The 58,895-nt window shown below is 39.5% G+C and overlaps 4 protein-coding genes and 1 non-coding gene across 14 annotated transcripts; 2 read left to right on the forward strand and 3 right to left on the reverse strand.

Annotated features, from left to right (window-relative positions):
• The first annotated feature begins 729 nt into the window (after window positions 1–729).
• On the forward strand, window positions 730–3,573 carry LOC133507452 (leucine-rich repeat neuronal protein 2-like). Its single transcript, XM_061832460.1, has one exon. The coding sequence runs from the start codon at window positions 730–732 to the stop codon at window positions 3,061–3,063; it is 2,334 nt and encodes a 777-aa protein (XP_061688444.1). The 3' UTR covers window positions 3,064–3,573.
• A 2,104-nt stretch (window positions 3,574–5,677) lies between these two features.
• elmo2 (engulfment and cell motility 2) lies at window positions 5,678–28,804 on the reverse strand. Of its 6 annotated transcripts, XM_061832290.1 has the most exons (24): window positions 27,894–27,978; window positions 24,780–24,834; window positions 24,364–24,593; window positions 24,163–24,260; window positions 23,260–23,300; window positions 18,785–18,857; window positions 18,655–18,705; window positions 18,118–18,287; window positions 17,846–17,945; window positions 17,302–17,453; window positions 16,816–16,894; window positions 15,960–15,995; window positions 15,624–15,674; window positions 14,461–14,583; window positions 12,816–12,935; window positions 12,603–12,707; window positions 12,411–12,519; window positions 12,185–12,321; window positions 10,647–10,810; window positions 10,394–10,506; window positions 10,193–10,300; window positions 8,309–8,391; window positions 7,868–7,945; window positions 5,678–7,012 (listed from the first exon to the last, which is right to left on the reverse strand). In XM_061832290.1, the coding sequence occupies exons 4-24, from the start codon at window positions 24,238–24,240 to the stop codon at window positions 6,812–6,814; spliced, it is 2,172 nt and encodes a 723-aa protein (XP_061688274.1). In that variant the 5' UTR covers window positions 24,241–24,260; window positions 24,364–24,593; window positions 24,780–24,834; window positions 27,894–27,978; the 3' UTR covers window positions 5,678–6,811. The 6 variants fall into 6 exon arrangements, with proteins under 6 accessions (XP_061688274.1, XP_061688275.1, XP_061688276.1 ...); XM_061832291.1 differs by lacking the exons at window positions 24,364–24,593; window positions 27,894–27,978 and adding an exon at window positions 28,738–28,804; XM_061832292.1 differs by lacking the exon at window positions 24,364–24,593 and having other exon boundaries at window positions 17,308–17,453; window positions 27,894–27,983.
• A 268-nt stretch (window positions 28,805–29,072) lies between these two features.
• On the reverse strand, window positions 29,073–29,163 carry trnay-gua (transfer RNA tyrosine (anticodon GUA)). Its single transcript is given in 2 exon segments — window positions 29,073–29,108; window positions 29,127–29,163. It is a non-coding gene; the product is annotated as a tRNA-Tyr (tRNA).
• A 1,590-nt stretch (window positions 29,164–30,753) lies between these two features.
• Window positions 30,754–44,075, reverse strand: arfgap1 (ADP-ribosylation factor GTPase activating protein 1). 5 transcript variants are annotated; one of them, XM_061832785.1, is made up of 14 exons: window positions 43,848–44,075; window positions 43,536–43,637; window positions 43,385–43,449; window positions 42,849–42,958; window positions 41,881–42,052; window positions 41,430–41,530; window positions 40,046–40,132; window positions 39,843–39,957; window positions 39,032–39,088; window positions 38,888–38,920; window positions 36,742–36,798; window positions 34,509–34,568; window positions 34,003–34,058; window positions 30,754–33,908 (listed from the first exon to the last, which is right to left on the reverse strand). In XM_061832785.1, the coding sequence occupies exons 3-14, from the start codon at window positions 43,442–43,444 to the stop codon at window positions 33,569–33,571; spliced, it is 1,248 nt and encodes a 415-aa protein (XP_061688769.1). In that variant the 5' UTR covers window positions 43,445–43,449; window positions 43,536–43,637; window positions 43,848–44,075; the 3' UTR covers window positions 30,754–33,568. The 5 variants fall into 5 exon arrangements, with proteins under 5 accessions (XP_061688769.1, XP_061688768.1, XP_061688770.1 ...); XM_061832784.1 differs by lacking the exon at window positions 43,536–43,637; XM_061832786.1 differs by lacking the exons at window positions 36,742–36,798; window positions 43,536–43,637.
• Window positions 44,076–46,656: 2,581 nt separating this feature from the next.
• On the forward strand, window positions 46,657–48,105 carry LOC133507341 (ammonium transporter Rh type B-A-like). The gene has a single exon (XM_061832280.1). It carries the CDS (start codon window positions 46,663–46,665, stop codon window positions 48,103–48,105), a length of 1,443 nt encoding a protein of 480 aa, XP_061688264.1. The 5' UTR covers window positions 46,657–46,662.
• The last annotated feature ends 10,790 nt before the right edge of the window (window positions 48,106–58,895 follow it).

Consider the following 58,895-nt stretch of genomic DNA (forward strand, 5'->3'; position numbering starts at 1 on the left):
ACAATGCACTAGAAATTGTTTGGATTGGTTTGTTTTCCAGGCAGTCTCACTTATGACACTTTTCCTGCTACTTCACCATCATTGTTGAATTCCATTGTGCTAAATAGGACAACAGCTCATCAACAAACAGCACAAACCTTTTGGAGGACCATGCCCAAATTTCAAAATTTACAATAAATTTTAAGATGAATCCAAGACCCCTGAACTTGATGTATAAAATTGAGTTATTTTTATAAATGAGCCTTTTTGATTGCTTAGAAAAAGTCACAGTCTTCCCAATGGAGCAGAGAACTAAAACTCAGTTATTTTGAGTTTTCCCATTCCCACTGTAACTATTTGTCCTGTTGTGTGTGTGTGTGCGTGTGTCTGTTTGATAAAACAGAGTGCTATGAGCCATGAGTCATCCAACAGCCACCAGGATGTGAGATTGACGGTGTGACAAGAAAAGGACCATCATCATGTTCGACCACTGCAATCAAAATTGCTCCTAAGAAGAGGCGCTGTTGCTTTTTCTGCAAGACTTTCAATATTTCCATATGTGTGAAGCCACTTCAAAATTGTTGTCGCTATGATAATCCTTCCCTGTTTGTCTGAGAATTTCATACCGGCGAGAACGATTGTAACCATTTTCTCCCAGGCGCACGCACACCTTTACAGTTGACTTTCACATATCTTCTCAACAAGATAAAAAAACCTCCTCCGATCCGCATCTCTGACCCCGTAAGGATTATGAGGCCAATATTGATGCTTCTACAATCACAGTGTCTTCTGTGTGCATTTGTTGGTGTGTGGGTGCTAGGAACGCTGGGCTCGCTGCCTCAAGCTCTCCCATGGCACGTCCCCTGCCCTGGACGGTGTGTGTGTCACATCAAGCCGTGGTTTTCAGCAGACTCAGTTTACCACGAAGCTCCCACTGTGGACTGCAATGACCTGTTACTGAACTCCCTCCCGTGGCCCCTGCCCTTAAGCACACACACCTTGCACCTGCAGGGGAACAATTTGTCAGAAATGGACCTCGCTGTGCTACACGGGCTGCCGAACCTCACTGACCTTGACCTTTCACAGAACCACTTCGGCTGTGCCAAGGCGATTGCACAAAACTTGTCTGTACCCTCTTTGTTGTCCCTACATCTGGAGGAAAACCATTTTAGCCACCTGCCGGGGGCCTCTTTCTCCTCACTGCTGGCTTTACAGGAGCTCTTTCTCAGCCATAATAACTTATATTCTATCGCACCTGGAGCTTTCACTGGTCTGAAATCTCTCCTGCGCCTGCACGTCAACAACAATAGACTCACCACCATCGATCCAAGGTGGTTTGCAGACTTGCAGAACCTAGAGGTTCTTATGCTTGGAGGAAACCCAGTAGAGACGCTCCCTGAGCAGGGCTTCTTAGCCTTGAGATCCCTCCGCAGTCTTGTTCTTGGTAGCATGGGCTTGAGAGGCTTAGCTGATAATGCGCTGGACGGGTTGGAAGGTTTGGAGAGCCTCTCTTTCTATGATAACATGCTGATCAAGGTTCCTACTCAGGCTCTGCGGAGGGTGAAAGGGCTGAAGTTTCTCGACCTTAACAAGAATCGAATAAAACTGATCAATACAGGAGACTTTAGAGACATGGTCCATCTAAAGGAGCTTGGCCTGAATAACATGGAGGAGCTAATGTCCATTGAGAGGGGAGCACTAGAGAACCTTCCGGAGCTCACCAAACTAGAGATCACCAACAACCCACGACTGTCCTTCATTCACCCACACGCTTTCAGGCAGCTGAGCAGGCTTGAGAGTCTCATGCTTAACTCAAACTGTCTCAGTACTATACACCGTCTCACAATGAGCTCCCTGCCCAGACTCCAGGAAGTCAGCTTGCACTCCAACCCACTCCGCTGTGACTGCTTATTTCATTGGGCCGCACAGGATGTCTCTAAACCTCACCACGACACATCAATGAGCATCCAGCAAATGTCTTGGGTGGTACGCTTCATTCAACCCCAAGCAACCCTGTGCTCGGAACCCCCAGAACTGAAGACTCGCAGGGTGAGAGAGGTGTCCTCCAGGGAGATGTCAGCCTCCTGCCTCCCAACAATCCCCACCACTTCACTCCCTTCCAACATGGGTGTCAGAGAAGGAGGGAAACTGATTTTGCACTGTCGAGCTCTTGCAGATCCACAGCCTCAAATTTACTGGGTGACTCCCTCTGGGTTGAGACTTGGACCTGCTCCGAGCAACACATCCGAGGGAGTTCCAGCTTCTTCTCTTACAGCCACTGAAGGAATCACCTACTCATCTGCTTCCAGCATCTCCCCAAGCCAGGCTCCAGGTGATTCCCCCATCAAACACTACTGGCTCCTGCCTGAGGGAACTCTGGAGATCAGAAAGGTCACCCACAGAGAGGCTGGCTTGTACACCTGCATAGCTGAAAATGTTCTGGGAGCCGATACACGGAGCGTTTCTGTTACTGTGCAAAGCAGACAGAAGACAAGAAAGAAGGTGATGGCTTCTAAAATGAAGACCCATTCATTACTCAGAACTGAGACAAGGTTAAAGGTGCTGGAGGCTAGAGAACACTTTGCTATATTGTCCTGGCAGAATAAGCGCAATTTCCCTTCCACTCGTTTGTCCTGGCAAGCTATCAGCTCAGACACACCCACATACACCACACGCATCCTTGCTGGAACACATAGTTTCAACCTGACCCACCTGCAGGCAGAGACACTTTACAGAGTGTGTTTACATTTAGGCAACAGTGAGGGTACAAAGCATACCAGCAGGAGAAGCAAAGCAAGCAGAAAACCTCAGTGCATCTCATTCAGAACGAAGCAAGTGGTAGAGCCTCGGGCCAGCCTGCAGCTCAGCCCGGAGCTGGCACCCACTGTGGTGACACTTCTGATGATCCTTGTGCTCATACTGATGCTGCTGGGTGGGCAAGGATGGGACAGGGGAAAGCACCCCAGTGCTCTTTTCCAGGAAATCAAAAATCATCCAGCTGTGATCATCATGCAGAAGAGAGGAGGAAGAAACAACAAACGGCCAAAGCAGAGTGAGAAACTTCTGTTTCATCATGACTGCTGAGCTCATCGAAAATACACAACAAACACACAAACGAGTACTAATTGTCACTTTGTGAAGAGTCACAGTGAAGTAGGAAAGATTTGTATTTATTTTATATAACATATGTACAGTATAATTGACATAGTTTCTGTGTTGAGAAAAATTGTATAGAATTCTTAAATCCAAACCAGGTGGATTTAAACTGGGGCTGCGCCACTCACATGGTGCAGAGTGAGTGCATCCATCAAATATGAATTACTGCTTATTGCTGCTGGGCTGAAAATAAAGACGATCAGATTCAGTCAAAGGACCAATGTTTCCAGGATGCTTGTTACATTTCCTGTCTCAATGTTTCACTGACTGAACCATACTGTAACAAAGGAGATGAAAGTCTGTCTGAAGACTGATCCAAAAAGAAAAAGTGACTGCTTTTTTGTTCTCGTACGTCAAAGTGATTGATGCTTAGCGCTCAGTATCATGGAAAGCTGTACTTATACAGGATTCTCTGCCTAACATACAATATCCTCTTTCAACATAAAATGATTCTCAAAGTGATTGTGTCAAATTCTATTTTGAGCTATTATACAATAAACCTTTTTAATTTAGCTGCTACTGTTCCCCTGTCGTTTCTTACACATAAGAAAGAGGTCATGAAAATGAGACACAGGAAGTCTTTGTGGGCCTCTTGCTCCTTCCTGCTTGAGGCCAGATGACCATTACTCATTAGCCAACACGTTGCGGTAAATCTTTAAGGCGGTCATGTTTTTCCAAATGGACCGCAGCATGAATTGAAGGGATGATGTGCTTCATTTATTCTTTAACACCACTAAAAATAAAAGGAAAATTTGAATTTTTACTGCAGTAATATTCCTCAAGGATACATGAACTACCATCAAAGTTATTTTCTGTTTACTTACTTACCAGTAAGTATCACTTTTAGAAACTTTATACATGACTGCCAACGACTGTACCGGTCATGTTAAAGATTCAGATTGTGAAAAACTTTGCCCCCATGGGGCAATTAATGTCAAACCTGATCTCCTGTAATAAACTTTTTGAAAATTAATTTCGTCTCTGTGTACGAGTACTACTAATGGTAATAATACCATGTTACATAATGTATACCTGGGGTTAGTACACAAATATTATCAATCCATATCATGTTTTTGAAGCAATGTATTGTTACTTTAAAAATAACAAGGTCCAGATCAGTAGTTCCTGTCTACTTTGTATTTATTCACACCAAACATTATACAGTATATTTTCTCCAATGAAGGCAACACAATACCATATGTACACAGATTTACTGCATATGTATACTATATTTAGATGTTTTTTTTTTGCTGTTGTATTCATCATTTAACAACATTCCATTCAATACATTCAATACTATTAAAAGCAAGTGGAGAAAAGTACCACATGCAAGTGCAACTGTTAGCATTTCTAATCCAAAAACCCGTCTGCCACTGCAGTTAATACTGTGTTCTAAATTCAGTTGGAATTCTGTGATTGCAGCTTCTTAACTGTAAAAAATATGAAACTATTACAACATCTATTAGTAGTTAAAAACAGACATTTTCTACAGATAGCATCAATAACACAAGGATTTATAATACCCTCTAGCCATACAAGACACAACTTTGACATCATCTTGTCTGGTAAAGTGCCTATTCTAATAATACTGTAAAATAAAATGAAAAAAAAAAAGGCAAAGATGGCATTTGAAAACATGGTCAAATGATCATCTGAAATGATTTGTATCATTCAGGATGTTGCAGCACAGTAAATAAAAAAAAAAAGCATGCTGAAAACAGCGTTATGCAAAGTTATGTTGTTAATATTGTTCTCCTCACAGTGTACAATCATTTACAAAAATATAATTCTATTCAGCATTAACAAATGACATCATTAACATGATTTGTACTACAGTAGATCAAACACTGACAGATTTTTAATAGGTGACAAAAATATTCGGGCTAGTACCATAATGGCCACTGTATTACAAAGACAAAATGTGTCGTAAAGTAATTGTCCTTATTTCCCCAGATCAAACTGGTAAACTAACCAAAATGACACAAAAAAGGTCATTCCATATATTGCAACGATTTCTTAAAAAGGTCCGATTAAACACTCAGAGGCAATGTTAAGAAATGGTTATCAAAAAGCAATTGCAAATAAATCAATGACTGAACACATTCGCAAGTGACCCAATTAGGAAACATCTTCAAAATGTAACCAACACATTTCTAATAATGGGCACATTTGTAATGAGATTCTTAATTTTAAATCGTGTACCTATTCAAATGTTTTTAACAAGTACACAGTACATTGTATACCACATGCTGTCGACTCGAATTAGGCCGTCTTGTGGCTGTTAAAGGAAAAAACATCGTACGGGATAATAGCACTCCTAAAACTTTTCCTACAAATATATTACTGTATTGTAGTTGCCACCTCTGCCTCACAGTTGAGAGGTTCTTGTGGCCTTCGTATATGGAGTTCGCATGTTTGCTCCTGCTTCTGTAAGTTTTCTGCAGCTTTGTCCCACATTCCTAAAACCCATTAAGTTAATTGAAGACATAATTGTCCATGGTGTTTTATTAGGGGCAAGGCAGGACAATTTTTTAATTAGGATAACATTTCTCGAGTTTAATAGTACGTAAATGCTAGTGTTTAAAAATAATCCAAAACTGGCAGCATGTGGAAATAAAACTGTAACCATACACACAAATGCATGCACACACGCGCGCACACACACAAAAACACAACTCATACAAACACATGCATAATGTGAAGTGTACTAGGTTCAGATCAAATGATATATGAATGATAATGTCACAAATGAGAAATGTTCAAAAACAAAAAAAGATAGTACAGTGGAACCTCCATGCTTGAATGCCTCAAACATTCAATTTAATCCAACGATATTTTATCAGAAACTCTTATGAGACTTCAGCTTTGTGAACATTTTGAAAATAAGACCAAAGGGTCAATTTTCATGACTAGTGCAAATCTCGCCCTGCGCTTCGTGTAACTCTGTGTGTAGTTGGGATAGACCCAATTTAGGTTAGGTAATTTTGTAGAACAGCGTAGCCCAAGCAGCTTGAATGTGCGTCATCTGGGATTGTGTGGGCATTATCACATCTGACTTTAACACTGTTCAATCAAAGTGGCTTCTCTCATTCGCCTTAAAAGCTGCGCAGTCGTCTCGTGGAAGAGGATGCTTGCAATCCATCCCTGTCTGGAGTATTGAACCTTAGTGGGTGCCCTAATTCAAGAGAATGAGCTGGTGAAAATTGTTGGTGAATTAAAGACATCTCCCTGGACCTCGTGTACAGTATCTGTATTTCCTTCGACGACAATTTGTAGAAATACTAAAAATCCATGAGCAATTGAGACCCCACCTCAAAAAAAAAAAAGGTTCATAAGTGGCTATAGAACCTACAACATGGTGGCAAATTAATACTTTTAAAAATTTGACGTGGGGTGAGTTTTTCAGGGTAAAATCAAATGTTGGAGGAAAAAAAAAGTTGTATAAGTCAAAAACAACTTTAATGCTAATGAAAACATTGCCTGTGCAGTTATTCAAGCTGCTATGATAGGTATGATTTGAGCCTGAAAAACATTTTTAAAATCAGGTCAATGATGGTTTGTTTTGGCCTTTGGAGGTTCCACGGTAGCCTTTTTTGAATCGCACACCGTAGGGAGTCGTTAAAATTGAGAGTGCACATTCTTGACCATTGCTAATTTGCTTTACAATCGAGACATCTCAACTGTAGTTGTAAGTGAAATTGTAAGAGCTCGGCTCCTTGGGAACAGGTGGGGGTGCTTCTGGGATTGTGATGTTCTCAAGGTCCAGGAGGCGGAGCTTCATCTCCATGCTGATGAGCGTGTCCAGGTCACTGCGAGTCAGATCACTGCTCATCTCTCTGCCCAGCAGTGCGCAGAGGCCATCCGTCCAGATGCAGTACTGCTCCACAAACACATGTACAGACCGGAGATGATTCCAAGAAGGACGGGTAAGAAGAGGGTGTGACGTTCGCAAGTATGTGCTACAACAAAGCACATCATCACAAGTCCCATTTTCCACATTTTGGGACTTTCAGGGACTAAAACATCCAGATGGAATTTTAAAATGGTCGTAAAAGCCATTATTCCAGTCAGGATGGATTCTTCCAAGGCATTGTGACTCATGTTTCCTGCACAGCATGACTTTCCTGCTAATGGTCACCTCTTAGTCACTGTTGTTTAATTTATACGGTAATCTCCATGTCAGTAATTATACCAATGCCAATGAATATGTGTACTAGACATTTATTACTGTCAGCTTCCTGGCCGATATGGTTACAGGAACACCCCATGACCAAACTATACTGTCGTTGAAGACGGTATAGAGCTGATGATTTTTGAACATATATATATAGTTATAAACAAGCTTGTTAATCTACAGAAAAAAAAATATCATTGTATTTATAACTACTGTATAAAATCCATTACTGGGCTTTGGAGAAATACATTTCTAAAAGTGTAGATTTTGTACCCCCAGTCGAACAAATCAAATTGGAGAATGAAAAGTCTTTGTAATTTGTCAAGTTTAACATTTCCTGGACAAAGATGTAGTTATTTATTATTTTTGGGGCCAAACACTGAATAGCTAAAATTAAAATGTGAGCAAGGAGCATTTTCTGGAAGTAGAAAATTGTAAAGCACAAGAGGAGGACATTTCTTTTTGCATCATCCAGTGAAAAAAAATCCAATTAGAAGCAGCCTGTATTAATTATGGAACACAAGGGTATAATCACTGATGTGCTCTTTGTCAGCTTACCTCATATTTGTTGGGCGCAACAAAGTTAAGCGTCTCATCCGGATCGTAAAGGACAGAAAAGGCCAATTCCAGCACCTCCTGGGACAAGACCAATTCAGATAGTCAAATGCATTCCCGGAGATCACTGCTAAGCACTGAGGCTTCAGATTTAAATCAAGCAGAAGCCTAACAGACGAATGAAACTAAATTAATCTTTGACTCCAGCTAACTCAAATATCCTCGGTTAGATATCCAGAGTGTTCTCGCTTTGGTAAAGACTAATAAAAGCTGAAGGTTCTAACATAAGTGGAAATGTGTTCCTGTTAGAGCTCTAACTTGGGCACATTATACTGTATTTGTGAAAATAAATGAGGATTATGCTTAGGCTCAGTTAAAATAATACTTAAACTAGTGAGGAGTGTTTTCGGGGCGATATTCAGACTGCACTGATTTTAACTTTACCTTGTTTTGTTTGAGAGCACTTTTCTCCTTCATATGAGGACAATCCTTCCCAGTGAGTACAGACTTGATGTCAGACACGGGGACTAAAAAGAAAATAAATTAAACAGGCATGAGGTTTTTATTTTCCAAATGTAATGTTCGGCCACAATCATCCACAAAAGTTGTGAAATTAAGTTAATGTCTACATAAAGAAATGTTTTTTAATTCGCATACATATATCTTTCGCCCATATGGTATAATGCATTGTGGTACGTACATTGAAAATTGACATTATTGATTGTTACATGAGCTATACACACTGGAACTACATCTTGGAAGTCTATTTATTTACATAATTCAATTAAAAAAGTTAAACTTTCATAGATTATAGATTTAGAGTTCACAATAGATAGTTTTCACGTGACCTCATGAGTCACATGACTTTTGTATACGACGCCATACTGGACGGCAAAACTACAATACAACGTGTTGTTTAGTGATCTTTTTGCGAATATTGGCTTGCTTATAAGCGTCTTATGGCCTTTTCAACATGGTATTTCATAGTGTGGCTTATGGTTGTAAGAACAGACAGAAAAAGGGGTCTGACACTTCAGGCATTGTTTACCTTTTGCTGGCCATTCAGCTAATTTACTGTGGTATCTTCCATACTTTTTACATATCTTTACGGAGGTCTTTGGGCTATCGATATACCTACTAGCACCCGCAGTGAAATTTTGTTTTCCAGGTTTGTGGTGGATAACGTGAACCCCGTGGCTGTCGCTAGCCATACCCTTAGCTCCACTTTTGATAACTTGTGGGAGCGGGGTATGCCAATTGCTTTTTTCGAGTGTGCAACATTACCCTAAGTTGCTTCAGTTTGGTTCTCTTATACCAATTGGGTTCAATATGTTGAACACTGCGGACTCAACAACGGGCCATAAGACCATCATTGATACAATTCATAAGATTTGTAAGCCACAGTGGTTCAGAGTTAAGGAGGCTGGCTGTTCCTAGTGCGTTGTCCAAGCATATCAATAGACAAAATGTTGCAGAAGAAGATGCACCAGCAAAATAGATGACCGTGGCTTTCTGCAGATTATCCAAGAGGGAAGATTCAAGAATCTATCAGAGATCCAGAGAGAGTCCAATGCGGTGGGATTTCCAGCTTCAAAAACCACCACATTCAGATGCACCCGGGAGATGGGCTACAACTGTCGGGTCCTTCGGGTCAAGACGTTTCTGAGCCTGAGTCAACATAGGAAATGTCTCAAGTGGGCAGAGGAGAAGGACTGGAGTGTTGGCCTGTGGTCCATGGTCCTCCTTTCTGATGAAAGTAAAGTGTGCCTTTATTTCGGGTATCAAAGTCCAAGGGTTTGGAGGAAGACGAGCAAAGAACCCAAGCTGCTTGAGATCCAGTGTAAAATATCCACAGTCAGCCATGACTTGTGGTGCAATGTCTAGTGCAGGTGTAAGTCAACTGCTTTCTTACATCCAAGGTCACTGCAACAATCGAGCAGAATTTCGAGAGGACTTTATGATTCTTTCTACTGAGGATCTGTATGGAGATGTGTATTTCATCTTCCAGCAGGACCTGGTCTCTGCCCATACTGCCAGAAGCACCAAAACCTGGGTTGATGTCCATGGCATCACGGTGCTTGACTAGTCAGCCAACTTGCCAAATCTAAATCCCATTGAGAATCCGTGGGCTATTATCAAGAGGAAAATGAGGAGCACATAAAAGTTAATCTATTTAATTCGCTCTTCCTCAGCGATATGCATTTGCCTGTCTGGCTGTCACATCACGAGAAAGAAAATATTTATTTTTAAAAAGACTTCCGTAAATGGGAACACAACTTGCCCTACTTAAAGAAAATATATTCAGTAAAAAGAATAGAAGACGCTTACTCTTGTCGCTGAGCAACTCAAAAGGCACTTCACCCTGAGGTGATTCGTCCAAGTCTCCATAGTGCAGCATTTTGTGGTTAAGAGAGAGTCTGCAGAACCAAAATTTCTCTGCAACACGAGCAGAAATGCTTAGGTCAACAGAGTCAACAGAAGCCAGCCTCACTGTGTAAAATAAGCAAAGTGATTGTTTTGATGTGGTACCTTGCCTTCGGCGGTTGCCTACTTTTCGGAAACAGCTGCCCTCGCACAGCCGATTGAATCGTTGCTGCTTAATGAGCTCCAGAATCTCAGGCTGGATTCTCTCTCGAAGTTCACTACCTCACATACATGGGATGGATGACACAAACAAGGCAGTTTGGATGAGACATTACACGGAAGATTAGCTTGGAGAAAGATCAAGAAGTTCTCTAAGTGAAATTAGTTCACTAGAAAGCATGTTTGATGTGACACTGACATGATGGGTGGAGACTGAAAGTCATCCTGGCTCATTCTCTCAGACTGTCGTAGTCTCAGTATCTCTGAGTAGCTGAGACCTCGCAGCTTATTCTTTAGCTGGTCTAGAGACGAGGGCTTCATGGCCAGAGCCCTGGTGATCTGCTCTCGAACCACCTGCATCACCTGGTTTGAACACACATAACCCACCTGATATTTTGCACTTTTTAATGAAGAGTGAGTCACAGAGTCATCTTCTCATTCGAAGTCTAATTCTGTCAGCAAACAACACTCCCCATTCTCAAGTCATTTATATTTAAAGTGTACTCAAAATCAACAACCATCGCTAATTCTCTAAAAATAGATTGCCGCGATTTAAAACGTTTGGTTAATATGGAGGAAGCACTCTGAACTGCAGTCAACAGCATTAAGAATTTAGCTGTTGTGGAATATTAATTGAAGCAAAAGCCTTTTAGTCCCCTAGGTTTGTGGGATTTACACATAGTAGCACACACAATACAGCACAAACCATAAACAACGTTACAAAGGATACAAACTTGTTAACGTTCACACAGAGTGATGGAAATGTAATTAAATGCGACTCACAATGAGGAAACATGAGGAAAGTGAGATTCGTCTTTTGGAATACTGAGAGTGTTGGTAACATTTCATGTACAATTCATTTCAGCTGTAGAAGTCTAATAAAATGAAAAGCAATCAAACAAAAGCAACACAGTTCTTCATTGTAGCTAAAAAAAAAGCAGGTACATAAACTTTACATAATTCAGTCCTGCAAAATTCAACCACAATAATATATGTATCTATACATTGTCTTCTTTTAGTGTCAATTAACAAAGAGTATTGTTGCCTTTTTAAAAGCAGACTTTCTGATATAGCGATGGAATATAATAGTATCAAATGGAATTTCTTGGGTGATCCTGCAATTCTATAGTTGGATCCTGGGGGGCGCTTTGCACCCTCTCGCAATCTCTCTGCCCTCCACTTATGTCTATCCTGCACCTTCCTCAGCCACACACCTGTCCCCAAACATCCCTTGATATCATCTACATTTAGCCCTACCTCGGCCCGGAAAACCTTGCCAGAGTATTACAGCTTCTATAGCACTATAACGGTTCTCCAGTCTCCATGAAAGCTACAGAATTCCCTGACTCCTTTCTGACCTCCGTGTCTCTCCTTGTCCTCAGTTTTCCCGCCGTGTTTGTCATCAAGTGAATTTCTACTGCCACGCCATCAAGCCAGCCGCCTGTGTGTCACACCAAAAGAACTGAACAATGTGTGTTCTTTTGTGACAAATCTTAAAAAAAAAAAAAAAAAAAAAAAAATCTGTTTTTTCTGTTAATATGGGGTGCTGTGTGTAAATGCATTTAGCAAGCAGCTGCAAAGTAAAAAATAATGACAAATTTTAGGATGTCTGAATACTTTCTGTCTTACTGTAGCTATTTTGTCTTGATCTCAGGGGTTGAACCTGGGTTTGTTGTTTTGGAAAAAAAAGTGAATAATTCTTCTTTCTGAAATGCTGATAATGAAAACTTGACTGACCTTGTTAAAGTCCTCAGAGGTGGCCCTCATCTCCTTCCAGGTTTTATTGAGCAGTTGGATGCAGATGCAGAAGAATTCCTCCCATGCTCGATCATGAGTAAAGAACATGGGATGGTAGTCGTTGCAGCCCTCATTCGCTTGTGAAACCATAACATTTGTGAGGTGTAACTTTCCCCCCCAAAATTAATAAATTAAATCAGTTAACACTACATTCTACTGCACTTACGCAATTCTCCTACTTGGAGTATCTCACAGAGTATCCGAGTCAGGTCGATGGCACACCGGCCAAACGGACATTCATGCTTGTCCTCTCGACTACTGTTCTCCAGAACAATCTAAGATAAATGTGAAGCAATGTTACTTGAGATTTCCTCACATCTGTGAACTGAGTGACATCCTGCCCCAAGTCAAAACATACCCGGATGTATGTGTCCTGGTGGACCTTGGCCAAGTACAGCATGTTGTCCAAAGCCAGCATTCCTGGGGGAGTGTGAGTGAAGTCCATAGCAGGGTTCACATGGTTCTATATTTGAAACAGAAATATAAATAAAATTATACCATAAATACTTTTCTTCTGTTGTCATTAATATTTTATTACAAATGGAACTTCTGTTTTATAGAGAAAACTTACAGTGAAACCTAGCATCTTATAATCCTTGGCATACAATGCCTTTCTTTTTTCTGTACCAGTAGGGTCATTTTCTCCATCAAAGGCAATCCTCCGGAGCTCGAAAATCACATCTCTTTGAGTCTGCGTCACAGAAACCAGCACACATTTCACATTGGTTAGATTGGTTGATAATCAGAATGAGAATCAGCTTTAATGGCCAAGTATGTAACAACACACAAGTCGATGCCACCCTGGTACGACATTCATGTTGAGTACTTAAAAGAAGAACAAACAAACGAACAAGAACGAAGAACAATAGACATTCAATAAATAGGGAACCATTTCTTGTAGGAGTCACAGTTGTGCAGAGATGCAGAGTCTTCAGATCTTGATCAGAAGTTGAAGTTCATCTATTTTGTTGGCTAGGGAACGTAGATTTGCGTGATGAATCAACGGAAGCGCCAGTCTGTGTCCGCTAAACTTGTGTACCGGTTCAAGAGCCTCGGTGCCGTCTTCGACGAGATGCTTTGCAGAGAGTGCCGACGAGTAACTCCAGGAAAAGATTCAGCAGTTTTGATAGTGTATTCCAGTCAGAGTGTGTCCTTTTTTTGTGCCAGCACCAAATCAGAATGTGATGAAGGTACACAATACTGAGTCGATTACAACTGTGTTGAACTGTCGCAACAAGTCTTATGGCAGGTTGCATTTTCTTAGTAGCTACAGGAAACATTCTCTGCTGAGCTTTTTTGAGGATGGAGTTGTTTGTCTCTCACTTCAGGTCTTGAGAGACTGTTATTCCAAGGAATTCAAAGGTCTCAACAGTTGACACAAGAAAGTTGGACAGTGTGAGTGGCAGGTTTGGTAAAGGTTGCCTTCTGAAGTCCGCAGTCATCTCTACAGTCTTTAGTGCATTCAGCTCAAGGTTGTCGACCACACCAAAGCTCCACCCTCTCCACTTCCTTTCAATACTTAAGACTCATCAGCATCTTTGATGAGGCCGACAACTGTGGTGTTCAAGTTTAACTTTTTTTTTTATTTATTTTAATAACGTCTGTTCCAATACTTTTGCTCACTTGAAAAGTGGATGGCTTCAAACAAAAGGTGCTCTGTCCTGAGTTGGAAAACAAATACCATGGAATAAAAGATGGAATGCTGAACTTTTTTTAATCACTTTTTTTTAATTGGAAATCTATATTTAGAACAAAGGAACTGACTTTGGTGTTCCAAAACTATTGGAGGACACTATATGGGGCCAGTCTGTACATTAGTTCAGTCCAGGAAGCACTAAACAAAACAAACTTCAAACTACGCAGTCTCAGATTACTTCACCTCATAAAAGATTTTTTGCTGTGCTCCATGTAACGCTCGGATATTGGTTGCTGGCGCCAAAAGGGCAAAGCTGAACTGAAAAGAAAGATGAAAATGCAAAAGACAGACAATGGCAGAAGTGTGATAGTATTTCATAGTGAAATGCAGGGTGAGTATCCATGACGTGTAATGTTACAGTAGGGCAATTTGTCCCTCTCAAGAGCCTGAGTATGACACACCCAAATAAAATATTTGCTCAGTGTATTTTCTAACTAAATCTTCTGTCACAGTTTCTGTATTTCCAAATGAGTGTGTTCCAGAAAGTAAAAAACAGAAACATCAGTCTTTTCATTTTTACCTGATCATTAGGATCCATTTTGGTCATCATCCGTTCCTCCAAAAGATTAAAGGTCAACACTTGGAGCACATACAGCTGATGTGCCATCTCTGCTTTGATTGGTCGATTTCCTCTTATGACATGCTGGAAGTAAAAAAAAAAAAAACAAAAGAAAAAAAAGGTCGAGCCACATAGATAGTTGCACAACCTGATGTAGAACGGAAGACACCCATCTGATACATAGACAGACCGTGAAAAGAGTTTGTGTGAATTTTTGTTTGATGGCAGTTTTAAGTCACTTTCAGTATTTTATCATTGGTCTGATTTTAGCTGTCTTTATCATTTTAAATTGTATACACTCTGGCTCTATTGTCAATGTTTGTTTTTATCAGTTATCATTCTATCCATGCTAGAGCAAAAAGGGGCCTTCCCAAACTTTTTTTCATGTAGAATTGTCCAATGTGTTTTGAGATTAAGATTAAATATTTATGTGACTAATGGGTTTAGGCCACCCCCTGACAGAATAATTATTGGATTAAGATGTGTCATGATTTTTGTCCATAGAGTGTAATTTAGGTCTGGACTACACTCCCATAAATACATGCAAAACACGCTATTTGGATTTAGTCAGGTCAAATTAGGATTCAGATACTGCTATGGTCCAATAGTAATAAGTGGGTCACCGTCTTGCAGGATTTAGTTCCAGTGAGCTCGCAATGCTGTAACTGCTCCAGGAAATAACATTGCACTGTCTTCCTCATTTGCAGACAGTTCAGGGAAGCGTTTCCACCGAAGATGTTGCCAAAAGGAATCATTCTGTGCAGTTTTTTTTTCTGCATCATGGACTTCATGCAATATCACATTTGCTGGGTCTGCTTCAACACATTTAACGTGAGTCAATCTTTCCACTGGCTGAGCAGTGGGAATGAAGCATTGAGCATCCAAGCCTCAGGTGGGAGAACACCCTTTGGGAGAGCTGAGTTCTAATATTTGGCCTTTCAAATATGTTTCGTACGTATTTTCATACAACAGTCATTTCAAGCACAATTAAAAAGTGGGATGAGATACTTTGACGAACATATTATTGATCTGCAGCCTTTGATGTAATCTTTGTAGAATATACATATGCTCACCCATTTTATTGGGTAGATGAGGATCTGTGGTAGAATGTGGGGATTACTCACATTAAGAATGATGGATCGTAGGTGTTTCTGGGCCAAAGTGCTTGCCATTTCCTGTGAGCAATAAGACACCCAACAGAAAAAAAGATTCATAAGGAATGATTTATTCAGCATGGCAAAGAAACAATCACAAGGTTCCCTCTAGTCAAAACCAGTTTTGCTTCTCATCACATCTGCAAGATGACAATTTGATTTAAGATTAATCTGTGCGCCACACAGGCAAGTTGAAGCTTTGCCCGCATTTGCATGGATAGTGCAGCAGCTTTTAAACAAAGAAATGGGGGAGCGTGAAGGCCTGTGGGGTGGAGAGGATGATATGAGATGCTGTTGTGTACTCACAGTGAGGTGCTGCTCCAGTGGGTTAGCGTACACCTCCTACAGGATCAATGGAGGAGGAGGAGGAGGAGGAGGTGGATGTGTGGTGGCGAAAATAAAAAAAGTGCACACATGGACCATGAGACACAGGAATACATTACTGACAAAGCATGCACATAAACAACGAACAAGAGCACAATTACAATATTCTAATAAGAACAGTATGTATATAACAACGTTTCCCAAAAGTTACCCTATACTTCCTTCTTTCCATTATGTTTTGGTTATCATTCAGAAAGATGTGAGGCCAACAGCATTTCACAACTCGGGCTTTGCAGATTTTGTAAGCATATCATTCCCTTTCCCATTGCACGCCAACTGACACTGAAAAAGCAGTGCAAAATTACCGCCTACAATGTTTTTTTTTTTATCCTATTGGAGTCCAGTGCTGGTTTAACAAGCTTTATGACTGTTCCAACTACTGTTCCAACGCCTATCTATCAAATCCCGATGGCCTCTCTGTCTGAATAATCCACAGAATAAAATACAATAAAGGGAGTGTACAGTGAATTTTTGGGACTCCTGCATAAACAAGAACTTGCTATCTATCCATTTCTCTTGGAGTTGGGACCTGTCAACATCAAACAAACGAGTGCAAAGAACACATGTTCCAAGTTCAAATGACTTAATTCACCACCCAGTGGTCAGAGACCACCAAAGACATTCATTTAGTAGTTTCAAAATGTCCTCTAGTTTGACATGATGTAATACAGTAATCCTGATCTAGTTGAGAAAAAAAACCTAGCAACTGTTTTGTACAGGCAGGGGCAGTTTCTGATATGGGTGATATGGGGAGCAGCCCAGGAAGGGGCATTCTGACCTGACGTCTATCCTCAGGTGCCTTCAGGAAAAGAGCATTGATGAGGGCAATGGCGTAAGTCTGTATTTCTTGGTTTGACCTGAGAGGATATCAAGCAACAGAAGAATCCTGTTAGAAGTATCTTGCTCTACATATCTGACACCAGAATTCCCAAAAATGTATTGTTGAATATGAAACTAAATATACATTTTTATCTGACTTATATTGGTGGGTTCAGCAAGTGGCTAATGCCATCATAAATCATTCAATCAATATAAATTATCTTAGCTTAGATAAAACCATGGAAATTACATTTTCATTTGATTTAACACAGTTTTGGATTTTAAAAAACTGTACATTCATGGCACTCTTGCTGATTGAATAAAGAGCCTTGTTGTTGCATTTCTTAAAACAGTGCCACAAGTCAAATATGAAGCCCATAGCACTCTATTCCTCTGGTCCCCAAATCAGAGACTAGAAAGCCCCTGTGCATGTGTGTGTGCTCACACTTGCAGGTGCCCGATGAGCTGTCCCACGGTGATCTCCTGAGCCACTCGGTGGTAGAGGCTGTGGCTGTTGAGTACCATGCTCTCCAAGATGGCCAGAGACCGCTGCAGGATGGACACATCAACCATGGGCTGGTTCACATAGCCGGCAATCTTTGGGAAGATAAAAGAATGGAAGGAGGGGGAGGGGGTAATTATAAAAGCTCTGCATCATACGCTGGTTGTGAATCATGATTAAAGCAATGACACTAGGGATAGTAAAATCCTTGTTAATGATGAAATGCTTCAACAAAAAGAGTTATACTTGTTTACTTTGAGAAACTCTCAAGGCCATAGGAAAGCGTTCAGAAAACACACACACACACACATATGCACACATTGAATGAGCTCCATATAATCCGAGAAGTTGCTAAGCAACAGCGCCCACATGCTTCCGCTATGTAGGAAGTAAGGAAGGCCAAAGTTAAATCAAAAAGAGCAAATAAGGACTAAAACACCACAATTCGAGAATATGCAACTGTGAAATGTGGGCTAATGTGAGGCACCTGCTTGATGAAGGAGAGCGAGATAAGATCCCAGGATACAATGCCGTGGTCCATTAACTCCAGGAATGCAGTGAGAGTGAAGGCCAGCATTTCACCAAAGCTGGAGAAGAGAACATTCATCACATTACCTATCAATTAATCTGGAACTGTTCAAAATTGTATAGAAATAAAAATATATTAATCCCCATTGTATAACATAACAAGGGAGGGATGAATGATGCTTGTAACATCTACATTGCCATGACAAAAACAAAAACTAAAGGCAATCTCACTGGGTGCCGCTCTCGACGAGGCGGGCCAGCGTCCCGATCCCCTCCATGTTGATAAACTCCGTGGCAAATGTAGGATCTGCTGACAGTTTGGCCAACTCCTTTAAAGCCTCCAAGCGAGCATCAATCCCATGGGATTGGATACGCTCCAGGAGCTGACGAGCAGCACGGCCCTGTCAACCACAAGAAAAAAAAAACATTCAGTGAAAACAACTAACCATGAATCCGGTTCCATGTGAAGTGTGATAATTGAAGATATTTCAGGCAGTTGTGTGAGAATTTGGTAGAGTGTAACAAACTGTTATGCATAATTAGTGAGTGCTTCTAAAAAAACAAAGAATCTCGTCTCAGACTTGTAGAAGCAAACTTCCCTCCATCATGACACACTTGCTTGACACCACAGTGGAGACTAAGCAGAACGAGCTATACTTGGGAAGTGCAATCAAATGTGCATGTATTGCACTTGAGTAAGAGTACCCATCAAATCCACGCAAAATAAAAGAGCTAATCTAACTAAAAGTACAGTTAAATGTCACTCACAGGAGAAATGGCTAATCGAAGGATCGTCCCATTCTTTATTTCACTGCGGCTCTGAAGAAAAAGCGAAGGATAAATGCTCAATTCAAATGTTAAGATCACAGAATTGGGGGAAGAAAACAATAACGCTCACATGTTCAGTGATATAAAGTTGAGGACCATCAGCATACCTCAGGGCAAACTGTTCAGAGCCTGATAAAGACCATCTGAAAAATTTGAGAAATTGCATTTATTCCTTGGATACAGAATTACCAATCAACATAATATGAGGAGAACATTCACAAAAGGTTGCCACAAGTTGGTCCAGCAACTGTGGGTAAAAAAAGCAGGAGACTTGTGAGAAGATGAAGAATTTTTACGTGGGTGTTCACAGGTGAGAATTTACTGGTCAGAGTTGTGAAATCAAGGTAGGATGTGTAAGGGCGAGAGACGCACAAGTGAGGAAGACATAAAGAATGAATTTATTTGTAAGGTATAAACAGATGTGAGCAGAATTTGTGAACCGTACAAGCTCTGTGTCTTATTGCTGTCTTCTTGCATCATAATCCTCCACACATTCTGTATCGCAAACAACCCACAGTTAAACTCTTTTCAGAAGACAAAATGGGCTAAACCAAATATTTTAGAAAAGGGTGCATTTCTTTAATAGAGAAGCAGTTCAATGTGTTCTTTAATACTTTCTCCTCCAATATAAAGCCCTAAAATTTCGTTCGTCGTGAAAAATAGATCGCATGGGTGCAAAGGACAAGAGCTTTGTGGGTTCTAAATGACAGGTGTGTATAGCACTATCAAAAAATAATAGTTATGGGGGACTAATTTGTCTCAAAGTTTATAGCGTATGTTACGTGTGAATTTGGAATAAATCCCCTTGGTCAAATCGGCAACATATAACAAAACACTTGTATTGCATTTAAGACAATTTAATCACACACACAATACAATACAACACCACATAAAACAATAAAATAGAAGTACAAAGACAGTTTAGTAGTGTGTAACACAAGCTAACTAGCTAACTAGATGCATAGTCACCAAACTTGCACAACTTCTCCAAAAGCAGCAATAATAAAAACTCCGTCCATGTCCGACGACATAATCATTCTCTCAGAACGTAACAAAAGATCCACATCATATCGATAGTGTCCATGTACTTGTCCAATAGCAGTAGGATGAATAAAAAGCTCTGTCCGCGGCCGACGATGTAATCCTTCTCTCAGAACGTAACAAAAGATCTGCGTCATATCGCCAGTCGCCGGGGCCGGGAGGCTGTCTGGCCCGTGCTGTCACACCGCATGCAGTAGGAGAAAGGAGCTCTCCTCCCCACTGGCCACCGTGTCAGGCCACCCCTGAAGTGGGTTCTTTGCCCGGCATGGGTCCTCCTGAGTACGCTACATACACAGGACTTGTAAAAGAGTTAGACAATTGAACAATTATAGGCCTGTCATTTTGAATATTTCATCGGCTTCCTCGTCCGTCTGTCGGGGAGTCTGTTGTTAGTTAGAGGTGATCCGCATATCATCTAAATATGGCTTGAAACGATGCGGTCATATGGCTCCGGTCACTTCACTTGATTGTGAGATGTTCTCTTCTTTGAAAAGAGCTTCTGTGTCTGAAGGGGAGTCGGAAAAATCTGAAAATCTCTGTTGTTCGTCTCCCATAGCAGGTGGCACAGCATCTTCTCAATGGCAATTGTCCCAGTGTGACATCTGCAAATGATGTTGCAGGCAATAGGGCCGCCACTGGGATGTCGAATCAGACTTCCGCAACTCTGCACATTAATGACACGCTCTACGCTCATTTTTTTTTCGTATAGACATTGAAATGAATAATATTATATGCAGTTTCTATTTAAAAATGTCTATAAGGCTGTCAGAGGCCCCGTAGCTCAGTGGTTAGAGCACTGGTTTGGTAAACCAGGGGTTGTGGATTCGTATTCCACTGGGGGCTCCACTCCCTGAGAAGGGTTGCGTCAGGAACGTCATCCAGCGTAAAAATTTTGCCAAACATATATATATGCGTTCATCTGAGATGATACGCTGTGGCGACCCCGAAAGGGACAAGCCGAAAGAAACACACACGCTGTCAATTGACCTTTAACAATGAGTAAAATGGAATGAAAAGTTACCTATTACCAATATAACTAAGGTCTCTTTTCTCTCACTCTTGTAGAGTGCAGAAGCTTTTTTTACTTTCTTTGCTTGGTTTGCATCAGTTTACAGTTTTTTCCTTGTTGATAAGCTTATTTTTCTTCGAAAAATGTAAGCAGCAACTCCTGTATACTCTAAACCTGTGGGACTATACTTTTTTTGGTTAAAAGTCAGTTATTTCCATAGTCCAATATTTTCTGATACCCTTCATTACGTGAGAGTGGCCTGCTAATTGACCCCTCCGTATAAGGCACTTAACCACGCCTCCTGAAGTGACGTCACGCCATGTGCGCTGACGTCAGACAAACAATTTGGAAAAATATCGGCGCAGCAAGAAAGGAACAGAGCGAAACTGTCCGATTTACCGATTTCTCACTCGCATTCTTAGCTAATAGTGAAATATCATTGAAAAGCAGACAGCAGGGTTCAAATATTTCAGCGAGGGGTATTACAATGGTATTTACATGCATATCGACGGAGAAACCATTGATATTAGCGCGAGATCTTTCCAGAGTCAGAGGAAGACCGAGAAGCCACATAATATATTATAACCCAAAGACGAATTGTCATTGACAGTTTCCTATTTTCGTGTTACATATCACACTTGTGTGCAGAATCTGTATATGTATCTGTATAGCCGTTTGTGAACCACCGTATGAAGGAAAAGAAGGCGAGGCTTGATTTGAGTTGTTTGTTTGAGTTGAGTTGTTTGTCTCGTTTTCTTTGTGTAACGTCACGCGCTCCCCTCAATAATTATTCTTGAATTAGTGCCGAACCTACGCAAGTCCCGACCAAGTACGACAATCACTACTTTAGGGTCCTCAAACATCCTTCCTTCAGTCTTGGTGTCTCGGTGCATGTCGAAGGCTTTTAGGACTGCTAGTCCGGTGTAGCCTAGCTCACCGCCGAACAGAGACACGTTTGTGCAGTCAGATCATCGCAAAATATCGCTCAACACAGATCAAGTGTGTCAATCATTCACATGTAGCTATATTATGTAAGCGAAGAACTGCTAATTCATTTATATGAGACATGTATTGAAAATCAAATATAGGACTTACCTTCGTGCAAACATATCTGTTCCGGTTGATGGATTCCGTTGATCATGCGGTCTTCCTCAAAGTTTTATTCATCAAAGACATTTTTCGTACTCAGTCTTCTGTTCCGGTTGATTTTAGATGGATTCAGTTGATGATGCGGTCTTACACAAAGTTTGATGCATCAAAGACATTTTTCGTACTGGGTCTTCGGTTTTGGAAAGGGTACGAATTGAACTCCACAAACTAGCCTTTCAGGATACCTGTCGTCACTATTATAAAGTCTGTGACTACACCTCTTAACCATATCTATTGTTAAAGAACCCAAATACGCGATAAAACGCCAACAGAAGTTATACTGGACCATCCACCCAGCGTTGTCCGAGATTATGCAGATCTCTGGCCTCTGATTGGTCAGTGACGCGGATTGCGCAACATCCACGGAGGGGTCAATTAGCCCAAACCTGGGATTAGCAACAAGACCACCCACCAAGATGCCTCCCTCTTCTACTGTGGACTATCACAAACTGCTGCAGAGGATATCAAACCTGGAAACGAAAATCCACCATCTTGAAGTGTATGCTACGGCAGATGGACACACGGAGAATGAAACCACTCTTACGAGGCAGGGTACACCCTGAACCGATAGCCAGCCAATTGCAGGGCACATACAAAACAAATAAAAACTCATGTTCACTCTCACATCTATGGGCAATTTCGAGTCTTCAATTGACCTACCGCGCATGCTTCGGGTATGTGAGGGGAAACCGGAGTACCCTTGGAAATTCCCCGCAAGCATGGAGATAACATCCAAACTCCACAAAGGGGAAACCGGATTTAAAGCCGGGTCCTAAATACTGTGAGGCAGATGCGCAAACCAGCCAATCACTGTGCCGCCTAGGTGATAACGAGCCAATTAATTCATCCATCCATTTTTATTCCACTTATTTTATTCAGGATTGCTGGGAGCTGGAGCCAATCTTAAATTGAAAACTAAGTGGCAAGTGAACCTACACAGCCTACACAGAAGTCAGGCAAATGAACCACTCCATCGTCAGTTGCCCACTTAATATTAACTGTGACTTTTTTTTTTTTTTAATAAAACCTACTTTTGATCAAATAAAAACAAATCTATTTTTTATTCGTTTTTCAAAAACAAACAAGAACTTGCAGAAACTGCAGGAACACTCAAAGGAGTTCAAACCGCCCCCAAGGACCAGCAATAAATTAAATTGCACACATTCATTGTACCCACCGCCTGCATGTGTGATATCTGTCATAGGGATTTGTGTATCATTCAATAAGAAATTGTAGATATTTTTTTTATAAATGAAAGCAAACAAAATGTGATGTTAACACAATTTCCTTGCCTAAAAATCTAACATCTTAAAATAGCAGCAATATAAAATACATAAGAGACTTACCCGTCACAAACCTCACGTATGATTGAGGTCAACGGTCTTTTCTGCAAGCAGAAAAGGGAGTATTAAACCCATGATTGGAGTCGTACTTTAGAGTGGTCTATGTACTACATTAAAATGGGAAAAGAATAGAATGGAATTAGAGTGGAAACTATTGCTTCATAAAAAATAAATGATTATTAAATTAATCGACAAAACATTTAGACCTTGTTTAACTTAGAATAGTCCAAATCCTCAGAATTTCAGCCTCTCAACAGTAAATACTAATATTTATACAATAATAAAGTAGAAAGATTATCTTTATGTTTCATCAAAATGTAACATTTTCAAAATCCCTCTTTTACTTAACTGAAATCTAGTCGCAATGTTTTTGCCCTTTTTCCCTTTCAATTTATGTTTGTGCATCTTCTGCATTATCAATTGAAATTGTCCTGTTTTCTAATGGTGACAAAAAAATTTTAAAAAGCATTTTTAATCCATTACTGAAAAAAACAATTGATTAATCGATTATTAAAATGTCATTAGTTTTAGCACTCAATAGAATAGAAAAGAATATATAATTCTTTGTTTTCCATCTAGTTGAAAAATGGTCTTTGGCTCACCAGCACAGGAGACAAAATAAATGTATAAATGTATCTAAAATACAGATACAGACATACTGTACATGAAAACCTACTACTATACATTAAACATAGAGGTAAGGTATATTAAGAATAGACGTAAAAGACAAAAGAAGCTTGAGTAAAGAAAGTATAACAACTTTGATTGGTGTCTGTTGAATTGAGGATCGAGAAATCCTATATTATCTTGGTTATCTACATTAGAGGAAGCAGAAAGTGCATATGCTTGTAAAACAAAAAGGCAACATTTTTTGGGGGGAGGGGGTATATTTGAGGATGCACAGACCTGGTCCATCTCTATAAGCTGAGCATTAGCACCTGGCCATTCAATAGCCACCTTCACAATGTCAACAGGTGGGGGCATGGCTTCCTTTTTGTTGTTACCTGCATAAAAAAAGGAAGTACCACACACTTCAATGACATCTGGATTTAAAGTAGCAGTCTGAAATCATTTCCCACTAACCACAACATGGCAAAACTATTGTACCTGTTCACATTGCTAGCCGTCTGGACATGCAACGACTGTACAATGCAGGATGAAAGCTGCTCCAATTTCCATCCATTTTCTGAACCACTTATTCTCGCTAGGTTTGTGGCCGTGCTGGAGCCTATCCCAGTTACTGCGAGTAGGAGGTAGGGTACTGGTTGCCAGCCAATCGCAGGGCCAACCAGTCACACCCACAGTCACACCTACGGCCAATTTAGTCATCCATTAATCTGCAATGCATGTTTTGGGATTATGGGAGGAAACCGGAGCACCCGTTGAAAACCCACGCAAGCACGGGGGGAACATGGAAACGCTGCATAGGCGAGGCGAGAGGCGGAAGTGCGAACCAGTCACCTTCCCGCCTCAGCAGAACTTTTTCTCTATTTTTTTTTTATTTCAAGAGCTACTGTAATTACCTAAGGGAGAACTGCAGATGGGGTAGCTCTGTTGCACACCACTAGGTCAGGTCCCCTGTAAACAAAACAAAAAAAAAAGATTACCTTATTTAAATCCACTCCGACATTCAGTTTAAGGTTCAATTTGTGCTGTCACTGAGGTAGAAACCATATCATGCATAGCTGCTTCACTCAGCCATGTGACCCAAATGTATCAGCATTGCTTCCTTATTAAAACACATATTTCTAAAGTGCTTTTCACACATATGACAACTTCTGTTCTGTTCTATAATTATTTGCCAAAGAACATCTGCTTACTGTTAATCTAGACACACAATTATAAATATCCATGATAAACTCTAAAATCATCCAGCTCAGAGAAAACAGTTCACACACCACCAGTGCAACGAATGACAGTAAGTTCTAAGTTCTATTCAAATGAACCACTAAAAAAGCCCTAGCATTTGTAAACAGGCTTCATGGATATGAGAACAAAGGCAGTAGCAGGTGGTCTGTGAGAGAGAGGACTTTACATTTTTGGTGAATCCTTTAGCATTGTCACAGTTTTACTGCAGTGTGAACCGACTTTTCAGTATACACTCTGCCAGTGAAGCATTTACAATGCTTCCTAAGTACTGCTTGAGGAATTAGACAGTGGATATTATTTGGAGGATTTTACGTTAAATGACAGTGCAGACCTGCAAGTGCCTCCAAATATACAAATAACTGCCGTTGTGCATAGTCAGACAAGATGTCATTTCAAAGAACATCAAAGAAAATCTGGTTCTATAGGGACAACAATTTGCCATAAATACTTCCTATTGTGACACTGGATGTCTCCCATACTTGTACCAGTTGTTTCACAAATCTGAATACCCATCTTAATTTTCTTTGAAGTAACGATGATACACGTTGTGCCTTTTTGAGGTTTCAGAATATTTAGGGGGATTATTAAACAGAGAGTATTTCATCAACAAGGTACGTGAATTAAGAGATGTTTGATGCAAAACTTTGATAACCACTGAGTAGAGCGTTGATTCCCAAGCATGTTGCACAACACATTATTGTGTCAAAAGAAATCATCAGGAGTGCCACGAGGAAAGATCAAATTTCACTTAAATGCTTGTGTATTTTTTTATTTATTATAAAGGATCTTTGGGCAGCACAGAGGAGGACTGGTCAGCACATCTGCCTCACATTTCTGAGGACTGGAGTTCAAATCCTGGCCTTGCCTAAATGGAGTTTGCCTGTTCTCCCTGTGCTAGTGTGGGTTTTCTCCTGGTACTCCGGTTTCCTCCCACATCCTAAAAACATGATTGTAGGGTTGATTGAAGACTCTAGATTACCCATGGGTGTAAATGTGAGTTCAAATGGCTATTACGTGCCCTGCGATTGGCTGGCAATCAGTTCAGGGTGTAACCCGCCTCTCGCCTGAAGATGGCTGGGATCAAACTCCACACAAGTGAGGTCAGGATTTGAATCCCGGTTCTCAGAACTGTGAAGCAGATATGCTAAACTCTCAGTCACCGTGCTAGCTGCACTTAGTAAATCTGTGACTAAAGTGGGGTGAAACAGTTGTAAAGTAAACAATATATACTTTTTTCACATTTTTGTTGGGTGGGTTGCCCTGAGATTTTTGTCAAGTAAAATATGTTTCAGCCAAATAAAAAAGGGGAAACAGAAGAGAACATATAACAAATCTGATTAAGATGTCTCATTAATTTGCTTTTGTAAAAATGTTAAGACATTTTGTAGACACCCTTTATCCCCTCATTTTGTCTCTCTTTATTAATAAAGTCAGTACATTGGGCATCAGTGAATTGGTCACCCCGTATGGGTTCTGATGACTCAATTCAGAATTTTCCAAAGTTTTGGTATACCCATCAAACTTGCTATTTTTAGGCAAATGGATAGGAAGTCCCAGGAATCCCATTGATGACATAAGGAAAATTAACCAAGAAGGCCCCTCGTTTCCTTTTTATCAATTTCCGACTTGTAAGATGGCTGCGTCAGCTTTGTGAATTTTTGTCACAGAAAGACCCTTCCATCTTATAAAAGGTAAGTAGGAATTAAAATTTTAAAATGCAGACTATTGGAATAGGTATTTGAGATTCTTCATACGAGATTTCATCCTCTGCATCTGGTTTTGTACCATTAGCAAAAGAAACTTGTCCATGGTGTAAAATTCCAGAAATGGGGCTCCCATTTCTTTCAGTGTGTTTGCATTAGTCATATTTTCATGTAAAATCAATGTTTAATTCTTTGTAAATCTGAATAAATGAAAATAATATTTATTTTATATTGCTTTGTTTACATTTTATTTGGCCAATTGTGGTAGATTTACTCTGAAAGTAAAACCCCATAATTATGGTCATACCAGGGTTTTGTGGTCATTTACATCACTGACTTTACTAATTGCTTTCGCTAATTAAGGGTTATCTAGTGCTATTTAGTGACGCATCATGGAAAATAGCATTGGCATGGGTTTGTGAAGGGCCAATGATCATAATCTTAAAGTGTCATAGGAATATCTCGAGAAAGTTATGCGCATTTTATTCAGAAAAAAAAAATCACAGATTTCCCATTGTTTCTAAAACAAGATGTTATTCTCCCCTAATTTCAAAAATTCCGATTAATAGCTTTTGTAGTTGTAGTATTGGCGTTACTGGAAAGCTTAATTCAAGCTCTTTTTATTTCAAATTAAATATAAATCATTTTTTTTTCTAACTTGCCTAAATATAAACTACAATAAACTATATATATATTTTTGCTGTGAGACAAATAACTTGGAAATATAATTTCGCCCCACACAAATCCGTTGAACCCACCACTTTTTGTTACCATCGAACATTCACGTATCATGGTTCTTGGATGCCAATTTTATAACCTCAAACTTTCTTTCAACTGTTGTACAACACGGCAACGCTAATCAAAGAATGGCGCTGAAGTGTGCAGAAGTGACATGAGCAGTAATGACTTAATGACCTCAGCCAATGCACCCACTGGAGGCTTAACAACAATCGCTACCGTAGCCTAACGACTATGTTAAACATGGAATAAAACCTTCTATGACGCCCAACTTCAAAATATTCCAAGACCGCCACACACTACAACATGTTCTGAGGCCATAATTACCGTGAGATTTGCAGTTTCATATTAACCTGACTATCTAAACAAAACAGCGAGTTGGACAGGAAGTAGAACTGTCCCTCTGGCCGCTTTAGCTAGTTGGCCGGCCCCACAGCGCCCCCTTTGGTGAGACGACACCTGTGCAGGTGATCTCTGTGCTAGCTGACACGAATGGCGACAAATTCACCACATGGTGTTCTCCTAAAAAGACATTTAAAGAAAAGCCCCTTTGCTATCAAATGAAATAAAATGATCGCTCGCGTCTGCTGAGTGAGAAGGTCAGTTGTTGGCAGTGCAGTGTTTGGTAGTCGTGCGTGTGTGTCACGGTGAAGATGTAAAGCTCGCATTAGAGTGCATGAATTAGGAAAAGACGCAGAATTCCAGCCGCAGACCTGGATCACGCCGGAGAGAGAGAGAGAGAGAGAGAGAGAGAGAGAGAGAGAGAGAGAGAGAGAGAGAGAGAGAGAGAGAGAGAGAGAGAGAGAGAGAGACATTGTAAGTGGCTGGGACAGCCAGATGCTGCACCGGATGTAACCTCCAAATATTCAACATCAACCAGTAAAATCGTTTCGATGAGTTTCTATTAACATCGCGAAAAAGGTGAAAGTTGTTCTATGTGGCGAAGTCGGTAGCTGTAAAGTGTTGCTTGCCGAACAGCGTGATTCATCCGGCTTGCATCCGTCGGCTCCCCCAATGCAGTCAACCGAGCGCCGTGACTCTCTTTCTCTCTTTATCTCTGTATCACGACGGTTAGATGTGTTTATGCTTCGGGGCTTCACTTTGAGCCCCGAGATGTAACGAATGATGGAAGTGACGGTGATTGTTCGTGCCGGTGCTCGGTGTTACTCACCCCTTGACTGGCCCATCGATGATGCTGAGAGCATCCACCTCGCTCTGTGTTTTTCTCCAGTGTAATACTTTAGAAGGGCACCAGACACTCCTCCAACGCCTTGTAGGCGGGACGCAATGCAATGTCACATCTTCCTTAAATCAGCACAGAGGACACGACACCTTCTTCTTATCTGGAACAGTGTGGAAGAGGCATCATGGATGCCTTTCCAGAAAAAACGTCAAAAAACAAATTGAACGTTTAAAAGAAATAAAATTTATTATTAAAGGATTTAATTGTGATGACTACTTATACTATTTTGAATGTAAAGGTAAATCGGAGGAGGGGAAAATAACTCCTTCGAGCCGGATTTGAACCAGCGACCTAAGGATTTCAGCAGTGTGTAGACTCTACAGTCCTCCGCTCTACCAACTGAGCTATCGAAGGATATGAACGGGAGGGGACATCATGCAGATTAGTACTATAATCATACGCCGAAGGAAGCGTAATTGTTTTTCACTGTCTCTATTAAAAATTGTTAGTATTGTGCCAGTCTAAATCAGATAGATAAGTGGATGAGCCAAAAAATTCTTTAACGAAATCACAACAAAACTGACACAATTGTTTTTGGCAATAAAGAAAATTGCTGTTAATAAACACCTGGACTCTCTATCTTTAAAAACCAAAGACCGAGTCCGAAACCTTGGTTTTCTGATTGTTTCCGACCTAACTTTCCACAATCATTTCAAATCAACCACAAAAACTGCCTTCTACCATCTGAAGAATATATCTAGCGCTAAGTCTTGTATGTATCAAGCAGACCAGGAAAAGCTCATGCATGTTTTTATCTCAAGTAGACTTGAGTACTGTAAAGGTGTTCTCACTAGACCCCCCCCCCTTCCCCCCCCCCCCGCCTAAAAAATGAGTATTAAACTGCTGCAGCTCATTCAGAATGCTGCAGCTCACGTCCTGACCAAAACAAAGCAATCAGAGCATACAACTCCAGTCCTAAAGTCCTTGGAGTGGCTTCCACTCAGTTTTAGAATAGATTTGACTAAATGATTTAATCTTGAATACATGAAAGAAATGCTTACGGAATTCAAACCCAGTAGAGCTCTGAGATCGACTGACTCAGGTCAAATAGTGGAGCGCAGAATCCAAAGATAACGTGGTGAAGCAGCATTTAGCTATTATGCTTCACACAAATGGAATAAGTTGCCAACAGAGGTGAGGTCAGCCCAAAGTGTGAATGTTATTAAATCCAGGTTGAAAACGCTTCTTTTTTTCAAATGCTTTTTAGAATGTATACACTTTTTGATCATATTACTTGCACTCTATGCAGTTCTGTCTTTTTAGAATATTTTTTTTTGTCGTTTTTATCCCGTTTTCAAATGCCTTTAGTCATGTAAAGCACTTTGAGTTACCACGTGTATGAAATGCGCTATGCAAATAAATTTGCTTTTGCTTTTTTTTTTTTTTAGTCGCGGTATGACAGTATTACTGAGCAAGTCTTTCGTACTTAATTTAAAAACAGATAAATTAAATAAATAAATAACTGTAAATCTAATAGTGACATTGAACTTTAGCACAGTATTAAATAGTATTAAAATCCACCAAAAATCATGGAAAAAGTCTTTTCTCAGTCGTCAACTGTGTGCTGGCAAACAACACTTGCGTACATCCTCATCATCTCCTAGGGCTGATTGTTGGATGTTGCTTATTGAGCTACATGACGAAAAAAAAAACAGTCTTCTAAACATTTGGCTCCGTTAATACTAAATAACACACTGCAGTGTGCAGCAATGTATCTTAAATATGTAGTTCTGAATGGATTGTGGTATATACTCTGGTAATGTATTTACTAGAGACTTACAGTCAATAATTCTTCATGTACAGTAAAACTGATTTCTGTTGAATTAGTTTTGAGTTTCTAAAGAGTGCTGTGCTCTGCATTTTCTTCACAAAACAACGTTCAGTGTCCTATATATTTGTTGCAATGCAAAATACCAGTACCACTGCTTTTACAACACATTTTATTCAACACAGAAACCATGTGTGCAGGAAAAGTCTCCACAACCTGAAGTGTGTAACACCGGCTCCCGTTTTGGGATTGATGCGGGGTGAAACTTGGGGAAGCATACAGAACTTGACTTGAATCTACTGAAGAAACAACTTTTGAGGATTTAACAGCAGTTGGACGTTTTAATTGTCACGTTACATATCTAGCTCATGCACAACATCAAAAATAACATCTCTGACATGAGACACAACATAGCATAGTGCCAATGTTTCACAGGCACAACTGCTTAGCTACTTTTTTTTTTTTAATTAAGTGGAGAACTGGATTTAGGTTATACAGTTGACAAAATTTTGTGTTTTTGTCAGCACCTGGATGCATTTTGTTAAGCGACATTTACCAATGCATTTGTTAAGTTAAATTTATGCCAACAAGCCACTTACTCGAGATTTGACACACGTGATATCAAAACTGTTTTGGAACGAACTGCAGATATGCTATATAGCATGCTGTCATGAAATTAAAATAATATCTCATAGTAATGCTTCCAGGTGACAATATATGAACACCACTGATAGGAGATGGTTATTTAGAGACATGAAAAAACTCAGCATCAAGCACACAGACGCATACGCTCCCACATGCATACATACGCAGACAAGCTGATATGAGTATGAAAAGAGCAAAAAAACGGCAGTTTAAGGCTTTAAAAAAATGCATACAGCAGCAACTGTTCTTGGAGTCATCTCGTTTGTATTTCCTTTTTTTTTTAACCATAATACTGTACAGTAAATCATCAATGTTGCTGCTGTACCATTTTGTCTTGCTTGAACTTAACATGAAATCCACATTATCACAATGCAGACACATTAAACAAAGACATATCACAATGTGTAGTAAACTCTTCTTCGAGGTAGAAAAAGGGAATGGAATAAAGTACTCTTCATCAAATATCACTTAATAGCTTAAACAATTAAATGCGGCTATAGAAAAATAATTTTGGACTAAATATTTTGCAAAGTCTGACATGAAGTATTACATTGCTGGAAACGACTGATCTCATTTCTGTCCAGCAAAGCCCACAAAACAAATTGCCGTTTCTTGTTTTTTTTTTTTTTTTAATATATGTTGAATTTTTTTTCCCCCTCTTTTATCACTATAATGATCATTTATGGTATGTCTGTCTAAATCCATTGTTTAAATTTCAATGAACCCCGGTATTTACGTGGGAAAGTGACCAAATCCTGCCACGAATACAAAAAATCTTAGTAATTGTATTCGTAATTGCCCAGAGAGGCCTGAAGATGGAAGCAGAGCACAAATATCTAAATCAAAGTCCTCCACACCAATACTTCACGAGAACGTGCCTGAGCACAAAACTGAACAGGGAAATTCTACAGCAAATAAGGATGGGTTCCCCCAAAAATCTGCGCATAGGCATAGTCAAACCACAAAGGTGGAGGGGTTCACAGATTCATTTGGGACACTTTCAGTCACAGAGATTCAAAGTTTACATAAGATGGTGAGGTTGAACACTTCCCAAAACACTGTAGTTCTAAACAATGAGAGTTTTGACTTAAATTATCAAGGATAGTTCCTGCGAATTGAATGTCGATTGTTCTTTGTTCTTGTTTGTTTGTTCTGAATGTCGTACCAGGGTGGCACCGACTGCCAAAAACAAATTCCTTATGTGTTGTTGCATACTTGGACATTAACGCTGATTCTCATGAAACTTTCCCACAAACTCACCTTTGCTAGTTCATCAAATCAGAGGGAACTACACTACTCCTAAGGATTCAGCATTCATGATTTGTAGATGAAGCAGCCCAAAATGTAGGTGTCGTCACATAAAAATATTTCATACTGATCAAGTACAAAAGCATGTATTGACTGCATGTATAAATTCATAATTTTGTCCAACTTAATACATTATACTCTTCCTGTGTCTAAGAGCATGGGATCCTATGTTTAACTATTGCACAAAAAGTATTTTATTAAACGTTCATACTCTTACTAAATATCAAATGGCTGGTTGAAAGTGAGTTATGCCTAGTGACATATACAGTATTGCCATTCACAAAACTGTTTTATCAAAATGATCCATTTTAGCACAGTACAGTGAAGAAAAGCCATGAACGGATATTTTCAACTATTTTTGTTTATATCAGCTATGGAATAATGGGGCATTGCTCAGAAAGTTCAAAATTGCTTTTTGTCAGATCACAGCTGTTAATTACTGTTCTTTGGAAAACTATTTAACTGCTTGTATGAAAGATAAAGCATCATGTCAATGTTTATATTTTTATCGATATTTTACTGTACATACTGTATATATATATATTTTTTTTTAATGTAATGCCAAGTCAGTATGCAAGGGGATTCGAGATGATGGTCCGGGGATGGAATAAGTCAATGTGGGTGACCACAAAGACTATTATAGTGCCACGTCTCTCTATGTATTTACAAAGTTTTATCGTGACAACAAATTTTATGTAAAGTATAATTTTCTGTGACGAACAGCAGTATCACGATGTAACAAGTATAGAGTATGAACATTTGCTTTTTTTAATCGACTATTGCATTTTCTGGGGTGCCGTAGTCATTTAGCATTTCGGGTGGTGATCATTTACAATCAGATATACTGTATATTTTAAAAAGTCCAAGTCATTTTTCAAAGTTAGAATTTTTAAAAGTATGACTGTTATCATGCAGCTGATGTCAACCTTGGGCATCTGTTCAAGACGAATGCTTTGGCAGGAAGTGTTAGGGAACTAACTCCTTCCCTGTAAGTACCAGTAGGATGAGGAGTGAAAAGGAGGCAGGAAGGTTTGACTACTACCAGTCTGCATTACCCCAGGTTTCTTCAGCAGGTTTCGTAGGACTCTTTTTGGCCTTACCCTCTGCATTTTCCCAGTTGTTGTCCCAGGCCTCCCAACTCTCCTCTGTGCTGTGTTTGTTGTTGGATGCTGCATCAGAGCCCCAATTGTCCCAACTGTCAGAGCTCTTCTTTGCAGAATTATCTGCAATGGTCCAGCTGTCACTGCTTGGGGACTTCTTGGCCTTCAGGGAGTTGTTGCTACCAAATGTTTCCCAGAAGTCCTTTGAGAGAGGCTGGCTGGAACTGCCCTGATAGCCCTCTGTAGCCCCCATGTTCTGGTAGCTATCTCCAGCAGCCCTAAACACCAAGATACCATTTAAATTAAAGTACTGTACAAACAATTGGGAATCTGGCATTTTCCACAATTTTAACAAATTCAATGTATTATTACCCATCTTCTGGTTTTCCCGAGAAGAGATTGGTCAATTTGGAACCAGCTCCCTGCACCTAATGTAATCAGGTTATACTTAATACAAAATACAAAATATAGCTGACAATAACATCATATTTTTAGCATAGTCAGTGAAAATGAGTGTCATTTTATCAATTCCACATTTATAGCTATATCAGAAGAACATATAGTACTGCTATTAGTTTTGAGAGGGAAACTTGACAGTGATAATATGAAATGTGGTAACAAATACTTACCCCAAGAGTAAAAATGGCAGCAAGAAAAACAACAACACAAATTAATGTACACATTCAAATATTTCAACAAAACCAGTCCCTTTTGAGGGTGGAAAAAAGGTAGGGGTGCCCCCATAATCTTTGAATTTATCGTACACCATTTTTTTCATTAATTATAATCAAATAAATGCAATACTGTCAAAATGCTGCTTCACGCTCAGAAGACTGGTTTTGCCTGTCAATGTGGCAGAACTCTGCCATCCATCCTACCTTGTTTGCCAACTCAGTGATGCCGACTGTCATTTCATCTAGCAATTTGCCATCTTTCACCTGGATGAGCCAAATTGTATTTAAATAATCACATTATTTTTTGTACAGTTACAGTGATGATAATCAACACACCATCCTGTTCAAATGCCATGTTTCTGTGATGTAAAACAACTCAGACAAAAATCATTTAAAAATGTTTTCTTACTTTAATGTGACCTGTACAACAACTTAATTGTCATATAATATCACAGTTGCATAAATATCCACAAGCTCAAACTAATACTTTGTTGCAGCACCTTTGGCTTTTATTACAACACTCAGTCTTTTTGATAAAGAGTCTATCAGTGTGACACATCTTAAATGTGCCAATATTTGAGTACTTTTCATTTCAAATCTGTCACATTACGAAATTATCTCCAGTGCAGAGCCCACTTCTGGACATGCCTGATATTTGCTCAAATATAGGCCTGGATCCTGGTTGGGCAAATCTGAAACTTTGTTTTTCTGCTAAAGTCCTTCTTTTGTTGATTTGATTGTGTGTTTTGGGTAATTGTTATGCTAAAACATGAAGTTTGTCTTAATTTTTCAACCACAAGCTGGAAGGTTTTGAGCAGATACTGACAGCTATTTGGAATTGTTCATATTGTAATTCCATTCACCTTATTTAAGCCTCCAGTTCCAACTGAAGAAAGACAGCTTTTCCTTATAAGCGTTCAAATTTCAAGTGCTTTTGCATAATGAAGCCAGGCTTGAATGTTTTTCTTTGTAAGTTAAGGCTTACACCATCTTGCCTCCCTACCCCATAACCGAGAAATAGAAAGAAGAGGGGGTTATTTTTGTCAAATGTACTTAACAGTACTTGGCATAAACCCCTGCAGCTCCTTCACTGTTGGTCCAGGCCTCTTGGGATATTCCCAAACCAATGCTCTTTTCCATTTTGGAGGGATATCCAATTCACTATCATGCCATATTTTCTCCATTTAATGACATCTCTTTGATGCTATGAAATCTCCCGGAAGACCATGGTTAATGCAGACGACGATAACGTCAGGAAAGTGTGACTACAATGGCTGAACTTCAAAGTATAGGGAAAGAGGTAAACAGAGGGAGTTGAAATAGTTGAAGGTGTGTGCTGACTCTCAATATGATTGGTTATTTGTGTGAACTTTATTTATTTTTAACCTCTCTTGTTTAGTTGCATGGCCTTGCTGAATGGTGGCTCTATATACCTTTCTGCTGGAATAGTTCTGCTGTGCAACTGGGGAGTTGGAAATACAACCTCTGTTTATTTTTATTATTATATATTTTTTTAATTATTAAATTATCCTGATGTTTATTGAAAACGCAGCCGGACCGAAAAGGGTTTAAGAGGACAGACTGAGCAAGAGTGCTAAAGTCCAGCTCGATTTGTTGATTGGAAGGTAGGGGAGGATTATAATAGGGTGTTCAAATCTTTGTAACCACATTAGCTCCGTTGTTTACTTTTAGTTCCCCTCGGCAAAAGATTGTTTCCCCAATTGAGTTGTAGAGGCTATTGGTCACATTCATGGTGTCAAAAGTTTTGAAATTATTTCTCTTGGTCTAATTTTTTTAACATCACAACAACCTACCATTTGAACAGGTATGTGTAGATTTATTTATATCACCTCTATATGTTAGACAGCATGTAGTAAATCATTTTGGCTGATTCCACAATTTTGTTAGTAATTGCCTCAACGTTAGTTAATTGGAAGAAAATGCAGCTAAGATCATTCCGTATGAGGAAAAAGACAAACATGCATGCCTTTACTTATGTCAACTGTACATTACAAGACAACAGACATTTATACGCGCCACATCTAATCACTGACTCTCAAGCTAAGCAAGTTAAATATATATTTATAAATAAAAGGTCAACTGACTAATTTTGCCGTCCTATAATCATACAGAAGTCCAACAACTCATATGATATTGTACAAGCAGATGTCATAATGTTGGTCCAGAACCAGATGGAGAGGAGAAAAAGAAACCAAATTAAGAGTTGGCAAAAATGAGCTCAATATTCACTCCTCTCTAAAACAGACTCAGTTGGAAGGGTAACCATTGGTCACGTACCACTTTTGTCTTATAATGTGCAATGACATGAAGCTGATAAGCAAGCGCCGTAGAAAATAGCACATTCACATCTGAAGCTGTTTTCTTTTTAAGTGCTGCAACCCACCACCAATTGGACAACTTCAAACATCAATGTTACCTTTTCTTGGGTAGGTTTAATAACGCTCTCATTTATTGTATGTCCTAACTCTGTGGCCTAGTTGGAAGTCAGAGAGGGAAAAAGACAATTAAAAATCACTTCAATTTGACAATTTCATATTGGCAGCTCGGCATGACGTGACTGATTACACTGAACAGTAACTTGTTGGTGTAATGGCTCAAAGACAGATCCAATGAATGCAGAGGTACACAGTGCTGTGAAAAAGTACTGACCCTCTTCTAAACTTCTTAGATTTTTGGCGTTTCCCTACTTTAATGTTTAAATAAACATTAAAATCAGACAACTATAACCTAAGAGAGCTTCAAAGCTGTTTTTAAACATGATTTCATTCATAAAAAAAAAAAACCAGCTAGAATCAATTGGAGCTTTGTCAATAAGTAATTACCCTCTTTGTTAACACTCGGGTGACAAGAGATGTGGAGCTGTCAATTGATCACCACCTGATTGTGAGCTGGCTCTAATGGTGTATAAAAGATGCCGGTCTGACTTGGCAGGCCCAAACGTATTGTGAGGGTCTGCTGGGAACATCTGGCACAATCCCCTCTCACAAGGAGTTGCAGCTCCCATCTCAATGTTCCTGGGGAGGCGGGGTAGGGGGTTGTGGGGACATTAAGTCTGAAGGGACAATGTTCCGTGCGTCGATTGAACACAACCAGAGCTGTGGCCATAAAGTGGTGGGAATCCCCGACCCCGTTTGAGGACACCAACGGCTGGCCGGAAAGCAGCCTTGGTGGTCAATGATGCAAAAACCTGGCCATGGGAGGTTTTCGACGAGGCTACGAAAAAGACTTCCAGATGGCTTTGAGGAAATTCTGGTCCACAATCTGGCATCTCAAGAGGGGGAAGCACTGTACCCTCAAGAGTGTGTATAGTGGGGATGGGGCGCTGCTGACCTCGGGACTTTTTGAGTCAATAGGGAGAAAACTTAGAAAACTGAGATTCCAAGGACAACTAAAGACACACTGTAGAGAATGTGTCTCCCAGCTGACCTCGGAACCTCTCGGGATCCCCCCAAAAGAGCTGGATAAAGTGGTTGGGAGTGGGAAGTCTGGGCGTCCCTGCTAAAGCTACTGCACCGCGACGCAAACTCGGATGCATTCTTGAAAACCCAAAAGAATGGCCCAAAATATCTCCACAAAGATGTGAAAGATTCATGGCCTGCTATATAAAAGCTGTTTGATTGCAGTTGTTATTGCTGAAGTTGGGACAACTAATTATGAGGTTTAGGGGGCCATTTACTTTGAATTTTTTTTTTTTTTACTTAATAAATTGAATCACCATTTTAAAACAGTATTTTAAGATCACTTGGTTTATATTTGTTTAATATTTATTTTTTTTTATGATCTCTTAGTGGGAAGGGGGCAGATTCTTTTTCACAGCACTGTATTTTTAAGGTTCCCTTTGACAGTAACCATTTTGGACATATAATTAAAGGGGGTTATTGGATGTGTGCCATTCCACCTTGAAAAAATAAAGCATGCATAAATAATCACCCAGTGCAAGGGACGTCTATAGCATACACTATATCTATAGTTGTGGTTGGAATTCGTTTTAATACCCACTTGTGACCACAGTGACTGATGAGCGAAAACTAAAAATGTATTCTCCAAGTTATCCATAACTCATACAAAATATTTTATGATACAGTAGCCAACAAGACACAGGTGACAGCCATAATTTCATACATTGTCTCTTTGCTAGCAAACAGTAGAAAACTTGCAAGCTGAAAACTAAGAAAATTAAACTCAACAAATACAGACATGGGGCAGCAAAAAGTCTCATGCAATCTTTTCCTTTTTTCAAGAAAATTAAAATGACACTATATAAACACAAGCATGATGTAGGAAAAAGTGTCATGCAGTCATTTGATGAGTTACCGGTTCTGGGGGTGCCTTATAGCCCCTTAACTACATCCACAGAAGGCGAAGAGATATTAAAATAACAGTCAATAGAGCATCGTGCATTTATATTTTAAGTGTGCAATGAGGCAAACTGCTGTGTTATTTTTGGAGAAAAAAAGAAAGGAAACATGATATTCAAAAAAAGACTACTAATAATGGCAAATATTAATATTGTGTGAAGTGTTTGTTGTGTACTTCAAAGCAATTACTTATATTAGTCTTACCTTCAAAGTTGCCTGATTTGCCAGTTTTGTTGTCTGGGTAGAAAATGTGAAAAATAATGAGGTACCAAATTGTTACCACTTCATGAAGAAATAGTAAAACAAATGTTGGTTTAGAAATACAGTTTTTACATTCTGGGAACTTACATTGTCTTTTGCGATGGAAGCAAACTTGGAAGCCCCAACTGTGAAATTACTCCAACCCTGCGAAACAAAAAGAAAGCAGGATAACTAAAAATCTGTTGAAGCTGCGACACAAAAGCGACGCAGCTGAACCCAAATAAACTGGGTGATTTTGCAACTGCTTTCATGAATGACCCATCAGTCGCCCACTGGTTTTGTCACAATTCAAATTTTGATTCCAGGAGCAAAATCCCAGATTGGAGCACATCAAACTGCACATGAGCTTTCACTCTCATGCTAACAATACCTTTCTGGGTTTAAGTGAATGATAGAACAGCCAGTGAGTTGTCCTCCAAGTCATTTAAATTCAGTAAGTAAGGTGTCATAATATTGTGTTTTATAATATTACTGAACTATATTCATCATTTCTATTCCGCCTGTGCAAGAAAAAAACAAAGCTTGTGACCAATATGTACATGCACGGAATGTTGAAAGGAATGGGAATGAGCGAGTATTTACACAAACAGCCACACGCTTTAATATTTGCCCACATCCACTCCTGTTCAACCCCTTCTTCTTTAACTATTAATCTAGCTTTCTGTAGTGTGATATTGTGATGAAGTACAATATACTGTATATACAGCAACAAACCTCTGCAGGCATTTGAATTGAGGGTGCACATATAGTATATCTAAGCAGCCAATGTGGAGCAGGTGAGTAATCAACTTTTTCCTTTTTTTTTAATGCACTGAAATATTCCAAACAGGTTCAAACACATCGCTTACTGTGCAGCAGGCGTTACAGTCAAAGAAAATGTGATTGCAATGTGTCTTACTGAATAAATGGAGGACATGGCATTGTTGATGAAGTCATCCTCTTTTTTCTCTGGGGGCACTGTGTTGCCAAAGCCAACATAGCGGTTTTCTTGATTCCCACTGTAACCGGCTCCACTGAAGAAGAAGAAGAGTTTAAACAAAGAAATAAACTTCTTACAAATACATATAAAACAACCATTGATCAGGAATATCAACTTATTACCTCTGATAAGAGTTAACGTCATCACTCAACCAGTCTTCGAAAGCTTTGTCACCAGATGTGCCAGAGTTTGCTCCAGATCCTCCGGATCTGTGGCACACAATCACTGCATTATTGACTATTCTGCTGATGGGCAAATAACACATAAATAAGTAGACTTTGGAGTTTGTGTCATTCTTCCTGAAACTGCGTGATGTGAAACACTGTTTCCTAGCTTGTATCAAAACACCAGTGTCAAGTGACTAATGACGTTTGACGATTTAAACGTTACGGTGGTTTCGCTTTGCGCTTCAAAATCTTTTGAAGTTTTTCATTGGCTCATGGTTTTAACATATCCTTTGAGAGTTTGACAGGTTTGAGAGATTTGAGTGATTTGGCACCACACTCACAATATAAGGTGCATCATCATCCTTCAAAATGGGGTTGTGAGGAATCTTCTTACGAACTTATTCGCTCAAAAAAAAGTGTACTTAAAATAAATGATGTACCTTTTTTCATCTAGTTATGCCAGTGACGCATAGTGAGACAGAACAAATTAATGATCTTCTATGAGAGGTCAGGAAGAATATACAGTAATTAATCAATCCACTTTTTATGAAATTTTTGCCTGTTAGTGTGTGCCGTGAAATATTTCAATTGTTAAATATGCTCCTTAGCGCCATAAAGATTCAAAATCACTGCTCTAGTAAGATCAAACCAACATTACATGAGAAATGATAGTGCTAACTTACTGTAATTACATTAATTAATGTGTAATTACTTACACACAAACACACCAAAAATTTAGAGCATGATTTGATAGAATGCCTAGATGTTTGCTTACAATCGTTATTGCTAGCACTAGCTTCCTAGGCTATGTAATATTTTGTTATATTATGTTATATATATTTTTTTTGTTTTTTTTATAAACATGACGAGATACATTATTGTTCTCCTTGCCATAGTGCATACGGTCAGGTTTGATTTTACAAGATGAAGACCCGTGATCATTAAAAACAGGATGCCATGGTATCGAAATACAGGATTTTCTTGCAGTAGACTGACATAGTGCAATCCTGAAAGACCAGATTTGTCTTGTAGTCTGATCTGGGCATTACGTGTTGCATGCTCCACACCGCCAACATACTTTTTTTTTTTTTTTAAATAAATTTTCTTTTGGTCAAATATTTGATGTCCTACGTCAAAAGACACACAACACAACTAAAAATAAGAAAGCACTCGTATTTTTATACTGTACTGTACACAACGGCAACATGGACTAAATGCCTTTTGTGGAGCTGATTGATTGCCAAATGAAATTACAGCCAATCAGCATAAAATGCAAATATTCAAGCATTACTGAGCAGGCCAATTAAATCAGTGTTAATATAAACTTCCTTCAACTTACCGATGGGAAGATGAAAGGCTGCTTTTGGGTTGGGGTGATGTCCAATTTTTGGCAGAAGATGTTTCTATAGACCACTCCTTCCCCTCAGCTTCTGTGGCAACCTGGCATTATATTTTTCTCATGATGTATTTTTAAATTCCCCATTTCCAACATTTTTTTGGAAAGAATGATTATATATATACATATATATATATATATATATATATGAGAGGCAACTATTTCCAAATGTAAAAAATAAATTAAAAAATTGTGACTGTTTTCATCTTCTAACCTCTTATTTCTTATAGTCTTATACCACATTCCTGTTTTAGCTTAAAAAATAAGATACCCATTACACAAACAAAACATTAACTACATCTACATTAACCAATACTTCTGTGAGAGGAGGAATCATTTTGCACTTAAACTGGAATAACCAGGAAGAGGGATCATTCACCAGGCCACAGCTCACCTTGTCCCGAAAGAGTGCAGCAGCTCGGCTGTTATACTTTTCCTGTAAGGTCCAGCTGGAATTGTAATCATCTTGGAGCTCAAGAAACAAACGGAATTTCCCATTCCCTCCTGCTTTCATCTTCTCAAGCTCAATGTCCTTCCACTTGTCCATGGTGACAGAACGTACAAAACTGCAAATAGGACAGAAATGTTTCACCAGACTGCCGTCACCACAAATAGTTAAGCAATTTTTTTAGAAAAAAAAAAACATGAAAAAGCTTTTGGTAATAATTCATATTTCAATGTACTGTAATGTTTTCACAACTGACAACTCGTTAATTGTGTTCACGGTTGGATGCCTGCTGCTCTCATTGCTCAAAACACATAAAACCAGGTAACAATTTGAAAAAAAAATTCTGTGGAGTTGAGATTTTTTTTGTTGATTAGAACTAAAATTGACATGCTGATTCCAAAATTGCAGTCATGTATTTTCATCACATAAGGGTTACCCTCCAGATGGGCAAAGTTCCAAGGATTAGCTGTAGTAAGACTTGCCACCTACTTTTGACTGGACTCATTTATTGCTACGTGGCAACTTGTAAGTGCAGGAACAATTGAGGTGAGAGGTGTGTGCATCTCCCAATAGGTTAGTAATAACATGTACATTCAGAAAGGTAGCATAGTGGGAATTAAAAGGATTTGTGCTGGCTTTTCTCTTAACCTTGTCAACATGAACATACCAATGTAAATTCTATTTTTTATGCTGTTATTTTTAGTTTTCAAAGCTTGTAATGATGGCACTTTAGTTTTTTTAATTTACATACATATGTTTCTCATATTAAAAAAAAACAGGTTCTCCTATAGTTTAAAAAAAATGACCAGATGGAGAAGATTTTGGCTCAGTTTTGGATTCTGCACCGAAAAATTAGTTAGAGCGGTCAAACTTAACTCAACAAAATGCTGTTCCCCTTTGTAATTTTTCCTTACCTGAGATGTACCCCCAAGCCTCTATGTTTTCCAGAGCATTCCAGACATATCCAGATCCCATAGGTCACACTAACCCACTGAGGGTTGAAAGCCCCACATTCAAAGCACAGCTGTGAATAAAGCAAGATGTATTATATTAGGAATATAGTTTTTATTTTTTGAATAATTACAAAGTATGCTTTTACAATTTGCAGATACATTTGTCCCATTGCGCAGTTGTTCCCAAAGTGGGTGGTACGCTACTTCATGGAGGAGGGGCTCGGAGAGTGCAGGAGAATGAATTAAGGAACTGCATTAATAGCTATGTTGTGTGTGTGTGTGTGTGTGTATATATATATATATATATATATATATATATAGGTGTTTGGAATAGTAGCATGTAGATCGCCTCCATAAAAACTGGATTCAGTTCATATGCAGAATTAATTCATGCATTCAGTTCCTTGTTTGGTATTTTTAATTGGATTAACACAAATCAAGAAACAGGAGCTCAGCCAAATGTAAATACAGTCCATTGGGTTGCTCTGTAAACTTACATTATTTTCATCTTGTGTCCTCACTTCCTTCAAAACTCTTCTGGTTCTTGGACTTGCCATGATCACTGAAAACAAATGTTTTTGACAGTTTTGAGAGCGTTCATACTGTAGCTAACGGTGAAAATAACTTTACAATGTGGAGAGGCTTCACCAGTGTACTGACTGATATCACTTAGTGCTATGGAGTGCCTCCTAACATTGCACCTCAAAACTTGATGTTTTTTGTTCGTGCATGAGAAGGCAATACACAGTACTATTAGTAGGACAGGACAGAAAAAGGTAGAAATTTAGAAATGTACATTATATTGTGCCGTTTCAACTTACATCATCACAGCTAAACATTTAAGGACAGGTCACTTTTCATGTATAGCTAAATAAATGGATGGACAATACTGGATGCGGTGACTACAACATCCCTCAGGCTATGTTAGCCGCCAAGCTAGCAAGCGAAACTAAATCTTACCTGTTTGCTGGCGACCAACAACAACAAAAACACGGTTGTCAGGGAATGCGCTAGGAATACCGTACAAACGTTTTGCTTCTGTCTTGATGTACAGCAAGTGTGAAGAGGGGACTTTAGGGAGCTGTCAGGCCGACAAAAATCGAGAAAATGTACTGCTGCTGTGTCAAACACCGGCAGCCATGTTCCTGTTTGCCTACGTGGGCAGTACAATGCATCATGGGATTTCCTATTTCTTCCACAAAACCGTGAACGATACTGCTGTGATTTACATTTTTATTTTATATGCTTACACGTCAATGTGCAACAAAATGATCAAAAGTAATTTATGATTAATTCCATTAAATTGTCTGCCCCGTCATGTGTATTAATTCATTTTAGTTGTCATTAATTAATCACAGAATTAATGTATTAAACTTTATGAAGTGTAAATCCGTTACATCTCCCTAAGTAACATTTTTGAAAAAAAATTACTTGTCAGAGTATTTTAAATGAAGTATTTTTTTTACTTTTACTCAAATCTTTGCAATAAGAAGAAACATTACTTTTACTCCATTACTATAATCATAATCATAATTTACATGTTAATTCCATATCCATTTTCCAAGCCTCAAGCTCATTTTTGTCGCGGCCCAGGATGTAGCTATGATTTCCTTCAGAGGGCCGTTAAACCATAGAAATGGTTAATCTCATATTTTTCCATATGGAAAACAAATACTGTAGATGAATAACCAATTCTGAAATCATAAATTAGGGATTCAGTTACTCTAAAAGCAAAAAAGGGTAATTGCTGATGAAAACCAATGCTTGCAATATCGTAACATTTTTTAAATATTTAAAATTTCAATGGGACAAGCCCAAAGGAAAAGAAGAAGAAGATTTTAGCAACGAAGACGGCACAGTGGCGCACCTGTGGAGCATTGGCGTCACAGTTCTGAGGACCAGGGTTCAAATCATGGCCCCACCTGTGTGGGTTTTTTCAGGGCACTCTGGTTTCCTCCCAAATTCCAAAAACATGCAATAATTGGATGGCTGGGATTGGCTCCAGCACTCCCACGACCCTCATGAGGATAAGCGGCTCAGAAAATGGATGGATGGTTGGATTTTAGCAGGGATCACACGAAAGGATGGACAGGATTTGCTTCCACGGCTTCCATAAAATGATGTAGAGGGCCGGATCTGGACCCCATGCCTTGAGTTTGACATCGGCTTGCTATTTTCAATGATCATTTAATATAAGTGCGATCTATTTTAGACTTTCATTTCGACTTTCGCATCAAGAGTCATCATGCCAATCCACCGTAATCAGCACAGTGATGTTTGACTCAAGTTTACTGATGAAACGATTCAAGAAAGTCCTGTGTTCTCACATCAATTCTTCTATTGGGCTTTGCAGGTCAATCAAGACGAGTTCTGACTCGTTTTTTTCCCCCATTACAGACGCCGACAGACAACAGCTTTAACATGCAGTGTGGTTTTGTCACTGCTCATATTTGGATATTTCAACACCCTTCTAACTAAAGAACACACGTTGATGTAAGTTACAGATGTTTTCCCTGCTGTTTGCTGCTACCATTTCCATCCATCCATTTTCTGAGCCCCCTATCCTCACAAGGGTCGTGGGAGTGCTGGAGCCAATCCCAGGTGTGACGGTCTGAGCACTCCCCCGTGCTGAAAAGCCTCCTTGTGATTAATACGTATGTGTTACTAACAGGGTAACTCTGGGTACGTAGCAGACACTTAGTGGGATATCCCCCGGTCTCATAGTTCCCCTTCTTCTACATAGAGGGAGCTAACATACGTTATAACCGAACCCAAACCTAAGCTTAAAACAAAAGTTGATAAAAAAAAAGATTTACACATATATGTACGCTCGCTGTGTTTTGTCTTTCTGAGACGTTCATAGCGAACATGAAGGCTCTGCGACAAGTTGTCGAATGGCACATGTTGAAGCATGAACCCCCGGGGGATGTTTCAGAATGGCCGGATGTTTACAAAATATACGCACATGCGCATCACTCACAAAGAGACTTTGCAGCACGGGGAGTGCTCAGACCGTCACACCGGGCAGGAGGCCGAGTAGACCCTGAACTGGTTGCCAGCCACAAAAGATGGAATTGACATTAACACTATCCTAATATTCAAACAAAAACTGAAGATCTATTTTTTTAGTTTGAGTTCAATTATAATTCATGCATTTATATATTTTTTATAGTCTTTAAGTTAGTTAAGTTAAGTATACTTTTTAATCGTGCTTAAACAACCATTTTTCTTTTTGTTTATATTTATTTAAATTTTCTATTATTTGATTGGCTCTTAGCTCCTATTAACTATACTATTAATTATTCTTTAGGTTAATAGTTGTGTATTATTTTTGTTGTAGACCATTATACGGCTTGTTCAGAAGATAAATTGTGTGTATGTGTGTTGATCTTACACAGTTCTTTGTGTTGTGTAATGTTTGCATAAAAATCGTTAAACTGAATGAATAAATACTGATTAATTGATATGCTTAATTAGTCATTCTATTACATTTTTTTTAATTGTGACTGCGCAGGAGAGGACCGAAGGTTTTTTTTTTTTTTTTTTTTTTTTTTTTTAAGGAGAGGACCGAAGGTTTTTTTTTTTTTTTTTTTTAAAAAGGGATTAAAGTGCATTCCCCTGGGTTGATGCAATGTTAAATAACCTGTCACCTGTATGGACCAGTGCTCTTTAACCGTTGTTAGTAGGTGTTCTTATCTGATAAAATTGAGTATAAAAGGAGGTATTAGTGTGAAAGAGCGAGGCAGAGAACAGACCGTAATGAGTGCAAGTAACGATGAATGCATCAACAAGTTTACGAGTGCGTCTGCCCGCATTGGTGTTAGTGTTGGAAGTCGTCATCCTGACTCTGTACGCCGTCTTCGTCACATATGACGACAATGCCAATGCCAGGCTGCAAAACAATGAGACCAACCCAATGGACAACAGCCTGTATCGCGACTACCCGTACTTCGCTGACGTCCAGGTGATGATCTTCGTAGGCTTCGGTTGCCTGCTGGCCTTCTGCCGATTCTATGGCTTCAGCGGGATGGTCTTCAACTTTCTCACGGCCACCTTTGCAATCCAGTGGGCGATCATCATCCAAGGTTTCTTCCAGTTTTACCACGATGGTAGAATTCACCTGGGTGTCATCAACTTGTTGTACGCAGAGTTTGCGTGCGCCGTGGTGCTCATCTCCTTTGGGGCTGTGCTTGGGAAGACCAGTCCGGTGCAGCTCCTGGTGATGGCTCTGCTTGAGATCCCTGTGTTTGCTGTGACAGAGTGGGCTGTATTGAAATACATCCGAATCAATGATGCCGGTGGTAGTATTCTTATTCACTTGTTTGCCTGCTACTTTGGCCTCGGTGTGACATTCGTGCTCTACCGCCCGACGCTCAATAACGGACACTCCAAAGAAATTACAAGCTACCATTCAGATATCCTCTCTACAATGGGAACCTTGTTTCTCTGGGTGTTCTGGCCATCCTTCAACTCTGCACTCACCTTCAAAGGTGACGATCAACACAGAGCAATCCTGCATACGTTTATTGGTCTGAGTTCGTCCACTCTCACGGCATTCGCACTTTCAGCGGTGTTCAATAAACGAGGCAAGCTCACAATGGCTGACATCCAGAACGTGACTTTGGCAGGTGGTGTGACAGTTGGAGCGTCAGTGGACATGATGATTTCTCCTTCAGCTGCCTATGCGTTGGGCATCATGGGCTGCACTGCTTGTTTCTTTGGATACAAGTACCTCAGCCCCTTTTTAGCACGGCACATGAAGATCCAGGACCAGTGCGGCATTCACAATCTGCATGGACTAACTGGCCTCATTTCATCCACTGCCGGGATTTGTGCTATCCTGCTGGCCACTGAGGAAACCTACGGACCCAGCATGTACCAGATCTTTTCCCACCGCGCTCCCCCTGAGGGACATCCAAGGCTCGTGGAGCTTCAGAAGCTGATCCCCGGATTGATGCCAGGCTTGGGCCGGACGGCGCAAGAGCAAGCTCTGTACCAAGTGGCAGCGGTCTTTTCCACCATTGCCATTTCTACTGTTGGTGGGCTCCTGACTGGTCTGGTCTTGAGGCTGCCGTTCATGGCTTCCCCATCTGATGAGGACTGTTTTGATGACAAAGTGTTTTTTGATATGCCTTCAGATTTTAATGGAATAGAAGCTGCCAAGAACTCTATAACCTGCAATCATGTTGATGTCCATAAAAATAAATTGGCTCCATAAAGTCAAAGGTCCGAGCAGCCACACCAATGCTTCATTATCATTGTTTATAAAAATGTGAGTCATTCCAATTATGCTCCTCTGATAGGTGATTGAACGTTATCAATCACAAGAGCCGTTATGTCACTTTATTTAATAAATTTTTAAAAAAGAATGATAGCGCAGACTTTTTTTTTTTTTACAACTACACATGACACAACATTTTCCATGTACTGGCCATCAATTTTCATACTGCACATAATTTGAGATGCACTAATGAGTGATTACCTTTCTTTATTTAACATTTGCAGCAAACGTAAGGAACAGTGCAATATGGAGTTTAAACACAGTTTCAAGGTTTTGTATCCAATTTTATACAAAAATGTCACTTTAATCATGTATATCTTTTGATCAAAAGTGGTTGCTCATCATCTGCTTCCAGAAGGTGATGCCACTGTGTGAGATAATAAAGTACTTATTTTCACCAGAGCTACAAACTAAAACTGAATGTTCAAAAATGCTACACAATTTAGGACATTGATTAGCTTAGTAGTAGAACAATCGGCAAGCATTTAATAAAAGCCCATGCAAAAACTGATCTAATCTGGCAGTAAATTTTATTTGGCCAGTAAATTTCCAATTTGCACGTTCTCCCTGTGCCTGCGTGGGTATTCTCCAGGCAGTCCAGTTTCCTCCTACTTCCCCAAAACATACATACCCTGCTTCCTGCCTGATGACTGCTGCGATATGCTCCAGCTCTCCTTGTGAGGATAAGGGCCACAGAAAATGAAAGAATGGAACTGTAGTCCATGCTTGTGGAAAAAAAAATCAAAAATCAATCAAGTTATCAATACAATATACTGTATGTACTCGGAATATGTTCTCCTCCACACTGTATCAGTAATAGTTTTGAATAATCGACACAAAAATAATAACAACCTCACATCTTAAAATATTGTGACAGTAACTAGCAGAAAATCAGAATAAATCTGTAGCGTCACAAATGCCGGAAATCACACAATGTTTGGTTTTGAAGGTGACTGTTGGTAATACACTAAGACGTCATGGTTTGAAATCATGCATGCCACAGAAGGTTCCCCTGCTTGGAGGAAGACAATTGATGAGTTCCATCCCAAGAACACTATCCCTACTGTGAAGCAATGGAGTGGTAGCATCAAAGAAAAAAGAGGAGCGGCCATGTATTGTGAGATTTTGGGGAACAACCTCTTTCCCTCAGTCAGAGCACTGAAGATGGATCGTAGCTGAGTCTTTCAAAATGACAATGACCCGAAGCACACAGCCAGGAAAACCAAGGAGTGGCTCCGTAAGAAGCATATCAAGGTTCTGGTGTGGCCTAGCCTGTCTTCAGACCTAAACCCAATAGAAAATCTTTAGAGGGAGTTGTCTGATCTAGAGAAGATCTATGTGGAGGACTGGGCCAAAATCCCCCCTGCATTGCGTGCAAACCTGGTTAACAACTACAGGAAACGTTTGACTTCTGTAATTGCAAACAAAGGCTACTGTACCAAACATAACATTGGTTTACTCATGTGTTCACATACTTATTTGCAGCTGTATCACACAAATAAATCGTTAAAAAAATCATACATTGTGATTTCTGGATATTTCGTTTTAGATTATCTCTCTCACAATGGACATGCACCTACAATGAAAATTTCAGACCCCTCCATGATTTCTAAGTGGGAGATCTTGCAATATAGCAGGGTGTTCAAATACTTGTTTTCTTCACTGTACATAATCTTGATACATGTTAACATCGATGGGTGACTGGAATGTGGGCTGGGCTGGCAAGAGCTCCTTGAATGATTAGATAACTTATTAGATCACTAGCTCTTAGAGTATTAGATAACGCTTAAACTATTTAATTAGGGGTCGCCAACCCTGCTGAAACTGAGGCTACTTCTTGGATACTGACTAATGTGAAGGTCTACCAGTTTGATACACACTTCTATTTGCGTAAATGATCTTTAATTATTATTAAATATTTATTATTAGCAGGCTCCACGGTGGAGCAGCTGGAAACCATTGGCCTGAGGACCTGGGTTCAATCCCAGTCCTCCCTGTGTGGAGTTTGCATGTTTTCCCCGTGCCTGCTTGGGTTTTCTCCAGGCACTCCAGTTTCCTCCCACATCCAAAAAACATGCCACATTAATTGGACACTTTTAAGTGCCCCTAGGTGTGATTGTGAGTGCCTCCTGCCCGTTGACAGCTGGGATAGGCTCCAGCACTCCCGCGATCCTTGTGAGGATAAGCAGGTAAGAAAATGGATGGATGGATTTATTATTTACAAATAACATTAATCTATATGAAGGCACTGATCATTTCAAAAGGCAGTAAACCAATAAACATCAAGATGCAACACTTTGTAATTCATCTTTACATTTTGAACTGAAATTTTTTCAATTCTTCTAGGAAATCTCGATCTGAGCGACATATCTTTTCAAATAGGCGCCAGTCGTCACCATATTTATTAAAAAAATTATCAAATTTCGTAACTACGACCAACCTATAATAGCAGTAATAGTAGGCAATAACATTAGATCATCTTTAAAATGATATAGGTCACCTAAAAATTAAGTAAGCTAATATTCACTCTTACACCTATGTGGGTAAATGAGATAAGATTATACACTGCAGTTTATTACATGTTGGAAAAGAACTGGCTGAATCAAATGCACACGCAGATTAGATCAGTTCGGGCTTTTATTATAAGCACACTGATGACTGTAAAACTAATCCAATCAGTGACTTAAATAGTGTGGCCGGTCAGGTTTTCAACATTCAGTTGTAGTTTGTAGATCAGGTGCCAAAGCCCACATTTTTATCTCACACAATGATATCACCTTCCGGAAGCAGATGATAAACAGTCGCTTTTCATCAAAAGAAATGCGCTACTGATGATTAAAGTGACATTTCTGTGAAGCTCAAAATGCAGACCTACTTTTATTCAGTAAATGAGAAGCTGACACAGTTTTGCTCATATGTACAAGTCTTATTATTAGCTAAGATTTTGTGAAAAGATATTAATGTAAAAAAAAAATTGCTCCTGTGGCAGGCCTCAAGACATAATATAGTGGTAGAGAGCAAAAGGGCAATGGAGAACAAAAATCTTGTACAAACACAACATAAGATTAAAGTGTAACACGTGTAATAAAAATTTGCAATATAGCAGAGCTGTGAAGCAAGAACTGCAATGTAGCAGAGAAATATATAAATAAATATTCCATGATGATGTTTTTCATGGAATCATTGCTCAACGGCTGGGACTCATTGTTTCCATACCACTCACGTACTCTCAAATGTAAAATATTCTATGTATTTAAATTTTACACTTCTCTTGTTATTATTTTTTTGTACACATACTCAATAATAAAGTCTGATCACATATCTGTTTACTTCAAATGATGTATATTATAAAAATCGATGACAAATACCAAAACAATATCGTTTATGAGTAAAAGAGTACATTTTCATGGTTGTGGGTTCGTATCCCACTGGGGCCTCCACTCCCTGAGAAGGGTTGCGTCAGGAAGGGCATCCGGCGTAAAAATTGTGCCAAACATATGTGCGTTCATCTGAGATGACACGCTGTGGCGACCCCGAAAGGGACAAGCCGAAAGAAACTTACTTTTATATATTTAAATCATTAAAGATAAAGACCATAATGATTGATAACATTCAATGATCAATCGGATCACAATTGGAATGACTCATATTTACTTAATCAATGATAATGAAGCATTGGTGTGACTGCTTGGACCTTTGACTTCACGGAGCAAGCATATTTTTATGGACATCAAAATCATTGCAGGTTATAGAGTTCTTTATACCTTCCTGATACCTTATTATCCTTGATAAGTCATATCAAAGAAAGCTTCATCATCAAAACAGTCCTCATCAGATGCGAAAGCAATGAACGTGGCTTCACGTGGCTTCATGTGGCTTCACGTGGCTTTGGCCTCAAGACCAAACCACTCAGCAGCCCACTAACAGTAAAAACTCCAAAAGTTGGTGGAAAAGACCGCTGCCACTTCGTATAGAGCTTGCTCCTGTGCCGTCCGATAAGCCTTTGAAGCTCCAGGAGCTTTGGATCTCCCTCAGGGGGACCCCAGTGGGATAAGATCTGGTCCATGCTGGTTTCCTCAGTGGCCAGCAGGATGGCACAGATTCCAACTGTGAATGAGATGAGGCTCAGGAGATCGCGAATAACTGGTCTTGGATCTTCATGTGCCATGCTAAAAAATGGCTAAGGTACTTGTATCCAAAGAAACAAGCAGTGCAGCCCATCATGCCCAATGCGTAGGCAGCTGAAGGAGAAATCATCACGTCCACTGACTCTCCAACTGTCACACCACCTGCCAAAGTTACGTTCTGGATGTCACGATGCCATTGTGAGCTTGCCTTTAATATTGAACCCTGCTGAAAGAGCAAATTCAGTGAGTGAATCAGCTCAGACCGATCAAAGTGTGGAGGGTTTCTTTGTATTGATCGTCGCCTTTGAAGTTGAGCACAGAATTGAATCGGGGCAACGCTGTTAGACATTCCTGTAAATTCTACAGTTATTGACCCCATTCAATAGATACTTTAAAGCAATTATACAGTGGTTAACTACTGTTTTAATTTATTGATGTTGGTTGACGCTCACACATGGAGTTATTGTATTCAGTAGCAGAAGCCATGTTGCTCCCAGCATGCATTGCGCCATGAAATGTTGAACTCATATCTTTCATTCCACTTATGTTAACAAGGGTCGTGAGCATGCTGTAGCCCATCCCGGCTATCTTCGGGCGAGAGGCGCGCTACACCCTGCCAATCACAGGACACATAGAACTGAGAGGGAAGAGGCCTCTTTTTTTTTTTTTTTTTTTTTTAGCAAATAATCATTAACAAATAATCATTCAACACATTCTTAAAAAAACTGGCAAAGGTAGCAAAACAGATGCTCTTCAAAAATGTTTGGAAGATCCCCCAGGTGAACAGGCTTAATGGGAACAGGTGGGTTCCATGATTGCGTACAAAAGGAGCTTTTTCCTGAATTGCTCGTTCATAAGCAAAGATGGGGTGAGCTTCACCTCCTTGTGAGCAATTGCATGAGAAATTTGTTGAACAGTTAGGGAACAAGGTTCCAAAATTTACAATTGCAAGGAATTTAGGGCTTTCATCATCTATGGTCCATAATGTCATCAAAAGGTTCAGAAAATCTGGACAAATCACTACATGTAAGCGGCCAGGCCAAAATCAAAAATTGAATGCCTGTGATCTTCGATCCCTCAAGCAGCACTGCATCACAAACCAACATCAAGATGTAAAGGATCTCACCAAATGGGTTCAGGAACAGTTCAGAAAACCAATGTCAATAAATACAGTCTGGCACTACACTTGTAATTGCAACTTAAAACTGTACGATGCAAAACAAAAGCCGTTTGTCAACAACGCCCTGAAACGTCTCTGGCTTCTCTGGGCCTGAGCACTTCTAAGATGGACTGATTTAAAGTGGAAAAGTGTTATGCAGGCACATTTCAAATAGTAAGTTTCTTCGCGTCATCTCAGATGAACGCACATATTTTTACACCAGATGCCCTTCCTGACGCAACCCTTCTCAGGGAGTGAAGGCCCCAGTGGGATACGAACCCACAACCCCTGGTTTATCAAACCAGTGCTCTAACCACTGAGCTACAGGGCCTCTATGCAGGCACATTTCAAATAGTTTTCGAAAATTGTGGATGTTGTGTCCTCCGGGCTAAAGAGGAAAAGAACCTTCTGAACTGTTATGGACACAAAGTTCAAAAGCCATCATCTGTGATGATATGGGGATGTATTACTGTCAAAGTCATGGGTAACTTACACATCCGTGAAGGCATAGTTAATGCTGAAAGTTACATACAGGCTTTAGAGAAACATATGGTGCCATCCAAGAAACATCTATTTCATGGACACACCTGCTTTTTTCAGCAAGACAATAACAAAACCACATTCTGCGTTTATTACAACAGTGTGGCTTCATCATAAAAGAGTGTGGGTACTAGACTGGCGTGTCTGGAGCCCAGACCTCTTTCCCGTTGAAAATGTGTGGGACATAATGAAGTGTAAAATACAACAACAGAGACCCCAGACTGTTGAACAGCTGAAGCTGTGCATAAACCAAGAATGCAAAAATACTGCACCTACAAATCTTCAACAATTATTGTCCTCGATTTCCAAATGTTTATTGAATGTTGTCAAAGGAAAAGGTGAAAAACAATAGTTTATCAGTTTGAACATTAAATATCTTGTCTTTGAAGTGTAGTCAACTACATATAGGTAAATGAGGATTTGCAAATCATTGTATTCTGTTTTTATTTGTTTAACACATCCCAACTTCATTGGAATTGGGTCAGTACATTGTTCCATCACACAAAGTGCTTCCCAGACAAAAATACTTTTCATACATGCACAGAAGATTGAAAGAGGGAATGAAAAAGAGTGAAAGTAAAAGAGTAATTGACAAAAATGTAGTCATTTATCACGCAGATCACAGTTAAATACTTGAGTGATAAGAGCAATAGCAATAAAAATGATATAAAATAAGAGAAAAGATAAATAGAAGTCCAAAGGGTGAATAAAGAGCTACAAAACAAATCCGACCATTAAACATATTATGGGCGGGACAGTGGACAACTGGTTAACACATCTGCTACACAGTTTGAAACTCAGTGGTTCAAATCCATAGTCCAGCTTTCTTGTGTGGAGTTTGCATGTTCTCCCCGTGTCTGTGTGGGTTTTCTCCAAGTACTCAAGCTTCTTGTCACATTACAGCAACACGCATCGTAGGTTGATTGAAGACTCTAAATTGTCCATAGCTGTGAATGGTTGTTGGTCTATATATTGGTCCAGTGACTGGCTTGCGACCACTTCAAGGTCGACTTGCTCAATTTCAGATGGGAGAGGGTCCAAATGGTCCCTGTTGATAAAATGGTGATGACCATGAATCGTTTCATTTTGGCACCACTCAAAGATGTATGACTTATTGTCAAAAGGGTTGAGTATGATGATACGCACATCTTATACGTTTTTTAAAATGTTTTTATTCAAATGTGGTGTCAATAGAATGATCTTTATACACTAGTAATCAGTCTGGAAATAATGTAAGTTTGTGTGCTATGTTTCATCTCCATGTAGCGCATAGGGCCTTCACTGTCATGACTCACGACTGTTCCATAGTTACAAAAGGTGACACGGGTAAATACAGTAATTATACAGATAGGGTTTTCATGAAATTGTTTACCAAAAGAAAAATATCACACCTCCAATGAAATATGTCTTTTCATATTCAAATTACCCATTTGAATAGATTTTTGTAGCATGGTGAGGCACCCGTAGAGAGATGACCCCACAGTTCTGAGGACCGGGGTTCAAATCCCGGCCTCCCCCTGTGTGGAGTTTGTATGTTCTCCCTGTGCTTCCGTCGGTTTTCTCCGGGCACTCTGGTTTCCTCCCACATCCCAAAAACACACATTAATTGGAGACTCTAAATTGCCCATAGGTGTGATTGTGAGTGCGGCTGTTTGTCTCAATGTGCCCTGCGATTTGCTGGCAACCAGTTCAGGGTGTACCCCGCCTCCTGCCTGTTGACAGCTGGGATATGCTTCACCACTCCCGCAACCCTCGTGAGGATAAGTAGCTCAGGAAGTGGATGGATGGATAGTCCACTTGACTGTATGTTTAAGATTAAGAATGAAATGAACACTCAACATCTGTAACATGTTGGTGGCAAAAATCACCCTCTCTAATTTGATAAATTAATTAACCCTTCATTAATAATATACTTAGGAACAACAAGCTTGTGCATATAATATATCCACTGAATATGACTAATTCTACACTGAATGAAGTGGAAGCAAAAAAAAGATACGGTCAAGCTAATAAACGTGTCCATCTAAACCTTTTTTTAGGCAGTAAGCCTTTGATTCTGTCAATGCTTTTGAGACGCTAAAAAACTCATGTTATTGATTTAAAGTATGATAACAACATGTAATAAACTGCAGTATGATTTAATAAGTCTAACATAAAATCAATGGATGGATGAACAAAACTAGATCCATCAGTCCTAGCAGACAGAGCATCATCGAATCTGCAAAACCAATCAACTACTATGAAAAACTCATTGAGGAAAAAAAAAAGTATTCCAGAAGCCAAGAAGTGCCATAAGTATTTTATTAAAGGTCATTTCATCTCCATTAAAGCCAATTATGAGCCCATTGCCTACTCCTAATTATAATTATTAGCTTTAACCTGGGGCCAGAAAGATAATCAAAACTTTACCTAATTCACAGGGAAAAAAAGTCAGACGTCTGCTTTTACATTTTTTCAGGATTCAAAGTGACTGCTCACACTTTCTCTTGATTTTGTCTTTTCTGAGTGTTGTTGAAGGTTTTGTATGAACAAAGTGAGAGATCCGTTGAAAGTGAGAGATGCCGTGTCCTTATACAAGTCATCAGAAATAGTTTGAAGCATTTTTTTAATTTCAACATCAAACCAGGGTTGAGTGCTGTCCATTACATCACATGCATGAGTTATTACAATATTTGGTGGCGAGAGAAAAAAATAAAAGGATGAGCAGTAAAAAAAAATGATCAACAGTGCCATCTGGCGATTGGAGGTTGATGCTTCAATGCCGTCACGGTTCCCCTCCAGTGTGATAGGCAAAGTCTTCTGCATTGTTGTTGTTTTTGGTGCCCTTCGTTTGCACAGAAGCATACAGATCCGGCACAGTGGCACTTCCGTTGACTTCCTTTCTCAACTCTTCTGACTGAAACACAACTGAGTATTCAATCTCAGGGGAGCTGAGAGCGGACTTGCTCTTCAGGGCCTTCAGGCTCAGGTTGGCATAACAGTCTGTAGTTTTGGACTGAAAAGAGGCAGAAACAAGATCTCACTGTAGTTTCTTGACATTATCTTCTTGGTTACCGTGCAATATTTATAACCATTTGCAGTATATTCCTACAACTGTTTACAGTTGAGGGGTAAAATTAAATTGTAGGAGCGCTTATCTATATGCAACTTGTGCCAAATTGTTATTTATTATTTCTGCTTAATCCTGTTATTGATATAAAACAAAATAAACTATAATGTAGATATTAGTCTAGGTCTAGGATTTCTTTTCTAATGCCATTGTCCTGAAATCCCACTGATGTTCTTCTATGTACCGGACTGTGGATGATTCACATCAAAGCACGTGGTGATAGCATATACTGTATGATTATTTTACAAAACATTTTAAAAGGAAAAACCTGCGAGTCAGAGCTCAAGGTAATTTGATCCCTCAGAGGTGAAGAGTTGACTGTGACATGTGGAGGGTTGATTTCAGAAATTGCCGTCGTACCTGTGGACATACGGATAAAATATTGAAAGCCTTTACAAATCCATAATGCAAGAGATGATTCCCCAGATTCACTTACTAGTTTGCATACAGTTTACATTTCCATATATAGGATTATCTTCCATCTGTTGTGGTCCCGGACTGGAACAGCACAAAAAAAGCGAGATTTCATTGGTTTCCACTCAGTCATAGCAGGTTTAGAAATGCTCGCATCCTTATTGCTTGGTCAGGTAAAATGTAAATACCTTCTTCGTATCCTTGACCAACAAGTTTTTTTCTCTAATGAAGCATACAGAAGAGCACATCAAATATATATCCGATGACCAGAAATAAATTACTTCAATTGACTTAAAACCAAAGAAATGGATTACCTGAAGAACTGGATTTTGAAAAACAGAAAATAATGTTCCAAGAAAATGAGAATAACAGTAATCCAGTGGGCACCCAGAAAAAAGGTGACTCATAAAAAGGGTTCTGGTCTGGAAAAAGACAGGAAAAAAAACTACATTGATAATGGCTGATTGGGCAAATCCTTCAAAGAAAATCACATTAGTAAATATTTTTCTTTACTTTAGTATTCATTGGAGAGGGTATTGATAAATGTCTCCATTTGTTGAGTTGATCTTTTGCTATTCAAAAAAAGACCAACATAATGATAACAATGACTCGTGCATTCATCATTACATACTGACGCGTACACACTTTTCATACAGTAAGTACAGAACTAATAACTCCATCGTGCATGTACCGCTCCAATTTACAACCCCCTAAAATCTTTGTAAATTAACAGATTTCTCACCGTATCGATCAAAACGTAATTTTCGTAAGACCTGGCAAGGTATTCATACGACGCAATGTGCTTTACATGATTAAAAGCATTTAAGAGCAAATAGGAATTGCGATTTTGTAAATATGCAACCGTTGCTACATCTCTTGTATTGTATAGTTTTCGATGGTATAGTCCAAATATATAGAACAATATCTACCGATACTTACTGATAGTGGAGTTATTTTTTTCCATGCTCATGATTCTTTGATTATTGAGAGGCAATTTTCTCTCTCTCTCTCTCTCTCTCTCTCTCTCTCTCTCGCGCGCGCGCGGCTTGAATAATGATTTGAAAGCATTTGTCGTTCTAGGTGGCCTGCCATCCAAGAGAGACAGAGAGACGCAGAGAGAGAGAGAGAGAGAGAGGGGGGGGGAACTGATAGATGCACAGGAAGTGTGCTTTTGCAGAAAAACCACAGACTGAGAATAACATCACAACAGCTTGCACAATGCCTACGTTTAAAACCAATAATAAAACTAACATTTTACAAGACCCACATTGGTACAGCAGGTACAGAAAAAAACCTTAAAAACTGCGTTTTATCAGAACCTGCTCAGAAAGATACAGTGATATTACAGTTTGTTTGTTTGTTTTAGCATTAATGATGT

This window comes from Syngnathoides biaculeatus, chromosome 10, assembly GCF_019802595.1.
Source record: "Syngnathoides biaculeatus isolate LvHL_M chromosome 10, ASM1980259v1, whole genome shotgun sequence".
Lineage (NCBI taxonomy): Eukaryota > Metazoa > Chordata > Actinopteri > Syngnathiformes > Syngnathidae > Syngnathoides > Syngnathoides biaculeatus.

Coding starts and splice junctions, on each gene's coding strand:
- LOC133507452 (XM_061832460.1), top strand. CDS start 730: ATGAGGCCAATATTGATGCTTCTACAATCACAGTGTCTTCTGTGTGCA.
- elmo2 (XM_061832291.1), bottom strand. CDS start 24,240: ATGCCCCCACCTGTTGACATTGTGAAGGTGGCTATTGAATGGCCAGGT. Junction 18,706..18,784: donor AACTTTATATCACTGAACAT/GTGAGCGTTATT, acceptor CTTTTTCTTCAG/AGCCGCAGTGAAATAAAGAA. Junction 12,322..12,410: donor ACTCCAAGTAGGAGAATTGC/GTAAGTGCAGTA, acceptor TGGTTTCACAAG/CGAATGAGGGCTGCAACGAC.
- arfgap1 (XM_061832784.1), bottom strand. CDS start 43,444: ATGGCAAGTCCAAGAACCAGAAGAGTTTTGAAGGAAGTGAGGACACAA. Junction 42,959..43,384: donor GGACACAAGATGAAAATAAT/GTAAGTTTACAG, acceptor CTTTATTCACAG/CTGTGCTTTGAATGTGGGGC. Junction 33,909..34,002: donor TCGGGAAAACCAGAAGATGG/GTAATAATACAT, acceptor CTTGGTGTTTAG/GGCTGCTGGAGATAGCTACC.
- LOC133507341 (XM_061832280.1), top strand. CDS start 46,663: ATGAATGCATCAACAAGTTTACGAGTGCGTCTGCCCGCATTGGTGTTA.